Below are 72,089 nucleotides of genomic sequence, written 5' to 3'. Positions count from 1 at the left end.
TGTGCAATTCCAGGATGTATAAGAAAGAAGGTTAGATAAAAGACCTCAAAGAACATGATGCATAAGAAAATCCGTGGAGGAAAAAGTTTTAAGAAATCATGGTGCTCATGTGTTAAACACTCCACTAAAGCCAAACAAGATGAATACTCAATTTAGAAAATTTTACATTTAGTTATTAAAATAAGCTTTCTAAATATATGAAAAACTAATAAATTTACTTGCATAATAAAGTGTAATTTTTGAGGGCAGTTTCCGTGAGGGCAGACCCAGAAAATAAGAAGCTATAAGGTAAGTTAGTGCATGTTTGTAAAGAGTAGTGAGTATCAAATGCAAATTGCGATTCGAAATACTTGATAGTTCACAACCATTTTGGGAAATCACCTCTGGGGGTGAGCTTGTGGGTAATGAGGAGACCAAAAGAAATGAAATACAGCTCTTTCCCAAGGAGGTTACAGTCTGCTAAATCTCTCAGAGACTGTCTTAGCAGGGCTGTCTATTACTGGTGGCCTCTTTTACATCAGTTTTTAAGGTTCTCCCATTTTCTTCCCATTGTGGAATACACTTATGAATTCTCTTCTTAGATTGCTTACTTTCTAGGTGTCTTCTAACTCATTGTTTTTACTTGCAAAATTTATATCTCAACTCTTTTATTAATTGTTCTTGGTTGTACAAAGCAAAAGATAAAGTTAATATTTTGGACATTCTGGGTTACTATGATACCTTAAATTAAGAAACAAAAGAGGAGAGGTGGAGGAAGATGGCAGCCGAGTAACAGCTTCCTTGCATCTGGGCACCGTGAGTCTGGGGAGATAGGACTCCAGGCATCTCTGGCTGGTGGGATCTGCCTATCATCACCCCTGAGAGAATACAGGGAGTCAGCGAGAGACTTCTGGATCCCAAAAGAAGGAATAAAACAGTGGAAAACGACAAGTGGTTGCATGTGTTCAACCCGTCTAAACCCGCCCGCAACTTCCACAGGCACAAGAACTTAAAGAGCAAGAGGAAGTGAAAGGAAAATTAGGGCAAGGAAACAGATAAAAGAAATCACTCATGAGGAAGAATCAGCAGAAAACTCCAGGCAACATGAAGAACCAGTCCAGAACGACCCCGCCAAGGGACCATGAGGTAGCTACTGCAGAGGATTCCACTTATACAGAAATGTTAGGAATGACAGAAAGGGAATTTGGAATACACATGTTGAAAACAATGAAAGAAATGATGGAAACAATGAAGGAAACTGCTAATAAAGTGGAAATTAACCAAAAGGAAATTCAAAAACAGAATCAAATAAGAGATGAACAATATGAAGAATATAAAAAGGATATAGCAGAGCTGAAGGAAATGAAACAGTCAATCAGGGAACTTAAAGATGCAATGGAAACTATCAGCAACAGGTTAGAGCATGCAGAAGAAAGAATTTCAGAGGTAGAAGACAAAGTTTTTGAGATAACTCAGATAGTAAAAGAGGCAGAAAAGAAGAGAGAGAAAGCAGAACATTCACTGTCAGAATTATGGGACTTTATGAAGCGTTCCAACATACGAGTTATAGGAATTCCAGAAGGGGAAGAAGAATGCCCCAGAGGAATGGAAGCCATACTAGAGAATATTATAAAAGAAAATTTCCCAAATATCACCAAAGATTCTGACACACTGCTTTCAGAGGGATATTGGACCCCAGGTCGCCTCAACTCTAACCGAGCTTCTCCAAGACACATTGTGATGAACCTGTCCAAAGTCAAGACAAAAGAAAAGATTCTGCAAGCTGCCAGGAGTAATCACCAGTTGACCTACAGGGGCAAATCCATCAGAGTGACCGCAGACTTCTCTAATGAAACTTTCCAAGCAAGAAGACAATGGTCATCTACCTTTAATCTACTTAAACAGAACAATTTCCAGCCCACAATTCTGTACCGTGCTAAGCTAAGCTTCAAAATTGACGGAGAAATCAAATCACTTACGGATATACAAACATTGAGGAAATTCGCCACAACAAGACCAGCTCTACAGGAAATACTTCAACCTGTTCTGCACAATAACCACCACAATTGATCAGCAGCAAAGTAAGAACTCAGAAATTAAAGGACAGAACCTAACCTCCACACTGATGCAAAAGATAAAACTAAGCAATGGACTCTCACAAAACAAGACGAATAGAATACTACCACACTTATTAATTATCTCAATAAATGTTAAGGGCTTGAATTCCCCACTGAAGAGACATAGATTGGTTGACTGGATTAAAAAACACAAGCCATCCATTTGCTGTCTGCAAGAAACACACCTGGCTTCAAAAGACAAATTAAAGCTCCGAGTCAAGGGTTGGAAGACAATTTTTCAGGCAAATGGAATTCAGAAGAAAAGAGGAGTTGCAATCTTATTTTCAGATACATGTGGATTTAAAGCAACTAAAGTCAAAAAAGACAAAGATGGTCACTTTATATTGGTCAAGGGAAAAATATAACAAGAAGACATTTCAATTCTAAATATCTATGCACCCAATTTAAATGCTCCCAGATTCTTGAAACAGACCTTACTCAGTCTGAGCAATATGATATCTGATAATACCATCATAACAGGGGACCTTAACACTCCTCTTACAGAGCTGGACAGATCCTCTAAACAGAAATTAAACAAGGATATAAGACATTTAAATGAGACCCTAGAACAACTGTGCTTGATAGATGCATATAGAACATTCCATCCCAAAGATAAAGAATATACATTCTTCTCATCAACCCATGGAACATTCTCCAAAATTGATCATATCCTGGGACACAAAACAAATATCAACAGAATCAAAAGAATTGAAATTTTACCTTGTATCTTCTCAGACCATAAGGCACTAAAGGTGGAACTCAACTCTAACAAAAATGCTCGACCCCACCCAAAGGCATGGAAATTAAACAATCTTCTGTTGAATAACAGATGGGTGCAGGAAGAAATAAAACAGGAAATCATTAACTTCCTTGAGCATAACAACAATGAAGACACAAGCTACCAAAACCTGTGGGATACTGCAAAAGCAGTTTTGAGAGGAAAATTCATCGCTTTAGATGCCTACATTCGAAAAACAGAAAGAGAGCACATCAACAATCTCACAAGAGATCTTATGGAATTGGAAAAAGAAGAACAATCTAAGCCTAAACTCAGTAGAAGAAAAGAAATATCCAAAATCAAATCAGAGATCAATGAAATTGAAAACAAAAGAATCATTCAGAAAATTAATGAAACAAGGAGTTGGTTCTTTGAAAAAATAAATAGAATAGATAAAACATTGACCAGGCTAACGAGGAATAGAAAAGTAAAATCTCTAGTAACCTCAATCAGAAATGATAAAGGGGAAATAACAACTGATCCCACAGAGATACAAGAGATCATCTCTGAATACTACCAGAAAACTCTATGCCCAGAAATTTGACAATGTGAAAGAAATGGATCAATATTTGGAATCACACCCTCTCCCTGACTCAGCCAGGAAGAAATAGAGCTCCCGAACAGACCAATTTCAAGCACTGAGATCAAAGAAACAATAAAAAAGCTTCCAACCAAGAAATGCCCCGGTCCAGATGGCTTCACTCCAGAATTCTACCAAACCTTCAAGGAAGAGCTTATTCCTGTACTGCAGAAATTATTCCAAAAAATTGAGGAAGAAGGAATCTTCCCCAACACATTCTATGAAGCAAACATCACCCTGATACCAAAACCAGGAAAAGACCCAAACAAAAGGAGAATTTCAGACCAATCTCACTCATGAATATAGACGCAAAAATTCTCAACAAAATCCTAGCCAATAGATTACAGCTTACCATCAAAAAGTCATTCATCATGATCAAGTAGGCTTCATCCCAGGGATGCAAGGCTGGTTTAACATACACAAGTCTATAAACGTTATCCACCATATTAACAGAGGCAAAAATAAAGATCACATGATCCTCTCAATAGATGCAGAAGAAGCATTTAATAAAATCCAGCATCCTTTTCTAATTAGAACACTGAAGAGTATAGGCATAGGTGGCACATTTCTAAAACTGATTGAAGCTATCTATGACAAACCCACAGCCAATATTTTACTGAATGGAGTAAAACTCAAAGCTTTTCCTCTTAGAACTGGAACCAGACAAGGTTGTCCTCTGTCACCTTTACTATTCAATGTAGTGCTAGAAGTTCTAGCCAATACAATTAGGCAAGACAAGGAAATAAAGGGAATCCAAATGGGAGCAGAGGAGGTCAAACTCTCCCTCTTTGCTCACGACATGATCTTACACTTAGAGAACCCCAAAGACTCAACCACAAGACTCCTAGAAGTCATCAAAAAATACAGTAATGTCTCAGGATATAAAATCAATGTCCACAAGTCAGTAGCCTTTGTGTACACCAATAACAGTCAAGATGAGAAGCTAATTAAGGACACAACTCCCTTCACCATAGTTTCAAAGAAAATGAAATACCTAGTAGTATACCTAACGAAGGAGGTGAAGGACCTCTATAAAGAAAACTATGAAATCCTCAGAAACGAAATAGCAGAGGATATTAACAAATGGAAGAACATACCATGCTCATGGATGGGAAGAATCAACAATTCTAAAATGTCTATACTTCCCAAAGCAATCTACCTATTCAATGCCATTCCTATCAAAATACCAACATTGTACTTTCAAGATTTGGAAAAAATGATTCTGCGTTTTATATGGAACCGGAAAAAACTCCATATAGCTAAGGCAGTTCTCTGTAACAAAAATAAAGCTGGGGGCATCAGCATACCAGATTTTAGTCTGTACTACAAAGCCATAGTGCTCAAGACAGCATGGTAGTGGCACAAAAACAGAGACATAGACACTTGGAATCGAATTGAAAACCAAGAAATGAAACTAACATCTTACAACCACCTAATATTCGATAAACCAAACAAGAACATACCTTGGGGGAAAGACTCCCTATTCAATAAATGGTGTTGGGAGAACTGGATGTCTACATGTAAAAGACTGAAACTGGACCCACACCTTTCCCTACTCCCAAAAATTGATTCAAGATGGATAAAGGACTTAAATTTAAGGCATGAAACAATAAAAATCCTCCAAGAAAGCATAGGAAAAACACTGGAAGATATTGGCCTGGGGAAAGACTTCATGAAGAAGACTGCCATGGCAATTGCAACAACAAAAATAAACAAATGGGACTTCATTAAACTGAAAAGCTTCTGTACAGCTAAGGAGACAATAACCAAAGCAAAGAGACAACCTACACAATGGGAAAGGATATTTGCATATTTTCAATCAGACAAAAGCTTGATAACTAGGATCTATAGAGAACTCAAATTAATCCACATGAAAAAAGCCAACAATCCCATATATCAATGGGCAAGAGACATGAATAGAACCTTCTCTAAAGACGACAGACGAATGGCTAACAAACACATGAAAAAATGTTCATCATCTATATATATTAGAGAAATGCAAATCAAAACAACCCTGAGATATATCATCTAACCCCAGTAAGAATGGCCCACATCACAAAATCTCAAAACTGCAGATGCTGGCATGGATGTGGAGAGAAGGGAACACTTTTACACTGCTGGTGGGACTGCAAACTAGTACAACCTTTCTGGAAGGAAGTATGGAGAAACCTCAAAGCACTCAAGCTAGACCTCCCATTTGATCCTGTAATCCCATTACTGGGCATTTACCCAGAAGGAAAGAAATCCTTTTATCATAAGGACACGTGTACTAGACTGTTTATTGCAGCTCAATTTACAATCGCCAAAATGTGGAAACAGCCTAAATGCCCACCAACCCAGGAATGGATTAACAAGCTGTGGTATATGTATACCATGGAATACTATTCAGCCATTAAAAAAAATGGAGACTTTACATCCTTCGTATTAACCTGGATGGACGTGGAGGACATTATTCTTAGTAAAGCATCACAAGAATGGAGAAGCATGAATCCTATGTACTCAATTTTGATATGAGGACAATTAATGACAATTATGGTTATGGGGGGGAACAGAAAGAGGGAAGGAGGGAAGGGGGTGGGGCCTTGGTTTGTGTCACACTTTATGGAGGCAAGACATGATTGCAAGAGGGACTTTACTTAACAATTGCAATCAGTGTAACCTGGCTTATTGTACCCTCAATGAATCCCCAACAATAAAAAATAAAAATAAAAAAGTAAAAAAGGAACAAAAACTATTCATCTATGGTTTTACTTTGTTTTTTTAAAAAATCAACCAATTCATCTCTCTGAACTGAGTTATTTATACCATGGTGAAAAGTGAATTTAATGATCCCTGCCAACTCTTAAGTGTGTGACTTCCTATGACAAAGTCTGGCAAGATGCTTGTTTTCCAGGAGGCAGCAATGACTTAACAGAAGGAATGAAGAACAAATTGATCAATGGTTTGCATTTAAGAGATGAAAGTGTGATCGCCACACCTGGGTCAATAAATCCAAGTGATAGCACTGTGCCAATGGACATACACACTTAAATAGATATCAATTCATTCAGGAAACCATGTGGGTGACCAAAGTTTTAAATCTAAAATATTGTTTCATCTAACCAGTTAAGAAAAATAAAGATATGTTGTGATGTGGACTAATCTTACTAGAGTTAGATGATAGCTCAAAGTGGCTTTGATTTGCATTTCTCTGATGATTAAAGATGATGAGCGTTTTTTTTATGTGTTTGTAGGCCATACACCTGTCTTCTTCAGAGAAGCTTCTGCTCAATTCTCTTGCCCACAATGAAATGGAGTTATTTGTTCTTTTCTTATTGATTAGTTTGAGTCCTCTACATCACAAAATCCCAAAACTATAGATGTTGGCATGGATGTGGAGAGAAAGGAACACTTCTACACTGCTGGTAGGAATGCAAGCTAATATGTCCTTTTTGGAAAGAAATTTGGAGAATACTCAAGGAACTAAAAGTAGACCTACCATTTCATCCTGCAATTCCTCTACTGGGTATAAATACCCAGATAATCAAAAATCATTTTACAACAAAGACATTTGTTGACAATACTGTGGGAAAGAATGATGCTTGCTATGTAGTTTGGAATCTTTGAACCACGTTGGTTGTGCCTCACTGTTGATTCTCAGCACTGTTGGGAATACTTTCTTTGTCTGTCTGAGCCATTCTGTCTGCTGTTTCTTTGAGACCAGCCCTTCTGCTCTCTCTATTTCTTCTACACTTTTTTTATTGTGAGGGAAGAGTAACCTGTTTTATAGAAAGGCTGCTGAGTTTACTTAATTGCCGATTGTGCTATTCCCCTTATTTCTCATCTATGAAGTTTGGCAAGCAGATAGATGCCATCATCAGAGTTATTTCTTTACCATTCAAGGTCTATTGTTGCTATAATTCAAGAAGTAATACTTCAAGAGCAGAGCTCTGGGTACTTCTAATTACTTCCATCAACATGGTTTTCAACGTTTTCAAATTACTTTTGAACCCATTTCTCCTTTTTCTCTCTTTTCCTCCCTTCATTCCCTCCTTACTTGTTTCCTGTCTTCTCATATTCTCCTTCCCTCCCACAAATGCTCATTAAATCTGGACAGTATGCTAAATGCTGGAGACACCAGGATAACAAGAAAGCTTTAGTACTTACCCTTAGGGGACATGCATTGGGGGAGAGGGTCATTGCATTTGTGATTTCTTGTTCAAACTTCACAAATGTAAATACTATGGGGGAGGAGCGAAACTGAGGTTGCTAAAAACACTATGTTAATAAATGGAAGCTGTATCTAGAGAAATAACATTTAAACTAAAACCTGAAGGATAAATGGTCATATCTACGCATGACTAGAATCAGATCTAATGCTGTCCTCTAATGCAGTGACACTGTTCATTGCTTTATTAAATCCCTTTATGCCCTCATTTCTTCCTTTAAAACAAAGCCTTTAACCCTCATTATCTCATGAGCTTGTTGAAGTTCTATGGGACAAGAGAGGATTCAGGGGGTTTAGAAGAATATAACTAACACTTTTGTTTAGATAAAAATAAAAAACAGCAATGGCCATTGTAGGATAATATTTAGAAATAAACTTATCCTACATCAAGCACACAAAGTAAATTCAGTGTGAGTTTAAAATGACATGCTTTTCTTCCAGAGGCTTAAGACGCTTGGACCCCCCCTGGGTTACTCACAGAGTTAGGTTTTTTTGGAATTGTAAAAATTCCTTAGGCCTTTTCTCTGAAGCAGTACACCCCGTGAAGCCTGAGATCCAAGGGCATGCCGCCCTTCCTCAGAGATACGGGCCAGAGGGTTGACATATGTTAACAACATATTGTCAGAGGTCTATAGGTGGTCTGCCCTGAAGGAAGGTCACAGTCATTACTTCATACTGAGTAAACTGAGTGAATGCTTGAAGATATTCTTCTATTAATTCTGTTCCCCTATAGCTGTTTTTGTCTTTGTGCCCTGCTCGGAAAACTAGTCACTGTTTGGAGGAAGAGATTTACTACACAAGTGGTTACATCGATATGATAAATTTCCTTTCAAGTTCAAATTTAGCTAATAGATAATGGATTAGGTGTGTACGTGACTGGAAGGGTATAAAACTTAAACGTGGAATAAAGAACTTTGCTATATGCCATCAAACGGTGTATAGTCTGTTTCTTGACTTAATAATTATAGGAGCGAGTTTACACCTACAGCAAAGCTGCTGCTCGTTCGCGTCTCGGTTCACACAACATATTGGCGTAGTCGGCAGGATCAGGGGATCGCAAAGGAGCAGGAAGACTTTCTGGACACCGGGCTGGAGGACGGCCGCCTCCACCAGGACGCCTCGGAGAGATCTTCGCTGAAGCCGTTTGAGGTAAACTTGAGAACCCTGTAACTGGGACGGGTGCAATTGCCACGCAGAGTACGTGGGACGTCTCCAGCATATCAAGAAACATGGGAGGGAATAATATGAGTCTTCAGCTCTCTTCTTCTTTGGAGGACCAATATATTGCCATTTTAAAAACTCTGATTTCTGCCACTAAAATTCCGGTAAAAACTAGTAACCTGAGGGAATTTTTCCGTGTGGTTGTTAAGCATTGCCGCTGGTTTACACCTGACCGGAAAGTCCGGCTTAATTTAAAAGTCTGGAAGAAAGTGGGTCAGGCTCTGCGTTGTGCCCACCAAAAAGGCAATTTTATAAGCAGGGAAATTTGGGCAACTTTTAAACTGGTTCAAATTGCGTTGGAACCGTTTCAACCGTGTTCAGAACAAGATTCTGAGACTGAGGACATTGGTGCTGACGAGTTGCCACCCCCGCCTTCTTTGCCAGAGCTGGATAAGTTACACCAGCCAGAGCAGATTGCGGAAATTCTCACAAATTCTGAACATGAGTATGATTTGCTGGGTTCCCATTCTTAATCCCAATCTGGTAAGCCTCAAAAGAAATATGTGGGTGACCTAATTAGTCTTAAAAGTGACGCAGAGACCTGTCCAGAATTAGTGGAAATGGCTGATGAATCAGCTCAAAAAGAGTCTGAGTTTGAACACCTTAAAAAGGTTATGACTGAAAATTTTCATACAATGAATCAAAGAATTGCCTTCTTAGAAAAGAAGGAAGCTGCAATACTCTCCTCTAGAGCAAGCTCTAAAGCAGGTTCTTGTAAAGATGTGCTTCCACCTTACAAGCCTCTAACTCCTTCTGCACCAGCAGGTCCTATAGGCTGGAGGGAAGGCCCCTTCTATCCTGTGTGGCCTAATCCTCCAAATACTCGCTTCACAGTACGGCATCACTTTCCTTTAGATATTTCTGAATTGGCTATATCTAATGAAAACTCAGTTCAAATTTCAGAATCAGGTTATAATAAGGAGCCTGTTGTACAAGCATATCCTGTTTTCAGGGAAATTCAAGAGAATGGTCAATCAGGAGTTGCTCAGCATGCTCCTATACAAATAAAATTTTTAAGAACAATGAAAGATGCCATTTTCACCTATGGACCCACGTCACCCTTCGTAATTGTCATTTTAAATTCATATTGCACAAATCATATTTTTATTCCTGCTGACTGGGAAACTTTAGCTCATACTACCTTGAGCCCTGGTCAGTTTTTACAATTCAAGGCTTGGTGGCTGGAAGAGGCAACTTTGCAAAATCAAGCTCAGGGAACTCCAGTTAACTCTTTAATGGGTACTGGCCCTGCGGCTGACATTCACCAACAGCTGCAATTAACACAAGATTTATTAATGCAGGTTAAAGATGTTTGTATTAGAGCTTGGCAAAGACTAGAGGAAAAAGATGGGGTTAAACAATTTTTTACAAAACTCATGCAAGCAAACAATGAACCATACTCTGAATTTGTAGCTAGACTTCAGACAGCAATTGAAAATTCTGTTGCTGGAGAACAGGCCAGACAGATGCTTCTATTACAATTAGCATTTGAGAATGCCAATTCAGATTGTAAGTTAGCCCTGACCCCCGTCAAGAATCAGGACAATGTTTCCATTGAACAATATCTCCGCACTTGTACGGATATTGGTTCTGGAGCATTTCAGGCAAAGCTTAATGCTGCCACCTTGGCGGAGGCACTTCATGGGACTAAAAAGAAGGCAAAATGTTTTAATTGTGGGAAAATAGGGCATCTGCGTTCTGAATGTCGCAAGGCTAAAATTGAGAGTACTACAGCTGCAGTAACTCAGAATGTTAAGCTGCAAGCACCTGGCCTATGCCGCCGCTGTGGAAAAGGTAAACATTGGACTAATGAATGTAGATCTGTTAGAAATAAAGACGGCAAACTCCTGCCGCCCAAAGTAGAATTTATTCCAGCTCAGGAATCAAAAAACGGGATATCAGGCCCAGCTCGGGGCCTAAAAACAAATTCAAGCAATTAAGGTCCATTTCCAGTGGACAATGGAGTAACACATGCACAGGCAAATCAGAACAATTAATTGAAATAGAGCCTGTAAAATTACATGTTCAAGATCTCTTTCATGCAACTCAAGGAAATGCAGCATTAGACATACCAATACTATATGAGGAAGAAATCTTAGCTGGACAAAAACCTAGAAAACTTCAGACTGGAATATATGGCCCTATTCCACCAGACTCTGTGGGACTTATTTTGGGTAGAAGCAGTTTAACAATGGAAGGTTTGAACATACATCCTGGAGTTATTGATTCTGATTTTCAAGGGGAAATTATGCTTATGGCCTCTTCTACTCAAAATATAAAATTAAAAGCTGGTCAAAGAATTGCACAAATTTTAATACTGCCCTATCATAAAGAACAGGCCGCTCCCATAAAGCGGGCAAGTGGCTTTGGCAGCACAGGAAAACAGGTTTTTTGGCATACTTTCCTTAATGACTCTAGACCTCAGTATACAGTAACTTTTGCTGACAAAATAACAATTACTGGACTAGTAGATTCAGAAGCTGATGTTTCGATAATTGCTTCTTACATGTGGCCTAAGGGCTGGCCAAAAAAGAAAATCGAGGCTACTTTTGTTGGTATGGGAACTTTAACTGATATTGAACAAAGTACAAATATTTTAAACTGCTCTGGCCCTGAGGGTCAGAAAGCTCAACTACACCCTTATGTGGCTCCTATTGCATTATCTATTTGGGGCAGAGATCTTTTACAACAGTGGGGAGCTATGATTACTATTCCAACTATTTCCAAACCAGCCAAGACTATAATGATGAATATGGGTTTTAATCCCATTGACCCCACTCCTACTTTAAAACCTGAAATTGTAAGAATGGGAAATGACAAAACTGGACTAGACTTGCCTACTCTTCATGAGGGTTTTATATAGAGGCTCCTGTTCAGCGCTTCGCCCTGCCGTTAAAATGGTTAACAGATAAACCGATATGGGTTGAACAGTGGCCGCTCCCTTATGAAAAATTAGAAGCGCTTCATAATATAGTTCAAGACCAGTTAAAAGCAGGCCATATAATGCCCAGTACCAGTCAATGGAATAGCCCAGTATTTCTAGTAAAAAAGAGATCTGGGAAATGGAGAATGGTGACTGATTTAAGACGAATCAATGCAATTATTTCTCCGATGGGAAACTCCCAATCTGGAATACCTAACCCATCTCTAATTCCTAAAACTTATTCTATCATCATAATTGATTTAAAAGACTGTTTCTTTACCATTCCCCTTCATCCTGAAGATGCCGAAAGATTTGCTTTCACTATTCCTGCCTTGAACTCAGAAAAACCTGCAAGACGCTTCCATTGGAAGGTCCTTCCTCAAGGCATGTTGAATAGCCCCACCTTACGTCAACTTTCTGTAAATCAGCCTTTAGAGATAGTAAGGACACTTTTCCCGGAGGGTATGTGCTTACATTATATGGATGATATCTTAATAGCACACCCTGATAAGGAAAAGTTACAACAGATGTTTGAAACTGTAAAGAAAAACTGCCAGCAGTTTGGACTTGTAATTTCTGAGGACAAAATACAGTATACAGATCCATGGGAGTATTTAGGATATAAAATAACTAGACAAAAAATAATTCCACAAAAAGTAACTATTAGAAGAGATACTTTAAAAACTCTGGATGATTTTCAAAAACTATTAGGAGATATAAATTGGATCCGACCTAGTTTAGGAATTCCCACATATGCTCCAAAAAATTTGTTTGCAACCTTAGAAGGACCAGCTGATTTAAAAAGCCCTAGAGTATTAACTGCTGAGGCAGAAAAAGAATTACAGTGGATAGAACAGCATATCCAGCAATCTCAGATAGATAGAATTGATGAAGTCGGTCATTTTTATTTATATGTGTTTCCTTCCAATCATTCTCCTACTGGACTGTTAACACAAGAAAATAATTTTATAGAATGGTGTTTTCTACCTAACAAGACAGTTTAAAAAATGGAGACATATATATACAAAATAGCCGCAATAATTTTAAAAGGACGTCAAAGATTTAGACAATTAATTGGTAAAGACCCAGAAAAAATATTTGTGCCTCTTACTAATTCTCAAATTAATAATTTATTTATCTTCAACATTGAATGGCAAATCGCTCTTTCAGATTACCTAGGAATTATAGAGAACCATAATACTAAGGATAAAAGAATTCAATTTCTTAAAAAAACCAATTGGATATTACCAAAAGTTATTAAAGAACATCTGTTAGATAATGCTCTCACTTTTTATACTGATGCTAACAAGAAAGGAATTGCAGGATATATAGGAGAAAAAATACAAAAGGTCGAACAGTCTCCTTATCAATCTGTTCAGAAAGCTGAATTATTTGCTATACTAATGCTACTAAGTGATTATCCAGATCGAGAGATAAATATTATTAGTGACTCAATCTTTTGTACAATTGTAGTACAAAACATTGAGACTGTTACTTTAACTGAAAATAATTCAGAATTAAATTTGTTGTTTCACAAACTACAAAAGTTAGTAAGAACCAGAGTAAAAGGTATTTATATTACACATATTAGAGCCCATACAGGATTACCCGGACCTTTATCAGAAGGCAATCATATGGTAGATCAATTAATAGGGTCAGTACTTACTGCCCAACAAGAACATAATATTCATCATTCTAATGCAAGATCATTAAAACAGAGACATGGCATCACTTGGCACTCTGCCAGAGCCATAGTCCGATCTTGCCCCACTTGCCAACCTTTAGTATCACCTCCTTTACCCAAGGGAGTTAATCCTAGAGGATTGAAATCTAATCAACTATGGCAAATGGATGTGACTCAATTTCCAGAATTTGGTAAGACAAAATATATACATCATACTGTAGATACTTATTCTCATTTTTCATGGGCAACAGCATTATCATCGGAAAAAGCAGATGCTGTTATCACACATCTATTAGAATGCTTTGCTATTATGGGCAAACCTGAAACTATAAAAACAGATAATGGATCAGCATATATTTCAAATAAATGCAGAGAATTTTTTAATCTCCATCAAATAAATCATTTAACAGGTATTCCACAAAATAGCCAGGGTCAGGCTATAATTGAAAGAATAGAACATTAAAAGATATGCTCAAAAGACAGAAGGGGGAAGGGCAGTATACCACCCCAAAAAACAGATTATCTTCAGCACTGTTTACTTTAAATTTTTTAAATTTGAATGATGAAAATGAAACTCCAGCATTTAAGCACTGGAGTGTGGTTACACCCTCATCTACTGACCAACCAGTATATTACAAGGACAACATCAATAATCTGTGGATCCCCGCCACTGTGGTAAAATGGGGAAGGGGATTTGCTTATATTTCCACAGGAGACCGTAACTTTTGGGTTCCAGATAAAAATATTAAACTCAGAAGAGTTACCCATGAAGAAACAATGACAGAGAAATCGGATGAAAATTCGAGTGAACAAATTAGCCACGAGATTCCAGCGTCTAACCTTGACCAACAAGAATGGAAAGAAGAAAAAGATGACATCAGAACACCCAGAAATGGTGACCACGCAACAAATGCAGAAACTGGGGAAAGATGCTGTGACAATTATACGCAAACAAAAGCGTAAGTTAACACCTGTAAATATTTTTTTAGCAATGTTTGCTTTCCTTATGTCAACTGTAGAAGGAAAGGAATTTAATTATTGGACATATGTCCCTAATCCACCGCTGCTGCGAGGTTAGTTGGACAGAACCCACAGTCCCCGTATTTACAAATGAATCTGTCTGGCTCCCAGGACCTTTTAATACCCGAGGACCATTTAAACCTGAAGAAGAGGGAATGAAGCTTGTTAACTATACTTCTGGGGTCACCGGTCCTCCTGTTTGCTTTGGTCAACAATACCAGTGTTTAAATATATCTGTACAGTACTGGCTAAGTCATTATGACCAGCCAGCTTCTGGGAATGATGTCAAACGTGAGATGTTTATGCTAAGTGCTAATTCCATCTCTCATTTTATCCCAGGTTTTACTCCTATAGATGTGGAAGCTCCTCCTTGTAAGGAGCACAGTTTTACATTACAAAGGGAATGGGTGCATTGGACTCCATGTAAAGGAAATCAAACTTTTTTCTTAACTAATACTTCTAAAGGTCCTATAATGGACTGGAGTCCAAAGGCAACTTTACTGGACAGCAATAAGAGACCTATTAACATTGAGTTGCCAAGAGATGTTTACCTATCTTATAAATAAAAATAAAATCAGTATTAATATGACAACACCTATGAGTTGGACAGATGTTGGGTTTGCACCCCCCGCACCTGGAATTTATGGCTTTCCTAAACAAAATCATTTGTGGAAAGTAGCAGCAGCTCTAAAACCTATGAAGGGTTGGACTGGTGGATTGTTTTACCATCAAACCACCACAGCTCATACTTATGGTATGAAATTTACTGTCCATGATGAAAGATACATTCAAGCTTGTGTTCAATTACCCTTTGTGTGGCTTAAAGGCAACATAAAGTGGAATGAAAAAACATGAGAATTATTTTGTCCTGTGTGTCAACTGTTTACTTGTATTAATAGTTCTCTAAGTTTTAATCCTCAAAAGGAACAGCTGCATTTGTTGAGAGCCAGGACAGGTGTGTGGATGCCAGTGAATTTGACCAGACTGTGGCAAGAATCTCCTGCCCTGACAGTTCTTCAACTTCTGGCTGATGGAGTGTTGAGAAGAACGAAGAGATTTATTGGATTTTTATTTGCTATTATTCTAGGAATTATTGCTGTGACAGCTTCTGCTGCTGTCTCTGGCGTGGCTTTAACTCAAGGGATTAAAACACATAATTTTGTGACTAATTGGCATAAAGACTCTGAACAATTATGGACTGCTCAAAAACAAATTGACACGGAGTTATATAATGAAATTGCTGACTTAGAACAAGCTGTTGTTATGTTAGGGGTGAATTAGTGAGCTTAAAGAAACAAATGAAGTTGAAATGTGATTGGAATATAACTACTTTTTGTATAACCCCTGTTAAATATAATGAGAGTAAATTCCCTTGGGAGAATGTTAAAAAGCATTTGTTAAACATGATAATTTGACTAAGGAAATTGTAAATTTACAACATGAGATATATTCCACTTTTGAAAATAAGTTGCAAAGGATAGATGGAGACAGATTTTACAAGGCATAGCTGATGGAATTGAACGAATGAATCCTATCCCAAAAATACAAGGACTTATAGGAAGTTCTGTAGGATCATTAGCATTATTTTTAATTATTGGATTCATTTTATATTTGATTTGTAAACGAGTGAAGCATGCACAAAGAGAAAATGAACGTTATGCGCAAGTGTTTGCTTTAATGATGACAGATATGAATAATATTCATCAAAAACAAAAGGGGGAAATGTAGGATAATATTTAGAAATAAACTTATCCTACATCAAGCACACAAAGTAAATTCAGTGTGAGTTTAAAATGACATGCTTTTCTTCCAGAGGCTTAAGACGCTTGGACCCCCCTGGGTTACTCACAGAGTTAGGTTTTTTTGGAATTGTAAAAATTCCTTAGGCCTTTTCTCTGAAGCAGTACACCCCGTGAAGCCTGAGATCCAAGGGCATGCCGCCCTTCCTCAGAGATACGGGCCAGAGGGTTGACATATGTTAACAACATATTGTCAGAGGTCTATAGGTGGTCTGCCCTGAAGGAAGGTCACAGTCATTACTTCATACTGAGTAAACTGAGTGAATGCTTGAAGATATTCTTCTATTAATTCTGTTCCCCTATAGCTGTTTTTGTCTTTGTGCCCTGCTCGGAAAACTAGTCACTGTTTGGAGGAAGAGATTTACTACACAAGTGGTTACATCGATATGATAAATTTCCTTTCAAGTTCAAATTCAGCTAATAGATAATGGATTAGGTGTGTACGTGACTGGAAGGGTATAAAACTTAAACGTGGAATAAAGAACTTTGCTATATGCCATCAAACGGTGTATAGTCTGTTTCTTGACTTAATAATTACAGGAGCGAGTTTACACCTACAGCAAAGCTGCTGCTCGTTTGCGTCTCGGTTCACGCAACAGGCCATAGTATCAGATGTATCATAGTTTAAACCGTGTGCCAGGAAACTGTTTATAACATAAATTCATTGGTTCATAAATCCTGGGGAACTTCTGTGAAAATGATATCAGAAAACTCATAATAGATAACAGAAGTAATAGGCCAACAAAGAGGAAAATGGTAATTTAGACAAACATAAGATAATTTGCCAATCGGAAAAATAAAATAATAATACCAAGCACATATAGTGCGAATTCCTTATAGAAATAAATGAGATCTAAGTTTTTAGGAAAACAATTTTAAAAAAATCACTTGCAGCATAGGAATTTAGGGCCTTTGCTCAAAGCCTAGAGTGCCCTAGAGAAAAAGATGAGGGATGAATTACAGTTGAACTGTGGTGTCCCTACCAGGAAGCCTAGTCTATTGAGACATGTATATTTAATGTATATTTAGAGACAGCTTCCATTTGACCATATATATATATGGGAACACCATGGGACTTAGGGTGCCAATTCACATACACAGTGGAAAATCTACATATAACATGTAACTACCCCCAAAACTTAATTACTACAGTTGACCAAAAGCATTGCTGATAAAATAAACAGTAAATTAATACATATTTTGTATACGTGTATATTATATTCTGTATTCTTATAATAAACTAAGATAAACATATCTGAGTTGTCACCAGACCCCTGCAATCCAGTTGCCAGAGACCTTTTAAATTCTCCCACTTGAGACAGGTGCTGACTGAGACAATTGATTTGGACCTTTTGAACTGAGCCAATTGCCCAAGGACTATTCAAGTGGTGCCCTGGGTGTGTGGTTGTAGGAAAGTTTGATTTTCCTTTTCCAATTGTTGCCTGTGGGGGGCAGGGTGACTTAATTGCTAGTATTTCCCCACAGCTGAGACTTCAACCCAGAGTAACTATTTCACTAGGGTGGAACAGAGACCAGCTAAAAACAAGACAGAACCACTAAGCCCAACCACACCAAACAGGTCCCCAGTTGCTCAGGCCATAGCACTGTATGGGTCCTCAACAAAGCTCCAGGGGAAAAATTAAATGGGATAAAATAATCATGGGGAGGAATCAGAAGAAAAAGTCTGGTAACATGAATAACCAGAATAGATCAACACCTCCCCGCCCCCAGAAAAGATATGGCAGATGTAACTGAAGATCCCATTCATAAACAACTGGCTGAGATGTCAGAAATCGAATTCAGAATTTGGATTGCAAACAAGATTAATAGAATGGAGGAAAACTTGGAATTAGAAATTTGAGGAGCAATTCAAAAGTCAGAATTAGAAATTCGAGGAGAAGTTCAAAAGTTGCCTCAAGAATTTAACGAATTTAAAGACAAAACCACCAAAGATTTTGGCACACTGAAGCAAGAATTTGCAGCCCTCAAAGATCTGAAAAATACAGTAGAATCCCTCAGTAACAGAGTGGAGCAAACAGAAGAAGGATTTCTGACATTGAAGAAAAAGCCTTCGAACACTCCCAAACTCTCAAAGAGGAAGAGAAATGGAGAGCAAAAATGGATCTTTCTCTCAGAGAGCTCTGGAATAATTCAAAGAAGGCTAATATCCGCCTCATTGGAATCCCTAAAACTGATGAAATGGCCTCACAAGGCACAGAGGCCCTTCTCCATGAAATTATGAAAGAGAATTTTCCAGACATGCCAAGAGATTCTGAAATTCAGATAGCAGACAGTCTGAGAACCCCAGCACGACACAATCTGAATAAGATATCCCCCAGGCATATCATAATTAACTTCACTAAAGTTAATATGAAGGAGAAAATTCTGAAAGCAGCCAGATGTAAGAAATGCATTACCTACAAAGGAAAGAATATTAGAATGACTGCAGATCTCTCTGCTGAAACTTTTCAAGCCAGAAGAGGGTGGTCATCGACTTTTAATCTCCTAGAGAAAAATAACTTTCAACCCCGAATCCTGTATCCAGCTAAATTGAGTTTCATTTAGGACAGAGAAATTAAATACTTTAATGACATTCATATGTTGAAGAAATTTGCCATAACCAAACAAGCTCTTCAGGATATTCTCAGACCTATCCTCCATAATGACCAGCCCAATCCTCTACGACAAAAGTAAACTCACTCAGAAATTTTTGATCAAACTCCAACTTTCACAGTGGTGAAAGGATTAGAAATGTCCACTGGACTTTCGAAAAACTTGATACCCAAAATTTTACGAGACTTATCAATATTTTCCATTAATGTGAATGGCATAAACTGTCCTCTAAAGAGGCACAGGTTAGCTTACTGGATACAAAAACTCAGGCCAGATATTTGTTGCATACAAGAGTCACATCTTACCTTAAAAAGTAAATATAGACTCAGGGTGAAAGGACGGTCGTCCATATTTCAAGCAAATGGTAATCAGAAAAAAGCAGGTGTTACAATTCTATTTGCAGACACAATAGGCTTTAAATGAACAAAAGTAATGGTCACTTCATATTTGTTAAGGGTAATACTCAATATGATGAGATTTCAATTATTAATATTTATGCAACCAACCAGAATGAGCCACAATTTATAAGAGAAACTCTAACAGACATGAGCAACTTGATTTCCTCCAGCTCCATAATAGTCACAGATCTCAACACTCCTTTGGCAGTGTTGGATAGATCCTCCAATAAGAAGCTGAGCAAAAAAATTTCAGATTTAAACATAACCATTCAACATTTGGATTTAGCAGACATCTACAGAACATTTCATCCGAACAAAACTGAATACACATACTTCTCATCAGCGCATGGAACATACTCCAAATCAATCACATCTTAGGTCACAAGTCTAACCTCAGTAAATTTAAAGGAATAGAAATTATTCCTTGCATCTTCTCGGACCACCATTGAATAAAAGTCGAACTCAGTAACAACAGGAATCTGCATACTCATACGAAAACATGGAAGTTAAATAACCTTATGCTGAATGATAGCTGGGTCAGAGATGAGATTAAGAAGGAAATAGCCAAATTTTGGAAACAAAACAACAATGAAGACATGAATTATCAGAACCTCTGGGATACCACAAAGACAGTCCTAAGATGGAAATTTATAGCACTACAAGCCTTCCTCAAGAGAACGGAAAGACAGGAGGTTAACAACTTAATGGAACATCTTAAGCAACTGGAAAAGGAAGAACATTCCAACCCCAAACCCAGTAGAAGAAAAGAAATAACCAAAATTAGAGCAGAATTAAATGAAATTGAAAACAAAAGAATTATATAACAGATCAATAAATCAAAAAGTTGTTTTTCTGAAAAGGTCAATAAAATAGATAAACCTTTGGCCAACCTAACCAGGAAAAAAAAGACTAAAATCTCTAATATCATCAATCAGAGATGACAAAGATGAAATAACAACAGAATCCTCAGAAATTAAAAAAATCCTTAATGAATATTACAAGAAACTTTATTCTCAGAAATATGAAAATCTCAAAAAAATTGACCAATACTTGGAAGCACGTCACCTTCTAAGACTTAGCCAGAATCAAGTGGAAATGTTGAACAGGCCAATATCAAGTTCTGAAATAGCATCAACCATACAAAATTTCCCTAAAAAGAAAAGCCCGGGACCAGATGGCTTCACGTCAGAATTCTACCAAACTTTTAAAGAGGAACTAGTACATATATTACTCAACCTGTTCTAAAATGTAGAAAAAGAAGAAAAACTACCCAACACGTTCTATGAAGCAAACATCACCCTGATCCCCAAACCAGGAAAAGACCCAACAAGAAAAGAAAATTATAGACCAATATCACTAATGAATATAGATGCAAAAATATTCAACAAGATCCTAACAAACATGATCCAGCAACACATCAAACAAATTATACATCAGGACCAAGTCTGTTTTATCCCAGGGTCTCAAGGCTGGTTCAATATCTGTAAATCTATAAGTATAATTCAGCGCATAAAAAAATTAAAAAACAAAGACCATATGATTCTCTCAATTGATGCAGAAAAAGCTTTTCATAATATCCAGCATCCCTTCATGATCAGAATACTTAAGAACATTGGTATAGAAGGGACATTTCTTAAACTGATAGAGGCCATCTACAGCAAACCCACAACCAATATCGTATTGAATGGAGTTAAATTGAAATCATTTCCACTCAGATCAGGAACCAGACAAGGTTGCCCATTGTCTCAACTGCTCTTTAACATTGTAAGGGAAGTTTTAGCCACCACGATTAGGAAAGCAAAGGTGAATAAGGGTACTCATATAGGGTCAGAAGAGATCAAATTTTCGCTCTTCACAGATGATATGATTGTATATCTGGAAAACACCAGGGATTCTACTGTAACTCTTAGAAGTGATCAAGGAATACAGCAGTGTCTCAGGTTACAAAATCAACATTCATAAATCAGTAGCCTTTATATATACCAACAATAGTCAAGCTGAAAAACAGTTTCGGACCCTATTCCATTCACAGTAGTGCCAAAAAACATGAAATATTTGGGAGTTTATCTAGCAAAGGTCGTGAACGATCTCTGTAAAGAGAACTATGAAACTCTAAGAAAAGAAATAGCTGAAAATGTTAACAAATGGAAAAACATACCTTGCTGATGGCTGGGAAGAATCAACATTTTAAAAATGTCCATACTACCCAAAGCAATATATAATTTTAATGCAACCCCTATTAAAGCTCCACTGTCATACTTTAAAGATCTTGAAAAAATAATACTTCGTTTTATATGGAATCAGAAAAAAACCTCGAGTAGCCAAGACATTACTCAGAAATAAACACAAAGCAGGAGGAATCATGCTACCAAACCTCAGACTATAGTATATATCGATAGTGATCAAAACAGCATGGTACTGGCACAAAAACAGAGAAGTAGATGTCTGGAACAGAATAGAGAACCAAGAGATGAATCCAGCTACTTACCATTATTTGATCTTTGACAAGGCAATTAAAAACATTCAGTGGGGGGCGGCGCCTGTGGCTCAGTCGGTAAGGCGCCAGCCCCATGTACCGAGGGTGGCGGGTTCAAACCTGGCCCCGGCCAAACTGCAACCAAAAAATAGCTGGGTGTTGTGGCGGGCTCCTGTAGTCCCAGCTACTCAGGAGGCTGAGGCAAGAGAATCGCTTAAGCCCAGGAGTTGGAGGTTGCTGTGAGCTGTGTGAGGCCACGGCATTCTACCAAGGGCCATAAAGTGAGACTCTGTCTCTACAAAAAAAAAAAAAAAAAAAACATTCAGTGGGGAAAAGATTCCCTATTTTACAAATGGTGCTGGGTGAACTGGCTGGCAACCTGTAGAAGACTGAAACTGGACCCACACCTTTCACCATTAACTAAGATAGACTCTCACTGGATTATAGATTTAAACTCAAGACATGAAACTATAAAAATAGTAGAAGAGAGTGCAGGGAAAACCCCTGAAGAAATCGGTCTGGGCAAGTATTTTATGAGGAAGATCCCCTGCGCAATTGAAGCAGCTTCAAAAATACACTACTGGGACCTGATCAAATTGAAAAGCTTCTGCACAGCCAAGAACACAGTAAGTAAAGCCAACAAACAGCCCTCTGAATAGGAGAAGATATTTGCAGGTTATGTCTCCAACAAAGGTTTAATAACTAGATCCACAGAGAACTCAAATGTATAAGCAAGAAAAGAACAAATGATCCTATAGCAGGCTGGGCAAGGCACTTGAAGAGAAACTTCTCTGAAGAAGACAGGCGCATGGCCTACAGACATATGAAAAAATGCTCATCATCTTTAATCATCAGAGAAATGCATATCAAAACTACTTTGAGATATCATCTAATTCCAGTAAGATTAGCCCATATAACAAAATCCCAAGACCAGAGATTTTGGCGTGGATGTGGAGAAAAGGGAACACTTTTGCACTGCTGGTGGGAATGCAAATTAATGCATTGCTTTTGGAAAAATGTTTGGAGAACACTTAGAGATCCAAAAATAGATCTGCCATTCAATCCTATAATTCCTCTACTATGTATATACCCAGAAGACCAAAAATCACATTATAAAAAAGATATTTGTACCAGAATGTTTATTGCAGCCCAATTCATAATTGCTAAGTCATGGAAAAAGCCCAAGTGCCCATCGATCCACGAATGGATTAATAAATTGTGGTATATGTACACCATGGAATATTATGCAACCTTAAAGAAAGATGGAGACTTTACCTCTTTCATGTTTACATGGATAGAGCTGGAACATATTCTTCTTAGTAAAGTATCTTAAGAATGGAAGAAAAAGTATCCATGTACTCATCCCTACTATGAAACTAATTTATGACTTTCACATGAAAGCTATAACCCAGTTATAACCTAAGAATAGTGGGAAGGGGGAGAGGGATGGGAAGGAGGGGGGAGGATGGGCAGAGGGAGGGTGATTGGTGGGATTACACCTGCGGTGCATCTTACAAGGGTACATGTGAAACTTAGTAGGTGTGGAGTATAGATGTCTTAACACAATAACTAGGAGGGTGCCGTGAGGGCTGTGTTGACCAGTGTGATGAAAATGTGTCATACGGTCCATAGAACCAGTGTATGATGCCACATGATCTCATTAATGTACACAGCTATGATTTAATAATAAAAAAAATAAAAAATAAACTAAGATAAAGAAAAGAAAACGTTATTAAAAAATCATAAGGAAGAGAGAATACGTTTACAATTCACTAAATGGAAGTGGATTATCATAAATGTCTTCTTTTTTTATTACAGATTAGTTTGCTTTTATAAGGTTAATTGTTGATTGTAATTGTGTCCTTCACAAAGGAAGTGTGCCCTACACTTGTACAATGGACTCTTTGGGTGTGCACTTACCCAACTGTCTCCTACCCTCCCCCCTATTTGTATTTAATTGTATTTTTCTCTTATGTGAGCACATAGTTGTTAATCTACTAGTTTCAGATTAGTCCTGAGTACATGTGATGCTTGCTTGTTTTTCCATTCTTGTGATACTCTCCTTAGAAGAATGTTCTCCAAATCCATCAAGACAATTACAAAAGATATAAATTTTCCATCTTTTTTATGACTGAACAGTAGCCCATTGTATACATATATCACAATTTATTAATCCATTCATGTGCTGAAGGTCTCTTGGGTAGTTTCCGCATATTTGCAATTGTGAATTGTGCTGCTATAAACATTTGAATGCAAATGTCCATATGATACAATGTCTTTTTTTCTTTAAAGATTGCAAGATCAAATAGTAGGCCTACTTTTAATTCTTTGAGGTATCTCCACACTTCTTTCCATAGAGGCTGTACTACTTTTCAATCCCACCAACAGTATATGAGTGTTCTCTCCATACCCATGACAGCATCTAAAGTTTGGGACCTTGTAATGTGGGCCATTTTCACTGGGGTTAGGTGATATCTCAAAGTGGTTTTTATTAACAGAAAAGTAGATCTCTAATAAGTTAAATCAGAAATAAAAAAAAATGAGAAATAACAGATACCACAGAAATACAAATTATCATCACTGAATACTAAAAATTCTCTAGGCCTAGACATTTGAAAATGTAGATGAAATAGACAAGTTTCTGGAATCACACTCTGTCCTTAGACCAAACCAGGAAGAAACAAAACTCTTAAACAGACAATATCAAGCACTGAAATTGAAAGAACAATAAAAGAGTTTCGAACAAGCAACCAAACATGTCCAGGAGCAGATGGCTTCACACCAGAATTCTACCAAACCTTTAAAGAAGAGCTGGTGTCTATATTGCAAAATCTATTCCAAAACATTGAGAAGGAAAGAATCCTTCTCAACTCCTTCTACAAAGCAAATATCACCCTGAGACCCAAATGAGGAGAGGACACAACAGAAAAAGAAAGCTACAGACCAATATCATAAATGAATATTGATGCAAAAATACCCAATAAATTTTTCAAAAAAATAGCTTCATCCCAGGGACGCAAGACTGGTTCAACATATGCAAATCTATAAACATAATTTACCACATACACAGAAGTAAAACCAAAGACCATATGATCCTCAATAGATGGAGAAAAAGCATTTGAGGGAATTCAACATTCTTTGTTGATAAGAACACTTAGGAAAATTGGCATGAATAGGATATTCCTTAAAGAAGGGGTCCTCAAACTTTTTAAACAGGGGGCCAGTTCACTGTCCCTCAGACCGTTGGAGGGCCGGACTATAGTTTTAAAAAAACTATGAACAAATTCCTGTGCACACTGCTCATATCTTATTTTGAAGTAAAAAAACAAAATGGGAACAAATACAATCACACCACCGCATGTGGCCCGCAGGCCGTAGTTTGAGGACCCCTGCTTAAACTGACAGAACCCATCTATGCAAAATCCACAGCCAACATCATATTGAATGGAAGAAAAACTGAAAGTATTCCAGATTAGACATTAAACCAGATAAGGATCTCCACTATCACTGCTACTGTTCAACAAAGTGCTGGAAGTTCTAGCCAATGCAATCAGACAAAAAAGAGTATCAAGGGTACCCAAATAGAGACAGAGGAGATCAAATTTATCACTCTTTCTTGATAATATAATCTTATACTTAGAAAACTCCAAAAACTCATCCATGAGACTGCAGGAACTAATCAAGAAATACAGAGATGTCTCAAGATATAAAATCAATGTACACAAATCAGTAGCCCTCATATACAGCAATAAGAGTCAAGTTGAGAATCAAATCAAGGATGCAATACCCTTTACAGTAGCATCAAAGAAAATGAAATATGGACCATGAAATATATTTAACAAAGGATATGAAGAATATTTTCAGAAAGAACTATGAAACACAGAGAAAAGAAATAGCAGAAGATGTTAACAGATGAAAGAATAACTCGTTTTCATGCCTTGAAATAATCAACATTATTAAAATGTCTATACTACCTAAAGCAATCTACAGATTTAACACAATCCTCATTAAAGCACTGTTTCTGAGATGAGTTCTCAACTTTGTCTAACCTCATATGAACAGCCATCTTCTCTAGTCAGCCTCCTCTAAGGCAACTCGTCTGTTAACCTGGATCTCATGGAGACACTACTTCTGCAATCAGAGCACCTGGTGAAAGGTAGCAGGCGCTGGAGCTAACATGTACCTCAATGTGAGCATTTATAAAATGGGGCTACTTCTGTCACTCCCTGGTGTATCAATATTATAAACAATGGAAGAAAAAAGCGTAAGTTGTCTTCATCTTAGACATATTCATGGTGGCAAAGTTTCACTAAAATCTTAGTTATAGCCTTGAAACTCCTCTTAACTCTCACCATATATTTAAGATTATTTTCATTGCTTTCAAGGAAACAATAATAAATTGTAAAAGCCTGTGTTCTCAAGAAAATCACACCAAGATTCGTAAATACCCATTTTCAGAAAGATAAATTTCTCTTTGTTGTAGAAAATGGAATACATGTTTGCAAAGTTCCTGGGAGACTTAGTTCAAAAATCCTGCCAGCTCATTTTTCAATGTTAGTCCTCAAAAAAGTGAGCTGCTTACTGATCTTAACTTATTTCTATCCTCTGGATTAATAAAAAGAGTCAGAAATCAGTTTACTTAGAGTTATCTTAAGGTAGACAATTTTATCTGTGGGTGTTCACCCACAAATGTGGGGAGGAAAACCTGCCAGCACTTTTGGAAGAATTTGTCACACACTCAGTGGTCTAAAACCAGTGTGATAATTTGAGTGTTGGATGATACTATTACAAACAGTATAAAAAAAATCCAGCAGGATAATTCTTTAATAGTTTCTAGAACCTCTTGATGCCCTGAAATTTCTGTCCTATTGCTTATCTCAAAAGAACCAAAATTAGCCATAGTCAAGACAAGGGATTTTCCCACCCTTTAGCAAACTTCTAATGAATCTCCCAGGAGATTCTCCCTGCTGGAAATGGGTGTCTTATCAAGCCTCCCTGTTAAAAAAGTAAGTTGGCAAGTTGGGGTTAACACAGGCAGTCTGAAACCAGAGATTATACTGCAGATCCTTGGAGCACTGGCCCAGTTGGTGCCCATGCACAAACTTAATGTGTGCTATGACTTATTTGCCAATAACAAAATTTCCACTCCTCTTACAGTACTAGCTAAAAGCTGCTGGGAGGCTCTGAAAGGTGGTTAGCTTCCCCTACCATACTTCTGAAGCCTTCTGGGAAAACTTGAGGGTCTAGTCCACATCTATTCACTACTCAGACAAACCCTTCTTTTTCTGATGTACAGGCAGTCCCCAGGTTACAAACATCTGACCTACATACAACTTGTTCTTATGAACAGAGGCTATTACAGAGTCCTGAGTTACAAACATCCTACTGATGTGTGACCCATACTTATGAACAGAGGCTATTACAGGTGATAGGTAAATGTACCCATTCCAACCTACATACAAATTCAACTTAAGAACAAATCTATATAACCTATCTCCTTTGTAAATGGGGATTACCTGTACTCAAAAGTTCTTCTGGCCCATTTTATTAGAAGTAAGATCAAAATATATTGTAGCAAAGAGTTCAGTGATTCTTCCAGACCCTATGTGTAGTAGCAGAGGTTATTTCCTATACAGTTCTCTTTGGGGCAAACCAACCTGTCCTTTGCTAAAACCAAGAGGCCCAAGAAGTATTTAAAAATCAAGCTACCCAAGGGTATAGGGTATAGTGCTAAGGAAATCATATGTCTCCATTTCTCTGGGACAGCCTCGGTGTACTCCTTGCTATCCATGTGGGATTTCACTATCACTTCCAAAAGTCGTCCGTGTGGACTGTAAATAATTATATGATCACTCTAGAAATTTTCCACCTCTTTGTCTGTATAGGTAGGTAGAAGCCCCTAGTCTGGAGCTTCTTGAGGGGAATGAATTGCTGGTTGCATCTCCTAGAAATCAGTGACTCAGGAATCCCATGATAGTCACATCTAAGCAAAAAGCCTAATCACCTCAATTCTGGGATTATGTAATTATTTTTTTCCTCTAAATTTCTTTCATAGAGTTTTAGGTTAAGCATCTGGCTTTTATCAGCACATTGCTGTTAGTTCCTCCCTTCTCCAGGAAGTCTCCATTGGCTTAACAGGAAAAGCATAGAGCTAGGCTATATAGTCACATTAAAAGTAAGTCACTTAAGGAAATTAGGGACAGATTTTATTGACAGGGATAAATAATAGAACCACCCAAGCCATGATTCCACTCTTTAGAAATAAATTTGAGCAACCATTGGCGAAATGCATCCACTGTTACTGAAAATTTTTGAAATTCAACTCTCCTTTCAATCTGGAAATCTTTTGAATATCTTCATGCATGCCTTACTCACCGACATCTCGGCAAAGGCTTACAGCTGAAGCCATTATCTAATACTTTATTGATTTTTAGTTTTGTAAGTAGCAAAATGATACCCTATATTAGGAGCAAAAGGATGTTAATGAATAAGTCGTTTTATGAAACTCCTTATTGTTAGAGGAAAGTGGAAGAGGCCAAATCTGAGCATTGCTGACTTCAAAAATTTAATTTAGCCTGGTCCAATCTCAGCCCACCACATCTGTTGCTCCTGCACAATATCATCCCCTCTACACCTTCCAGCCCAAATCACAAGCATGCCGACCCCAACAGTAACATCCAGACCCACCTGGGATCTAGTTCCCATTCTAGCAGCTAGGGGATACTCTGTGAGGATAAAACCTGGAACTTAAATTTTTTTTTAAATCTTTGATATGCCAGAGTTAGTGCCAATACTTCCATTACCTCGGCCAGACTCCAAGGGGCATTGATGTTTCTTTCATTCTCAGACTGAATTTTAAATCTGACTATAGGGAGATTTCTGTTTCTACAAATCTCCCCCTTCTTGACCCATACCAGAAGTTGCTCTCCATGTTCTTGTTGTAGAAGATCATGGGTTTTCTTCCCTTCTATTTAACACTAGGCAATAATTGTGAAGTTCAAATGTTCCCTAGCCCTTTTTACCCAAATTATTTTGCCCATAGTAACTAGGAAGGAATGGTTTCTGCTAGAGCTCTCTTGCCCCCAACTCAAATATTGAGGACAGGACATAGGCATAGGCCACACATCACTTTCGTTCCTCTCTTTTTCTAGAATGTTCCTTTTTCACATAATGTTCCAGCTTTAATGTAAGAAACTGCATTAAACTTCAGCATTTCTTGTTCAATGTCCCTACGTCCTCGTACTTCCTGGAATGTGTAAGAGAATTAAATACATCCATACCTTGATGCACTGAGTTTTTCTTTTCCAATTCAGAACAAGTTCTTCCAGCATTTTCTCTTCAGGTTGGTTCTGCTGAGCTAAAAACCATAAAGCAAATCGGTACCTCAACTTCTAAGAGGACTCAGACCTTGGGGCACCTCATCTGTTCTCCTGCTTGGCCAGGGTCCACCATCCTTTCTAAATATCCAAAGCAAACAAAAGTGTAAATATTCTACTTCCATTTCAACAAGAAAATAGCTATATATCATTCAGGATTTCTAATATGAGTGTACAGTGAATGATTAAAGGATTAAAGTAACCTTTCATGAATATAACATTTAATTTGAACTTGAGCCTTCAGAAAGAGGCAGTGTTCTACTCTATGGAGAATAATTTGGCCTGACATTGGTTCACAGAAAGAAAAAGAAAGAAAAAACGGGTGGCACCAGTGAGTAGGGCACCGGCCCCATATGCCGAGGGTGGCAGGTTCAAACCCAGCCCTGGCCAAACTGCAACAACAACAACAAAAAAAAATAGCCGGGCGTTGTGGCGGGCGCCTGTAGTCCCAGCTGCTTGGGAGGCTGAGGCAAGAGAATCGCGTAAGCCCAAGAGTTAGAGGTTGCTGTGAGCCGTGTGACGCCACGGCACTCTACCAAGGGCGGTACAGTGAGACTCTGTCTCTACAAAAAAAAAAAAAAGAAAAAGTAACAAACAATTTGTTTTCATTTTTATGAACATATTAGAGTTTTGTTTCTAAATATGAAGTGTATTGATTCTGAGTATAGACTGTTCTTTCTAAAGTGTGTTAGCTGCTAGCAGCTTATATCCAAGCTTTAAATAACATGTGGTTATTCTAAATATTGATTCTATGAAATTATATAATTTTTGAAACCCAAACATTAAAAATTATAACAAGAATACTTTGTCTACCATTAGCCTTGTACTCATTAATAATGAGATGGTTAAAGTGAACACCAAAGAAGGAAACCTGGGTCACCTATTTCCCTATAACATGAGAAACATCATTCTAGACTTTATGAATAGAAAGTGACTGTCCTGGCTCAGCACCTGTAGCTCAGCGGTTAAGGCACCAGCCACATACACCGAGCTAGGTGGGTTCCAAACCAGCCCAGGCCTGCTGAACAACAATGACAACTGCAACAATAACAAAAAAAAAAAATTAGCCAGGCACTGTGGCAGGTGCCTGTGGTCCCAGCTACTTGGGAGACTGAGGCAAGAGATCGCTGTGAGCTGTGATGCCACAGCACTCTACCAAGGGTGACATAGTGAGACTCCGTCTCAAAAAAAAGAAAGAAAGTCAGTGTCCAGATCCTTCTTGTCCAAATATAATGGCTAGATTTCCTTTCATGTTTGAATCTTATAGAAGAAAGATGCAGACACGAAATCATTTAGGCTATTTAAGCACAAAGATAATTTGCAAGGGAGCCGGATTTTAGGAAAACAAAATGTTCATCAAATAAAAACACAACATGTATTTAAAGGAAAAAGTTGCAAAATTACCAGTTATCAAATTTATAGCTAATCTTTTCGTGGTAGAAAAAGTGTAGTGTTCTCACATGATTGTCCTATCCAAGAAGATCCTGACATTATCTCAAGTACCAGAATTATAGAAGTCAAAGATGAAGATGTTTTTGTTAGGCAGTCAGTAACTTATAGAGCTTAATTTGAGATGCACAATTTTATAGCTTGGTTCTTTGGGGGAGGTGATAGAGGCCTGCCAAGGTGTAAATTTTGTTTTCATACTCTTAGCTAGTAATAGAGGTTGCTGGGGCATGAAAGAGTCCATAAAATGTCATACTTGAACTGAATTTTCTACTATGAGGATGAAAAAAATCAGCAGAACTATTTCTATCAGACACTTTATCTTTTAATCTGTGCTCAATTTGAACTTTACACTTTATCTTTTAATTTGTGCTCAATCTGTGCTTAAATACAAATAAACTGGGGCAGGGGAGAAGTAACTGGGTAAAAGTCACACATCCAACATGTAATACAATTCTGATGTGAAACCAGGTGATCTAATAAGTAGTCCTGCAAGCACCTTGACAGGGTGAAACAGAAGGGGGAACTTAAGAATACTTGCTGGATGAATTTCATCAAGATGTATACACTCCCACAATTAAAATCACCTATCATGAGAGAAGAGCAAGATGGCGGCCAAGTAACAGCTTCCTTGCATCTGGGCACCGTGAGTCTCGGGAGATAAGACTCCAAGCATCTCTGGCTGGTGGGATCTGCCTATAATTATCCCTTTGAGGATACAGAGAGTCAGCGAGAGACTTCTGGACCCCAAGAGTGGTTTACAATTTTATAATTCTTATATAAAAGGAACTCAGTCTACCTGAAATCAAAGATGAATTGAGAATGCTTTCATCTTCAAATACAATCTCTAACAAAATACACGGTGGCCATGAACTTTGTATGCAGTTGTAAATGGTGTGCAATTTAACATTTCACAAGAACTTTATGGCCACCCTGTGTATCTTGTTTCAGTTGGAAGAAGAAAATAGGTGTTGGGGCAGTTTTTCTAAAGGTACAAAGTAAATGTATGACTTTTTATTAAGAAGAAAGTCAGTGAAACTCATCCCAAGGATTTAAGGGTAAGAATCATTCCTTGTAACAAAGGAATGCCTCCCTACTCTATAATTGAAACCCTTGAAAAACTATTTCATGCCACAAGTTTTATTCTATTATTAGATGTATTGTATTTAGGTCTTGGAAATAAAACCAGTCTCAGAACATTGTTTTCTGGATACGCTGAGACATTTCAGGACAACCAGCAAGTAACTAAAGCCGAAAGATAGTAAAAGACCATTAAGAAATAGCAACTGTGCCATTTTTGATATTTCATTTGCCAAGGGTGGGGAACTTCTGAGGGACAAGAAAGAAAACAGTGAAAAAAGAGACAAGAGTTATATATGCCATTTGGCCCAGGAATGTTATGAATTCAGCTGAGAATGATTCTTGGGTTGCCTTTTAATAGTGATTTAGCAACCAAAGTATATCACTTTTAAATACTGAGTAAAATTAACATAATTAATTATTAATGTTTTTTAAAATAATACTTGCACAATCACATGTCATCTACTGCTTCTCGGAGGTTGTACCAGCAATGTCAGAGCTTTTGAGAAATTAAGTTACAGCCCTGCGGCTCAGTTACCGAGCAGATCAGAGAGTGGAGGCCAGATATTAGCTATTGCTTTATGTATTTTTATTTTTTATCCTTATAAATGTTTTGTATAAAGAATATGATCTATGCCTTGTACTTTCAATATTCTATTAACCCTAAAATCCTCTATCCCAGTATGTCTAAGTTTTCTACTTCACAGTTTTCAAACAATTAGAGGTAGTTCGATAAGTTTAAGCTGATGCTGCTAAGATCAGGGAATTTATCTTTGTTTCTGGTCATTTCAGTTTACTTTAGACGATGCCCAGTGAAGAATGATGCTTTACTGACCTTCACACCATGCTCTTCCTGAAGGGCAGACTCATGTCCTAAGCCACCACAATGAGCTAAGGGACTCAGGATTTCTCAGAAGCTTAGAAGCAGCATTTTCTTCCATAAGTGGCATTATTAATGTGATTAGAATCAGTTGAGAGATGCCTTGTTCAAGTTCGTTTTACCATAAGACTATAGACCCACAAAAAGCAGGTGACCCTTATGCTTCCTTATTCCATGTCACTTTCCCTAAAAATGCCATTTGCTTGTTTCCTGAGCCATCTAAATCTACTTGGACGAAGGGCTTCTCCTTATTTCTACTCCTCTGGATTTCTGTTCTATTCTGGAAAAATCAGGGCTTTGGCTGTATTAGGCACAGATGACCAACTTATCTCTGGAAAGTTTCCTTTTCAATATTCCGTGTCTGTGGCTGGGACTTTGGAACATCTTTTAAAGAATGTGCCTCTTACTCCCTATTTTAAAGCCAGATGGTCTCCTGTTTGTGATAATTTGCATAATAGTTTAGGTTCCTCACATAGTTTCTGGTGTTCTTTTGTGGATAAATGAATTGAGGTAAACAGAAATTCTTTAAATCCTTAAAATAGCCCAGGCTGTTTTAAGGCCCAAGATGCAGTGACATATGTAATGATATTTGGCACAGCTAATGTTGATGCTCAGAAGATGAGGGACACGGTAGCTAAAGGTTCCTCAAGGTCACACAATGAGAAAGAAAGGCAGCCGAAATTAAATGACATACTTGAGAAACAATCTGCCTAAATACTGTGAGGTTAAATGAGCTTTACTCATCATGTCTTTTGTCATCATTTCATTATTCCTGAGGTGATGTGGGTGGAACCAATTCACACTTGTTAGGTAGAAATGACATTTAGAAGGGCAAATCAAGGGAAAAATAAATTAAATGATAGTAGAAAATCCCCCAAACCTGAGGCAGGCTGAATGGGCATGTCCTGGAGAGTTGTATCCCACTGAATATCAATTGCATTGATCTATTGCATGAAGTCTAAAGAGGCTAACTAACACCGCATTGCTTCATGGGGCACAGAACAATTTTCAGAAGACTGTGAGGTCTAGAGGTCTGGCTCTGACCCTCATGTGGCATTCAAAAGCTGTGAGTGTTTAGGCAAGTGATTTAACCGCTCCAGGCTTCATTCCAAATAATTCTGGGCTTCCGTCCAAATATGGGAGTTGAATTTGATGGTTCTTAAGAGCCTTTCCACTTCCCACAGTCACTTTTGCTTATATTAAGCCATTGTGTGTTCAGTATAATGATACTGGAATAGAACATTCAGAATGGAAACCCTTGATGGTACATGAAAGGGATTTTACTTTAAAAGTCATGAAAAAAATGAAGAAACACATTTTGAAATATTTTATCAAAATCATGCCTTTGCCCAGATGTTATAGTTCATGCCTGTAATATTAGGACTTTGGGAGGCAAAGGTGGGAAGATTGCTCAAACCCAGGTTTTTGAGACCAGCCTCGGCAGCACAGCAAGACCTCATGTTTAAAAAAAAGTTTTAAATATAAAATAAATTAACTAGGCATTGTGGCACATGCCTGTAGTCCTAAGGCTATAGTAATAAAACAAACAAACAAACAAAAAAAAAAAAACGGTACTTAGTACAAAAGTAGAGACATAGATCAGTAGAACAGGATAAAGAACCAGAAATAAAACCATATGGCTGCAATCAACTGATCTTCAATAAAACAGACAAAAACATATGGTGGGAAAGGAAACCCTGGTATATAAATGATCCTGGCAAAGTTAGATGGCCATATGCAGAAGAATGAACAGGATCTCTATCTCTCACCGTATACAACAATTGTTCAAGATAAGTTAAAGACTTAAATGTAAGGTATGAAACACAAAAATTAGGCCAGGCACACTGACTCACACTTGTAACCCTAGCATGAAACATAAAAAGTCAAAACACAAAAGATGCTGGCACAGATGCAGAGAGAAAGGAACAGTTATACATTGTTGGCGGGGTCGAAATCAGATATATAATGTCTGTGAAAAGCAGTATGTAGATTCCTCCAAGAAATAATGTAGACCTACTGTTGGTTATCTACCCAAAGGAAAATAAATCATTTGATTAAAAAAAGACATCTGTACTCAAATGTTTATCACTGTACACTTCATGATTGCAAAGATGTGGAACCAACCTCAGTGGCCATCAATTCGCAAATTGATAAAAAAAAAAAAGTGTGTGTATATATGTATATGTATATAAGTCTTTAATTTATCTTGAATTAAATTTTGTATATGGTGAGAGATAGGGGTCCTGTATTAAAGACTTAAATGTAAGACATGAAACATAAAAATTCAGCCAGGTGCAGTGATTCACACCTGTAATCCTAGTACTCTGGGAGGTGTGTATATATACATTGTGTGTGCGTGTATACTCAAGTCATATTTCACTTCCATGATTATAAGAGGCACTCAAACATATATTGAGTATTAAAATTTTAATGCAGTGTTTTCCTTTATTAAAATGTGTATACAATTTTTGGCACCCTCTGTATATACACGTATGCAGACACACATCATCACACACCGTAGATTACTACTCAGGCATCAAAAAATGAAATGATGTCTTTTGCAGCAATTTGGACAGAACTAGTGACCATGTTCCTCAGTGAAGTATCTCAGGAAAGTTATACCAAACACAGCATGTTCTCACTAATAAGTGGGAGCTAAACAATGGATACACACAGGTGCAAAGGGAAGTAAAGCAGATGGAAAACCACAAAGGAGGAGAATAAGAGGGTGGGCATGGGACAAAAACTTACCCATTGGGCACAATAAACACTATTCTGATATTCTGGACACACCCAAAGCCCTGATGTAAGCATTATACAGGGTATCCATGTGATAAAAATATTTGAACTCCCTTAGAATTTTGAATAAAAATTAAATTTAATAAATTTTTCAAAAACATGTCATAATTCCAAGAAATTTTAAAACTTTGATACTATCACACTAGGGAGAAGGACTAGAAAACAAAGATTAGGGGTTAATGACACACCTCCTTTCTCACTGTGCCATTTCCCATTATTTGACTATTTACTATATGTACAGACTGAGACTTTCATTCATTTGTGAATTATATTCACGAATAGATATATAAGTCACATAACAATATTTTATATTACTAGCTAAATGAGTTACTTAACATCCTCTGCTGCCTGTATCTCTATTGTCTTCTACCACATTTCTGAACATAACAGATGTTTCCAGAAGATATTCCATAATTATACTGTGGCTTAACCTATTCTTTTGTATATCACCATGATTGCCAAGAGAATAAAAATCATAATTTGAGAAACACAGAACTAATTCAATTTTAACATGACAGTTCCCTAATTCAATTGCATCTTGTTGAAATGTATAATTAAATCTTATAAAATTCTAAGTTTAACTGAAATGGATATGATTCCTGTTGTTTGTATGCTAATCTCCATTTGAGGGAGAAAATAAAGGTATCTATGGTCACTGCAGAATCCAGTTCAGAAACTTTGAAACAGCTTGTTTAACAAAAGACATAGTCTTTTAAAAAACCCGGACAATTATATCTTCAATTAATATCTGTCAGCAGTAGACAGAGCATCTTCTAAATGCATCATTTAATTTCACGGGCTGATGCCTTTCTTGGAAGTACAGACAGTTTGTAATGTTAATAGTCAACTTCTTTAAAAATATTAAAAAATTTTTAAAAGTTAGGCTGGGCACGGTGCCTCATGCCAGTAATCCTAGCACTCTGGGAGGCTGAGGAGGGTGGATTGCCTGAGTTCAGGAGTTCAAGACCAGCCTAAGCCAGAGCAAGACCTCGTCTCTAAAAAATTTTTATGAAACAGGCGTTGTGGCGGGCACCTGTAGTCCAAGCTACTTGGGAGGCTGAGGCAAGAAAATCACTTAAACCCAACAGTTTGAGGTTGCTGTGAGCTGTGATTCCACAGCCTTCTATGAATGGCAACAAAGTGAGACTCCATCTCAAAAAAAAAAAATTTTTTTTTTTTAAAGTCTGTCCATTTTCTGATTGTTCTACCATGGGGCAAGATAGTGTAAAATTATAAAGGATTTTTCTGTGACAACATTTGAAACCCCTAGGTTTAGACGGCATTTTTGCCCTAGACCTTATAACAAACCACTCAAGAGAAAGAATGAAGCCTTCTTCTCCCTATGAGCCACAAGAATGGAGTCTTTCCAGCACCCACAGTTCCACAGTTCTGTAGGTCTGCCTCTCCACTGTCGGGACTAGCTTAAATGGTTGCTTCTTCTCATTCCACATCCTCTTCGCACATGGAACTAAATATCCAAAGCATCTTTCCTCCCTTTTCCTTTCCCTTTGGAGAGACATAACACCTTTCTCTTCCCAGCAACACCTTACCTTCTCACTGTAAGGTCATACATCATCCTTACTTTGACGAGGAGCTCCTTAGCGATTCTAACCCCATGAGTGGGGTCAATGACAGCACACCGTCTCATTGGCCTCAAAGGTGGACATGCGACAGAGATCTGAGCATTCCAAGCAAGGGCTATTGCTCTTGCTTTTTTGATACCCCCAAATGCCAACAAATCAATCAGAACCCTTCACTGAAACTTTTCTAATAGAAGCTGATGAAGAAAGTTCTTCCCACCCTCCATTTCTGGCTGTGAGTTTGAAAACATACCAGCCGTGATTCTGCACTAAGGTTATTCTGCCTGACAAAACAAAGATCATGCACAGAGAAATAAGACCAAGAAAGCAACTGCTGAGTCTGTGCTGAAACTGTTTACACCAAGGTTGTCTACCTGATTCCTCATTCTTTTCTATAGACTACTTACTTAGCTCAATCAATTTTTATTTTCTGTTGTACTTTATTTAAACTACTTTAAATTTTCAAATAAAAAGTGTTGAGAATATTACACACCTTTGTCTTACTCTATTTCACAGCATTTTACATGGTAACTACCAGTATTCTATTATTTAGACATAGAAAGAAATGAAACTCACTTCCCAACCCATGGTGTTGTTTTTTTCCCACTATTTCTTAAGGAGGGAATAAAATCTAAAAGTACAAAAGGAAAAAAAAAAAGAAATATTTTATTGTATAAAAATAAAGACCCTTTCATGGCAAAAGACAAGACACATGACATTTTGAAAAGAATTGGGGTAAAAAAATAATAAAAAGAATTGCTGTTGTGAGGAAATTCTCTCAACAGATATATATAGACAAAGGGTTAATATTTCTGTTCACCAATGGCAAATTCATAGTAAAAAAGACATACAACCCAAGAAAAAATTGAGAAAAGAAAATATAAAACAAATTTACGGGAGGGAGAAATGTAATTGTGGAAGTGGATGATAAGTAATGAAAAATATGTTCAGGTTTACTGATAATGAAGAAAATGCAAATTATAAAATGAGAATTAATTTTTATTCATAAAACTAGAAAAATTAAAATAAGTGATGATAATAATAAGATTTAGTGAGTATATAGGAAAATGAACTCTCTCAGACATTACCAATCACAGTGTGAGTAAATTATCTGACAAAGCATGTGGGCATGAAGACACAGTAAGTTAAGATATGCATGTGCTGGCATATTTTCACAGGAGTGCTTGGAGCAACAAAGCATTGGTTCCCTGTCAATAGAGACAAATAATATTTATGTGTCAATAGACACACAAGTATTAGTATACTATGTACTCATATGGAGGAATGGTCAAAAGGTAGCAATCACACACACGTGTATATAAAATTTTAGATATGTTATTTTGCTGGGCAACTTCATGCTAACACAATTTTGAAAAATCTCTCAAAGGATAACTTTATTGGAAAATGCAAATAATCAATATAGAAGCATACATCTGAGCAGATCAACTAATGAGGGAAAAACAAAAAGAAGACGTTGCCAAATAATTATTTTTTTAAAAGCATGTAAGTTCATAGAGTTGCATGAAAAAATTTATCACATCTTCCAGAAATAGTTACTTCTCCAGAACTTAAGGAGATTTAAAGTCTTCTAAGAATTTATCACATCTTCCAGAAATAGTTATTTCTGCAGAACTTAGGTAGGACTTAAATTTTTCTAAAAATTCATAAACAATGAATATGTGTATGCAATGAATATTTTTTGTATATGTAATGAGTATATTTTCTTAATTAATTCTAGAAGACTTTTTGTATTTATTTTACATAAAATCATCTTATGATTCAATAATAGCTTTGGGGGAAAAAAGAAATTTTATATTTAATATAGAGAAAAAATTACACTGAGAAAAGCATTCAATAAAATTATATAATATTTTTTCTTTTCTATTACAAAGTTTGAATAAAACCCTCCTTCACCCTTAGAGACTAAAAATTTTGTGAAGCACTTGGACCACAAACAGCAATGTAAGCATCATAAAGGCATTCTGCTTTTTCTAACCCCTCATCAGGAGTTTGATCTTTTGAGGCTGTTTCCATCCAGTGGTGAAATTTCAAGGAAAATAAAAGGATACTGTAATTTTAATTCCATTTTTTAATTTATTGAATGCCTAGAGGGTTTGTTTATTTTAATGAATGCCAGCACAGAATATGAAAAAGCCTTCTCTACAAGTCTGTTGGAAGATTTGACGAATGATGTTGGCACCAGAGTGACATCTTAGAAAATTCCAGGATCTGGTTGGAGGTGATAGTTTCCAATGTCTATAATTGTGTTGCCATGTGTGGGACAGGATGTGCTGTATGAACAATAACTTTTAAATTCAATGTTTTATCCCAATGTAACATTTTGGAAAATATTTTAGCAATAATCAAGTATGTACATTTAAATTTTAAATGCTTCCAATGCTACTAATGAACGTAACTGAAGTGATTATTAGTCGTCAAGTCTCCCATACACACCATGAGGTTCCCACCTGGTCAGACAATGACAACCATGTCTCAACTCACTTCCTGGGTTGGTGCTGCAAAAAATATATTCTGACATCGTTGTTAGACAAATCTTTCAGGTATTTGAACAAAATATGCATCTTTGAATGGAGAACTTTCAGAAATAGAGTGTACATGCATTTTATATTATTTTGCAGAAGTGGTGTTATAATGGAGCATGGTTTTTCACTTAAGGGCAATTTATTGCTATTGTTTTTCCATGCCATTAACTACTCCTTTCAAGCATCATTTTTAATAATGAAATACTATTTGTTATATAGTTATGATAGTATAAGCATACTTTGGTCAGATTAGTCGTTTATAATTCTATTCTACTATAAATGTCAGTGAATGTAGCTAAATCTTTGTGAACATCCAGGGCCATTTCTCTGTATAAATACCTAGAAGCAGTCTGAGGGACAAAAGATATCCTTGTAAAGGATTTAGGGAATAGGGCCTAAGTTCTCTAGCTATCCTCCAGTCGTCTACCAGCAGCTTGCCACTCTCCCCTGTCTCACTTGCATGGTGCTCTTGGTCTTGGTGCAGCTGATTCTCCACAGTGAAGGGGTTTCGACAAGGAGACTACCACATGCTTTGTATCTGCAAATTCAAGGTTGTGTGTGGCATTTGCCAGGGTCTGCTCTCTTTACTTCTTGCATTTATGTAGCCACCAAAAAGAATTAGGCACAGATCTGTTTCTTCAATCTGGTCCTATCTAGAAACTATCCAGCAGAATGTCTGGTGTGTGGAAAATACTGATCCCCATCTTTTAACTTTAAGTCCATTTCCAATTGTTCTCATGAAATCATTTTGGGAATTTGGGGGTTCAGAGAAGGATGTTTCAACTAAAAAGTTTTAATTGTCATTGGCTTATTTTATTACAGTAAATAAAAATAAAAAGTACAATTAACTAAGCAATTAACTTAGCAATTAATTAGCAATTAACTAAGATCCTGTCTCTACCAAAAAAAAAGAAGAAAAAGAAAAGCAACACAACTGTAGTCCCAGTTGCTTGGGAGGCTGAGGCAGGAGGATTGCTTGAACCTAGGAGTTTGAGGTTGCTGTGAGCTATGATACCACAGCACTCTAGCCTGAGCAACAGAGTGAGATTCTGTCTCAGAAAAAAAAAAAAGGTAATATATCCAAAGTGATATAGTTAAAAAGAAGTAACTGGAAACCCAGAAAAAATCAATGTTTACCTTTTTATGGCAACTATCAGGTCATCCTTGAGTCTCTATAACTCATTTTCTATGCAGTCAGTGCTTAGCAACCAGGATCATATAACATGGACAGGAAAGTGGCCCCGCAAAGGGGTTACACACAGCATACAAGGGCCACTGAAGGAGGAATATCCCTGTGGTTGACTTTTTCCACAGAGCTGAACACAGGGGACAGAGGCCCCAGTGATCTGCTATTTCCTATTGCCTTTTCCCCCTTGTCTAAGGCAGGACATTTGACCAAGCGATGTTCCACAGATGCTGCTTTCATTTTGCCCTCAGACGGTAACTTCATAAAAATGCCAAATCAAGCCCTGCTTATGATTGAATCCTATGGACATCATTACAAGGTTCTGGTTAGTTCCTGAGAAGGAATCGCTGACAATCATGAATAAAACCTGGAATTTCTGTTTTCACTTCTAGATTCCACATTTCAGAACAGTATTGTGTTGCACATTTAAAAATTGTTAAATGGGTAGATCTCATGTTAAGTGTTCTTACCATAATTTTTTAAAGGGTAGTAGTAGATGTTTTTATGGTGTGATCACAGCTGCTTCTGCTTGCCCAGTCAGTCTCTATTAATGGTTCTCAGCCCTGGAGAATGTCTAGCAGAGTTTTGATAAGGGTACTGATTTTCTGGTCCCACTTTCAGGGATTCTGATTTAATTGCTATAAGCAGGTGTAATACTGCTTAAAATTCAGTCCTGGGAATGAGTGGAACCAAACAGAGAAAAGGTACAAGAGAACCAAAAACTAATTGATGTTAAATAAAACAGATATTCCAGTTTTACGGTCCCTCACTAAACCATGTGGCAAGCTGTATTTATAAAAATGTAAGCAATTTAATTTCATGCTTTCTGCCTTCCGCTCCTCGCTCCACCCTCTTTCTCCTCCCCTTTCTTCTTCTTCTCCCTCTTTTCTTCTAATTATCTTACATGAGCTCCGACTTTGCCGCCTCTTGTCCTTTTAGGGATGTCCTTCCTTATGTCTCCACAATAACTAGCTGACCCTGCTTCTTCCCTTTTGGGTTGTGTTGACCACACGGATATCATACATTTTCTCTGACTGCGTGTAGGTGTGTTTATAGCCCTAATTCTAAGCAGGACTTGAGGCTACATGGTGTGTTTAATTATCAGTTTATATTGTTGTGCCTTTAACCGGACTCTGAGTTCCAGACTGTCGAAGTCCCTGGGTTATTTCTCTTTGAACCCCTAACACCAGATGCTGGTAAGTTCTCAGTAAATGCCGTTGAGTGCACTCAGAGGGGGAAAAAAAATAACTGCTTATGTTTGTTTTGTTTTGCAGCTAACATGCAGTTTAACACCTTTTTTCTTTTTCTTTTTGAGGTTTCCTGGGATTTTAATTGACCTGAGTGCATTAATTTCAAAAGAGGAAGGAAAATAATTATACAGCTTCAAGGTTCTAACCTCAAATGCCCTCAGTTCAATATTGTGGTATGCTCTAACATTAATTTAACAACTGCTAATGGCCTAACTCAAACAATCAGGAAGAAGAAACAAAGAGGGTATATTTACCTGAATCAAGAATCCTTCACCTTTGTGCTCCCAAAGAAGCACTCACTTATAAGAAATTTACAGTATGGAAGCTCACATCCCCAGCTCTTTTCCTGACTTGGAAGGTAAGTCATCTCCCTTAAAATGTTTAAATGAAAATATAGAAGCCGTGTTTGAAAGATAGATACTTTTCTTCCTCATGGGGTTGTGAGAATACCAGACTGCTGATCCATTCTTTTGACAGATGTCTCTTGGAATGAACCGTTGAGAGGCCTGGCATGATCTGACAGCACTTTGACGGAACACTGTCTCATACATGCAGTCCCTGAGCAAATTGGCTTCAAAATATCCCTTAACGAATTCCAAGTCAGGGCGATTTGAGGCAGAATGTCAGTTTAGATTATTCTCTTCTTCAGCCTCCAAAGACAGCATGGATACTCTGTCAACTCTGTAGACTGCTGTACCGTTAGCCTCAAATTTTAAAAAGTGAAGGAAATGAATTTACATTACTGAATTTTACAAAGCAAAATGATTTTCATAAACATTCTGAAATCCAAATCCTTCCATGTACTAGCTACTGAATTTAAACAATGCACCTGATTTATCTAAGCCCACATCTCTTCATCTGAAAAATAGGGATGATAATAATATCTACCTCTTAGATATGTCGCACAGCTGAAATGAAATAATCCAAGCAAAGCTCAGAGGATGCTGCCTGGTTCATAACTAGTGCTCAACAATGTCAAATATCACTATTCTAAAAACTTTTTTACCACGTGACAGTAGGGAACGATGGCCTCCACAGTGTTCTCTTTATCAGCCCCATGTGTATCATGTGTCCAAGGAAATAATTTTGCTGTTTATTTTTGAGCCAATTTTTTAAATTATATAGATTTCATCCTGTTATAGAACACTAATTTATTAATAGCAAATAAAAATAAATTATCAAATGTTGAAAGTTAAAATAAGTAATAATAGCAATTTGTATAATTATCATTTCAAATATTAGAACTAATCTTTTCCAATTACTAATGAAAATAAATTAGTGTATCCGATAGTTTGGATATTTGACCCTCCAAAACGCATGTTGAAATCTGATCCTCGGCGTTGGAGGTGAGAGACTAAAGGTTGGTATTTGGGTCGCTTGGGGGTAGATCACCCTGAACGTCATGATGTGGGTCTCACATCTTGAGTTCTCTTTCCATTAGTTATAGGGAGAGCTCCCCCTGCCAGTTGCTAAAAAGAGCTTGACACCGTTCTCCCCTCTCTTGCTTCCTCTCCTACCCTGTGACCTGCACATCCAAGCTCCTTTTCACCTTCTGCCGTGAACTTCTTGAGACTAACTTCTCATCTATGCTTCTTCTAACTAGCCTGAGGAACTGTGAGCAAAATAAACCTCTTTTCTTTTTCTTTTTTAATCTATTTATTTTTATTGTTAAATCATATCTGTGTACATTAGTGCAATCAAGGGGTACAATGTGTGGGTTTCATATACTATTTGAAATATTCTCATCAAACTGTTCAATGTAGCCTTCATGGCATTTTCTTAGTTACTGAATGCAGGCATTTGTATTCTGCATTTAGTAAGTTTCACCTGTACCCATTCTAAGATGCACGGTAGATGTGGCCCCACCCATTACCCTACCTCCACCAAAACCTCCCCCCTCCCTTCCCCGTCCTTGGCCCTTTCCCCATAGTCTTGTGCTATAGTTGGGTTATAGCCTTCATGTCAAAGCTATAATTTAGCTTCATAGTAGAGCTGAGTACATTGGATACTTTTTCTTCCATTCCTGAGATACTTTGCTAAGAAGAATATGTTCCAGCTCCATCCATGTAAACATGAAAGAGGTAAAGTCTCCATCTTTCTTTGAGGCTGCATAATATTCCATGGTATACATGTACCACAATTTGCTAGTCCATTCGTGGGTCAATGGACACTTGGGCTTCTTCCATGACTTAGCAATTATGAATTGGCTGCAATAAACATTCCGGTACAGATGTCTTTGTGATATTGTGACTTTTGGTCTCCTGGGTATAAACCTAGTAAAGGAATTATAGGATCGAATGGCAGGTCTATCTTTAGGTCTCTCAGTATTCTACAAACATCCTTCCAGAAGGAACGTATTAGTGGGCATTCCCACCAGCAGTGTAGAAGTGTGCCCTTTCTCCACATTCACACCAACATCTCTGGTTTTGGGATTTTGTTATGTGGGCTACTCTTACTGGGGTTAGGTGATATCTCAGAGTAGTTTTGATTTGCACTTCTCTGGTGATTAAGGAGGAAGAGCTTTTTTTCATGTGTTTGTAGATCGTGCATCTGTCTTCTTTAGAGAAGTTTCTCTTCAAGTCCCTTGCCCACCCTGAGATGGGGTCATGTGTTCTTTTCTTGCTAATACGTTTGAGTTCTCTGTGGATTCTGGTTATTAGACCTTTATTGGAGGTATAACCTGCAAATATTTTCTCCCATTCTGAGGGCTGTCTGCTTGTTTTACTTACAACGTTCTTGGCTGTGCAGAAGCTTTTTAGTTTGATCAGGTCCCAGTAGTGTATTTTTGATACTGCTTCAATTGCCTGGGGAGTCCTCCTCATAAAATATTCGCCCAGGCCGATTCCTTCAAGAGTTTTCCCTACACTTTCTTCAAGTATTTTTATAGTTTCATGTCTTAAGTTTAAGTCTTTTATCCAGTGAGAGTCTATCTTAGTTAATGGTGAAAGGTGTGGGTCCAGTTTCAATCTTCTACAGGTTGCCAGCCTGTTTACCCAGCACCATTTATTAAATAGGGAATCTTTTCCCCACTGAATGTTTATAATTGGCTTGTCAAAGATCAAATAACGGTAAGTAGCTGAATTCACCTCTTGGTTCTCTATTCTGTTCCAGACATCTACTTCTCTGTTTTTGTGCCAGTACCATGCTGTTTTGATCACTATCAATTTATCCACCTGCAGGTATTCCTTTACAGCAGCGCAAATAAACTAAATACATTTACTCTGACCCATGTCAATTGAATTCATGTTTTACTTCAAATTTTTCTTCTCTCATCTGTTGTTTTATTAGATTTTTAACCTCTTTTTGCTTTTAATAACAGCTATTATGTTAGCATCCCCTCGTTCAAGAATTACTTATGGCATTTGTGTTTTTATTTGTAACTCTGTTTCAATTTAGATTACGTTTTGCGGTTACGCACTACTTACTAATATGGTTTTTATTGATGTTTTTATTCTTGAGAACTTATTTTGTATCAGCATTCCATTGCCTGGGATGCAACATTTAATAATTTCTATGAGAAAGGTACAATTGTGTATTTTACATTATCATGCTGTTGCTTTCACATATAACTGGCATTTAGACTGTGTATAGCTCTTTCTGGGAACAAACCATTGTGTTCCTCAAAACAGCATAGATACGGTTTGATTCCTTCCATATTTTTAATCATGTGAGTGGACTGAGCATGGCTTGATATTTCTTCTTTGTAATAAAACTGTTTTTAAGAGGGCAGAGGAAGAAGGCAGGGGGATCAATGTTCCTAAATGCTCATAAATTTTGAGTTTTAAAATGAAAAAGTGTTCATAATATTCGTTATAATCCGATTATCAATTATATTGATTATAATTATAATTTTTCCAGCAAAAATACAGGTGTTAGCCTTTGTTTTAAAATTTGATGGGACCACTATAAATAATTTTGACTTTGTAAATTTGTCTTCACATCAGAATATTTTTCTTTTGATTTATCTTAGTTTATTTTAGTGTTTTCCTTTTGTTCTTATCTCTCCTTCATGACTCCTAATGTTCGATATCTTAATGCCCTTTGCCTAATGTGTGAAAAAAATCCTCTCTGATTTTTTCTACCATTCTTGTCTACTTTTTTATATTGTGGGAAAAGTTTCAAATTTATATTCATATCCTTTTTGAAATTTTTTTGTATAGATTTTCTTTATTGTTATATGTTATTTAAAATTCTATTAAGTTAATTATTAATTTACCTTCCTTCAAAACTATATCATCTTGCTTTTTATTTCATTGTCATTGCTAAGAATTATTTTTCAATCTTTTTTTTATTAAGTCATATATATGTAGATCATGAATACATTTATGCCTTTGTGGGATTCAATGTATTCATTATTTGTACAAATTGGAGTGCTTACATCCTACTAATTAACATAGCTTTCATCTCATTTACTTAATCACAGTATTAAGACATCTGTGTTCGATACTTGATAGATTTGACTTGCGATATGCTCCATAGGTGTGGTTAACCCTCCCTCCCTCTATTGAACCACCCTCATCCCTTCCCATCCCCCTTCCCTTTCCTCCTTCATCCTGGGCTATAGTTGTGATTCATCTTTCATATGAAACTGTGCGTTATAATAAATTGGTTTCATAGTAGTACTGAGTACATTGGATTTTTTTTCCATTCCTGAGATACTTTACTAAGAAGAATATTTTCCAGCTCCATCCATGTAAACACAAAAGAGGTAAAGTCTCCCTCTTTTTTAATGCTGCATAGTATTCCATAGTATACATATACCATAATTTATTAATCCATTCATGGGTCAATAGGCACTTGGGCTTGTTCCATGACTTGGCAATTATGAACTGAGCTGCAATGAACAATTTGGTGCAAATATCTTTGTTGCCAAGTGGTTTTTGCTCTTTTGGATATATACCTAGTAGAAGAATTGTAGGATCAAACAGAAGGTCTACATTTAGATCCCTGCCTATTCTCCAAACTTCTCTCCAAAAAGAACGTACTAGCTTGCATTCCCACCAGCAGTGCAAAAGTGTTCCCTTTTCTCCATATCCACACCAACATCTGTAGTTATAGGATTTTTGTGATGTGGGCTACTCTTACTGGAGTTAGATGATATCTCAAAGTGTTTTTGATTTGCATTTCTCTGATGATTAAAGATGATGAGCATTTTTTCATTTGTCTATAGACTGTGTGCCTGTGTTCTTCATAGAAGCTTCTGTTCATGTCTCTTGCCCACGATGAAATGTGATCACTTGTTCTTTTCTTATTAATAAGTTTAAGTTCTCTGTGGATTCTGGTTATTAGACTTTTGTCAGAAATATAACCTGCAAAAATCCTCTCCCATTCTGAGGGCTGGCTACTTGCTTTACTTACTGTGTTCTTGGTGGTGCAGAAGATTTTTAGTTTGATCAGATACCAGTAATGTATTTATGATGTTTCCTCAATTGCACAGGGGGGTCCTCCTCATAAAGTATTCTCCCAGGCCAATTTTTTTCAAGTGTTTCTTCTGCATTCTCTCCAAGAATTTTTATAGTTTTATGTCTTAAGTTTAAGTTCTTTAACCAGTAAGAGTCAATTTTTGTTAGAGGAGAAAAGTGTGGGTCCAGTTTCAGTCTTTTACAAGTTGCCAGCCAATTCACCCAGCACCATTTGTTAAATAGGGAGTCTTTCCCCCAATTTTTATCTTTGATAGGCTTATCAAAGATCAATGATGATAAGTATCTGGGTTCATCCCTTGGTTTCCAGTTCTGTTCCATACATCTACCTCTCAATTTTTCTCCCAGTACCATGCTGTTTTGATCACTATACATTTGTAGTATAGTCTGAAGTCTGGTAATGTGATTCCTCTGGATTTTATTTTATTTCTGAGTAATGTCTTGGCTATTTGAGGTTTTTTTCTGTTTCCATATAAAACGAAGTATTAAATTTTCTAGATCTTCGAAGTATGACAGAGGTGTTTTAATAGGGATTGCATTAAATCTGTAGATTGCTTTGGGTAGCATAGACATTTTACAATGTTGATTCTTCCCAGCAATGAGCACAGCATATTTTTCCATTTGTTAACATCTTCAGCTTATTTCTTTTCTCAGAGTTTCATAGTTATCTTTACCGAGATATTTCATGTCCTTTGTTAGCTACACTCCCAGATATTTCATCTACTTTGGCAATATTGTAAAGGGAATAGAATCCTTGATTGTTTTTTCACCTTGACTATTGTTGGTACATATAAATGCTACAGATTTGTGAGTATTGATTTTGTATCCTGAGACATTGCTGTATTCCTTGATCACTTGTAGGAGTTTTGTAGTTGAATCCCTGGGGTTTTCCAGTTATACAATCATATCATCTGCAAAGAATGACAGTTTGATCTCCTCTGATCCTATTTGGATACCCTTGATTGCCTTCTCTTGCCTGATTACAATGACTAAAACTCCCATTACAATGTTAAAAAGTAGTGGAGACAATGGGCAACCTTGCCTGGTTCCTGATCTGAGTGGAAATGATTTCAATTTTAACTCCATTCAATACGATATTGGCTGTGGGTTTGCTGTAAATGGCCTCTGTCAGTTTAAGAAATGTTCTTCTATACCTATTTTCTCAAGCGTTCTGATCAAGAAAGGATATTGGATATTGTCAAAAGCTTTTTCTGCATCAATTAAGAGAATCATATAGTCTTTGTTTTTATTTTGTTTAAGTGATGTATTATATTTATAGATTTACATATACTGAACCATCCTTGGGACCATGAAATGTGCTGGTGTTCTGAAACTGCTATCTGAATTTCAGAATCTCTTGGAATGTCTGGGAAATTCTCTTTGATTATTTCATGTAGTAGAGCATCTGTATCCTTCAAAGCCACCTCGTCGCCATCAGAAATTGCTATAAGGCCAAATATTAGCTCTCTTTGAATTATCCCAGAGCTCTCTGAGAGAATGATCCATTTTTGCTCTCCACTTTTCTTCCTCTTAGAGCATTTGGGAGAGTTCAAAAACTTTGCCTTCAATGTCAGAAATCCTTTTTTCTGCCTGCTCCATTCTGTTACTGAGGAATTCTACTGTATTTCTCAGATCTTTGAGGGCTACAAGTTATTATCTCAACATGCCAAAATCTTTGGTCATTTTGTCTTTGAATTCATTGAATTCTTGAGACATCTTCTGAATTACTTCTTGAAATTCTAATTCAATCTTTACCTCCATTCTGTTGATCTTATTTGCTATCTAAATTCTGAACTTGATTTCTAACATTTCAGCCATTTGTTTATGAATGGGATCATGTGCTGGGTCTGCCTTGTTGTTCCTTGGGGGAGTTGATCTATTTGATTATTCATGTTGCCAGAGATTTTCTGCTGATTCTGCCTCATGATTGTTTTTTACCAGATGGCTAGATGGGCAGGTAAGGTGAAATTGGATTGGGAGCTCCTGGAGTTGTGGTTAACCAGCCTTTGTCAAGGATCTGGGACTAGTGACTGTAGCTTTTTCCCCTACAGCTTTGCAAAGGACCCGTACAGTATTACAGTCTCAGGCTGAGGAAACCTGCTTGGTGTGGTGGGGTCAGGGGGCTCTGTCTTGTATTTAGCTGGTCTTTGTCCAATCCTAGTGGATTAGTGACTCTGGGCTGAAGTCTCAGCTGTGGAGAAATACAAGCAACTAAAACAACCTGCCCCCCCAGGGGGAGCAACTGGAAGAGGAAAATCAACCCTTCCCATTGCTATACAACCAGGGTACCACCGAGAGGGTCCTTGGGTGATTGGCCCAGGTTAGGAGTTCCAAACCAATTGACCCATTCAGTACCAACTCTCAAGTGGGAGAGTTCAAAAGGTCTCCAGCAACTAGATAGCAGAGGTCTACTGGCTGCTCAAATGTGGCTCGCTCTGGTGCTCTGTGGAGTCAGAAAGGTAGCAGAGTTGGACCAGGGGGCTGGTATCTCTTTCCCCACCTTGCACCTCTTTCCAGCCCAATTACCAGTAACCCCACGGGGCTGTGGTCCTGCTCCCTCAAATAAGCAGATGTGCCAAGGCTTTGTGCTGTCAGAGTCAAAAGAAAGTAAATGCTCCCTCAGCCTGGCCATCACCCTCTGCCAGCCAGCTGGGGGATCTGAGGCCTGCCTGTCTCGATACTCAATGGCAACTGGGGAGTGTTCCACCTGAAATCAGTCTGAACCTGAGGATAACAAGTCAGCAAATGATTTTCTCCCTCATCCACTGCATCTTTTCCCCAGCCACTCTGCAGCACTGGTATCCCTAGAGGGCAAGGTCTGGCTTCCTATGGCAGTCCTCAGAGTTGGGAAGGTGTCTCTTCAAGATTAGACCCCAGTGAGATCACTCTACTGTTGCTGAATCTTCATGGGATGTGTCCCTGTGCAACTCCCAGGTGGCTTCCACCTTCAGCAGCAGGGCAGGGCACACAGCTCTGGCAGGGTGGGATGCGGTGCTATGGTTCCAGCAGGGTGGGGTTCATGGTGGGTGGCTCCAGCAGGGCAGATGTCAGACAAGCAGCTCTGGCAGGGTGGGGAATGGGGCGCAGGGCAGGAAGCTCTGGCAGGGTGGGGGTGGCTCGCAAGCCTCCTCCCACAGGTGGTTAGCACTTTTGCAGAGCCAAGCCTGACAGCCTCCCCACCTTTGTCTGCACTACTGCTGGGCTCACAATTTACAGTGCAGATTTTCTACCATGGCCCTTGCAGTGCCTGAACCTGGCTTCTGGACCATTAGACAAGGGTGGGAAGGACGGACTGCAAGTTCAAAATGGCAAGTAAAACTCTAATTCAACTTTCATGTCTGGCAAGAGAGTGCTCAGGGTCACAGCAGCTTTCCTCTGGAAAAGTAATCCCCACTTCCTGCAACTCTATCCTGTGGGGTGAGATAAGCAATCCTCAGGTCACTGCTTACCTGTAGAAAACCTCAGCAGAGATGACCTGCAGTTATCACTCTTCTCTCTCAGCTCGGCTCCCAGTCTTCAGCTTTATTGGGTACTTTCTGGTTATTATCCTTCCTTCTGGATGGAAGCTTCTGTCGAAAGCTGGCTCCAGTTGACCATCTTGCCCCTCCTCTTATTTTTCAATCTTTTTTAATGAAGTTAATATTATGTTTAGTTTTATAAATTTATTGATGTCATAGAGCAAGATCTAGTCATTCTATTTTTTTTTTTGCTTTTTTTTTTCATTTTTGGCTTATCATAAAACTTTTGCAGAAGATCATTTATGCAAACTGAAGCTTTTTGTTTTTACATTAAAGAAATTTTTGAAGGTAATAAATTCCATGCTATATATTTCTTTTACTCATTCTTGCACAAGAAGTCTATCCAGGCCTTGCATTCATGAAAAAATGATGCAGATGGATTCTGCTCAGTCATGCTGACTCCCCAAGATCCTGCCAAGATTTTCTTAAATCTTATATATGAGAATTTGCCATCATAAATAACTGTATGATGGATTGAGTACACAATGGGAAGTTCAGTGTATGTGAAGGTGGTTATTTTATCTTTCTCCTCTGGGTGCAATGAAGCTGCAGCCAAGAGGAAGTTTACGCCATCTTCTTTTCTCTAGTAGCAATTTCAGTTAAGGGTACAGCATGAACCAAAGCTTGTCTACCTTCCTGGCTCTACTTCTTTTTTGCCAGACTGAATCTGAGATGTTTACATGCATTATCATTGTGTGACAATTCATACCCTTGAAGAAGCAAATAAAAACCTTTGGAATAGACAAAAAATTCTTTGGTAAAAGTGTTCCATTTGCTCCATTTGGCTCCTGAATAACCTTGGTCTTTAGTCCTTACTGCAAAATGGGAAATGTTCATATGTTTTTGCTTAATGTTCTCTGAATCTGTGGCATTACCTAAAATGCTTTCTTAATACAAGTGCAAGATCCCCTAATTCTGTTTGCTTTAACTGGTGATTTGAAATTTAGTATATTCTTATCCCTATCTTTGGTTGACACTGAGAGATATAATGCCAAAGAGTAAATTGGTAGAGATATATTTCTCTTGTTTTATTCTGGTCTTTGAGCACAAAATTATCTTCCTATCCTGATATTTAATAGAATAATGAATAGGGAACCATGAAAACCTTGTTGAAGAATTTCCAAAATGGCTATATATTATTGCTTTTTAATAACACAGAGCATACAGCCAAATCATGAAGTATCAAGCTATGGGCAGAATTTTTTATTTGAACCAAGAAAATTTCTGACAAATCTTATGGTAGGTTCTGCATAGAAAATCTTCAACGTGGTAACTTTCCAATTTCATTGAACTTAGAGTCCAGTGAGAAGTACATATAAAGCACTAATAAATTAAAAGTTCATGTGATAAATACAAAGACAAGGAAAGTTTATTCAGCCATAAGAATAAAAAGTCTGGGCCTTGAGCACAGGGACTCATGCCTGTAATCTTAGCACCATGCATGACCAAGGCAGGTGGATTGGCTGAATTCACAGGTTCAAGACCCACTTGAACCAGAGAAAGACTCATTCTAAAAAAAAAATAGCTGGGTGTTGTGGCAGGCACATGTAGTCCCAGCTACTGGGGAGGCTGAGGCAAGAGAATTGCCTAAACCCAGAGGTTTGAGGTTGCTGTGAGCTATGATGCCACTCTACCCAGGGTGACAAAGTGAGACTCTGACTCAAGAAAAAAAAAAGAATAGAAAATTCTGGGAATCCAAGACACCAAGACACAACATAGATGGTGATGGATATGTGCTTTAATTTAATCATGGTAATCATTACACAGTATATACATGTGTAAATAAAATCACCAGGTTTTACACTAGGACTATATATTCCATCTTTATTTGTCAAATGTTTTTTTTTTAATTTTTATATAAACATTTTTTTTAAGTACAAAAGTTTATAATGAATGAGATCATGACATAGAAGTAGAGCGTGTAACTGCAATTTGTGACATTGGAAGCAATGTCATAGAAAATTTCAGGTCTAATGAGTCAAAGGCAGTCAGAGTGAGTGGACAAAGGTTGTGTAGAAAAATGTGACAAGCAGACCTTGCAAGGTTTTACCTCAGGATCTATCTTGAGACTCTTCATAATTCTTCCTTAACGTGGAAAGCTGCACATAGTGAGAGCTTGTTGCTGAGTCTTAGGCAATTTCATCAGAAGAGAAAACTCTTACACTTTTATTATTCTTTTTCTCTTCTAGAATTTCAATTAGATTCGTTTATATGTGATTCATTTCTCTGATGAAAGACTAAACTGTGTCATATAGTTTCTTAGACATAGTAATCAGAGGTATATTTAAATCATTCAGGATCTTATGTGGATATGTTCCTATATTCTCTTAAATTTTAGTCAATTATCCTCTTCTTCAGGTATGCCAGATAATTCTTGAGTAAATTCTGGGCATTATGATTTTAAAATAAGTATAGAGATATTTTAAGCTCTGGATGATATCACCTTTGTCTAGATAATACTGTTTTGTTTCTGACAGGCCAATTTGGCCAGCGGAACATAATCTCAATCTAGTCTGGGATTGAGCTGATTTGAATCTTAATTTCATTCTTGGTAAGTATAGTATATTTTTAAGTTATAGCCAAATTCCTGTGGACATAGTCCTTTGTTTGCCTCGACTAAAAACCTATACTGTTTTTTATGGTTCCTCTTAGTTGACTTTCCCAAAACTCAATTATTTTTTTTCTTCTCTGCTCTGTGAGACTGGCAAAAGCTTTGTTCAGTGTCTTAGTGACTAGAGTTGCCACTTATAAGTCAGTGGGTATTACAAAAGGACAAACAGGTGAATATGAAGTTCAACTTAATGCATGCTTTAAGTGCTTGCAAATATAAATTTTAAAATACTCTACCCACCTTTCCTAGTAGTTCTCAGTGGTACTGTGTTATTGTTGGGAAGGGGTATCATAATATTTCCCCCCTTAAAGATGTTTACTAATGTTAGTTCGATTAACTTTTTTTTTTTTTTTGAGACAGAGTCTCACTATGTCACCCTTGGTAGAGTGCTGCTCACATCAACCTCAACTCTTGGGATTAAGCGATTCATTTGCCTCAGCCTCCCAAGTAGCTGGACCTAAAGGCGCCTGCCACAATGACTGGCTATTTTTTTGTGGCAGTTGTCATTGTTGTTTAGCTGTCCCGGGCCGGGTTCTAACCTGCCAGCCCCAGTGTATGTGTCCTGTGCCCTAACCACTGAGCTACAGGCACCAAGCCAGTTCAATTAACTATCAACATATATTCTTTCTATATGGAATATTACTTAGTAGAAGTCCAAGATTGCCTCATTCCATTTGCTTGAATTGCTGATATGAAGTCGTCTGTGTTCCTAACCCCTTCTATACAGTGGGCACTGTGAGATACAAGGCCAAAGAGTGACTAGATAGAGATATTTTTTGTTTTGCATTTATTTCCATCTTTTGAGCCAAAATACTACTTTCTCTGCCTGCATGAAGTGAGGACTGAACTCTTCAAAAATAATTTATCAGAAAATTTTTTTAAATTCGTATGACTATGGGCATATGCATTAAATAACATATATTTGACTACGTCTATTTTTTCTTCTATAGTTTCCTTAGCACCTAGTACAGAGCTGAGACAAAATAATCTAAACAGGTGTACAGTGAATATATAAGTAGTAACAGAGTATGATAACCTTTTCTTTTTTTTTTTTAATTTTTTTATTAAATCATAACTGTATACAATGATATGATTATGGGGCATCATACACTCACTTCATAAACCATTTGACACATTTTTATCACAGTGGTTAACATAGCCTTTCCGGCGTTATCTCAGTTACTGGGCCAAAACATTTACATTCTACATTTACCAAGTTTCGCAAATACCCCTGTAATATGCACCACAGGTGTGATCCCACCGATTCCCCTCCCTCTACCCACCCCCCCCTTTCCCACTTCCCCCTATTGTTAAGTTGTAGCTGGGTTATAGCTTTCATGTGAGAGTCCCAAATTAGTTTCATAGTAGGGCTGTGTACATTGGGTATTTTTTCTTCCATTCTTGGGATACTTTACTAAGAAGAATATGTTCCAGCTCCATCCATGTAAACATGAAAGAGGTAAAGTCTCCATCTTTCTTTAAGGCTGCATAGTATTCCATGGTATACATATACCACAATTTATTAATCCATTCGTGGATCGATGGACACTTGGGCTTTTTCCATGACTTAGCTATTATGAATTGGGCTGCAATAAACATTCTGGTACAAATATCTTTGTTATGTTGTGATTTTTGGTCTTCTGGGTATATGCCCAGCAGAGGAATTACAGGATTGAATGGCAGATCTATTTTTAGATCTCTGAGTGTTCTCCATATATCTTTCCAAAAGGAATGTATTAATTTGCATTCCCACCAGCAGTGCAGAAGTGTTCCCTTTTCTCCGCATCCACGCCAACATCTCTGGTCTTGAGATTTTGTGATATAGGCTAGTCTCATTGGAGTTAGATGATATCTCAAAGTAGTTTTGATTTGCATTTCTCTGATGATTAAAGATGATGAGCATTTTTTCATATGTCTGAAGGCCATGCGCCTGTCTTCTTCAGAGAAGTTTCTCTTCAAATCCCTTGCCCAGCCTGCGATGGGATCCCTTGTTTTTTTCTTGCTGATGCGTTTGAGTTCTCTGTGGATTCTGGTTATTAAACCTTTGTCAGAGTTATACCCTGCAAATATCTTCTCCCATTCTGAGGGCTGTCTGCTTGCTCTGCTTACTGTGTTCTTAGCTGTGCAGAAGCTTTTTAGTTTGATCAAGTCCCAGTAGTGTATTTTTGAAGCTGCTTCAATTGCCCGGGGGGTTCTCCTCATGAAATACTCACCCAGACCAATTTCTTCAAGGGTTTTCCCTGCATTCTCCTCTAGTATTTTTATAGTTTCATGTCTTAAGTTTAAATCTTTAATCCAATGAGAGTCTATCTTAGTTAATGGTGAAAGGTGTGGGTCCAATTTCAGTCTTCTGCAGGTTGCCAGCCAGTTCACCCAGCACCATTTGTTAAATAGGGAATCTTTTCCCCACTGAATGTTTTCAATTGGCTTGTCAAAAATCAAATAGCGGTAAGTAGCTGGATTTATCTCTTGGTTCTCTATTCTGTTCCAGATATCTACTTCTCTGTTTTTGTGCCAATACCATGCTGTTTTGATCACTATCGATTTGTAGTAAAGTCTGAGGTCTGGTAGTGTGATTCCTCCTGTTTTGTTTTTATTTCTGAGTAATGTCTTGGCTATTCGAGGTTTTTTCTGATTCCATATAAAACGAAGTAATGTTTTTTCAAGATCTTTAAAATATGACAGTGGAGCTTTAATAGGGAGGGCGTTGAAATTATATATTGCTTTGGGTAGTATGGACATTTTGATAATGTTGATTCTTCCTAGCCATGAGCATGGTATGTTTTTCCATTTGTTAACATTTTCAGCTATTTCTTTTCTTAGAGTTTCATAGTTCTCTTTATAGAGATCTTTCACGTCTTTTGTTAGGTAAATTCCCAAATATTTCATCTTCTTTGCCACTACTGTGAATGGGATAGAGTCCTTAACTGCTTTTTCAATTTGACTGTTGTTGGTGTATATAAAGGCTACCGATTTATGAATGTTGATTTTGTAACCTGAGACGCTGCTGTATTCCTTGATCACTTCTAGGAGTTTTGTAGTAGAGTCCCTAGTGTTTTCCAGATACACAATCATATCATCTGCGAAGAGCGACAGTTTGATCTCTTCTGACCCTATATGGATACCCTTGATCGCCTTTTCTTCCCTAATTGCGGTGGCTAAAACTTCCATTACAATGTTGAAAAGCAGTGGAGACAATGGGCAGCCTTGTCTGGTTCCTGATCTGAGTGGAAATGATTCCAATTTAACTCCATTCAATATGATATTGGCTGTGGGTTTGCTGTAGATAGCCTCTATCAGTTTAAGAAAAGTCCTTTCTAGACCAATTTTCTTGAGTGTTCTGATCATGAAGGGATGCTGGATATTATCAAAAGCTTTTTCTGCATCAATTGAGAGAATCATATGGTCTTTGTTTTTTAATTTGTTTATGTGCTGAATTACATTTATAGATTTACGTATATTGAACCAGCCTTGAGACCCTGGGATAAAACCAACTTGGTCATGATGTATAATTTGTTTGATGTGTTGTTGGATTCTGTTTGTTAGGATCTTGTTGAATATTTTTGCATCTATATTCATTAGTGATATTGGTCTATAATTTTCTTTTCTTGTTGGGTCTTTTCCTGGTTTGGGGATCAGGGTGATATTTGCTTCATAGAACGTGTTGGGTAGTCTTCCTTCTTTTTCTACATTTTGGAACAGGTTGAGTAATATAGGTACTACTTCCTCTTTAAAGGTTTGGTAGAATTCTGACGTGAAACCATCTGGTCCCGGGCTTTTCTTTTTAGGGAGGTTTTGTATAGTTGATGCTATTTCTGAACTTGATATGGGTCTGTTCAACATTTACCCTTGATTCTGGTTAAGTCTTGGAAGGTGGCGTGCTTCCAAGTATCGGTCTATTTCCTTCAGATTTTCATATTTCTGAGAATAAAGTTTCTTGTAATATTCATTAAGGATTTTTTGGATTTCTGATGAGTCTGTGGTTATTTTGTCTTTGTTGTTTCTGATTGATGATATTAGAGATTTTACTCTTTTTTTCCTGATTAGGTTGGCCAGAGGTTTATGTATTTTATTGACCTTTTCAAAAAACCAGCTTTTTGATTTATTGATCTGTTGTATTATTCTTTTGTTTTCAATTTCACTTAATTCTGCTCTAATTTTGGTTATTTCTTTTCTTCTACTGGGTTTGGGGTTGGAATGTTCTTCCTTTTCCAGTTGCGTGAGATGTCCCATTAAGTTGTTAACTTCCTCTCTTTCCGTTCTCTTGAGGAAGGCTTGCAGTGCTATAAATTTCCCTCTTAGAACTGCCTTTGCAGTGTCCCAGAGGTTCTGATAGCTTGTGTCTTCATTGTCATTTTGTTCCAAAAAATTGGCGATTTCTTTCTTAATCTCATCTCTGACCCAGCTATCATTCAGCATAAGGTTATTTAACTTCCATGTTTTTGTATGGGTATGCAGATTCCTGTTGTTACTCAATTCAAGTTTTATTCCATGATGGTCCGAGAAGATGCATGGAATAATTTCTATTCCTTTAAATTTACTGAGGTTAGACTTGTGACCTAAAATGTGATCAATTTTGGAGTAAGTTCCGTGGGCTGATGAGAAGTATGTGTATTCAGTTTTGTTGGGATGAAATGTTCTGTAGATGTCTGCTAAATCTAAATATTGGATGGTTAGGTTTAAAGCTAAGATTTCTTTGCTCAGCTTCTTTCTGGAGGATCGATCCAACACTGCCAAGGGAGTGTTGAAATCTCCAACGATTATGGAGCTGGAGGAAATCAAGTTACTCATGTCTGTTAGAGTTTCTCTTATAAATTGAGGTGCATTCTGGTTGGGTGCATAGATATTAATAATTGAGATCTCGTCATATTGAGTATTACCCTTAACAAATATGAAGTGACCATTCTTGTCCTTCCTTACTTTTGTTGGTTTAAAGCCTACTGTATCTGCAAATAAAATTGCAACACCTGCTTTTTTCTGATTACCATTTGCCTGAAATATGGATGACCATCCTTTCACCCTGAGTCTGTATTTGTCTTTTAAGTTGAGATGTGACTCTTGTATGCAACAAATATCTGGCTTGAGTTTTTGTATCCAGTCAGCTAACCTTTGCCTCTTTAGAGGACAGTTTAAGCCATTCACATTGATGGAGAGTATTGATAAGTCTGGTGGAATTTTGGGTATCGAGTTTTTCAAAGGTCCAGTGGACATTTTTAATCCTTTCGCCAGTGTGGAAGTTGGAGTTTGATCCGAAGTTTCTGAGTGAGTTTACTTTTGTGGTATAGGATTGGGTTGGTCATTGTGGAGGATAGGTCTGAGAACATCCTGAAGAGCTGGTTTACTTATGGCAAATTTTTTCAACATATGAATGTCATTGAAGTATTTAATTTCTCCATCATAGGTGAAACTCAGTTTAGCTGGATACAAGATCCTGGGTTGAAAGTTTTTTTGCTTTAGGAGATTAAAAGTTGATGACCAGCCTCTTCTTGCTTGAAAAGTTTCAGCAGAGAGATCTGCAGTTATTCTAATATTCTTACCTTTGTACGTTATAGTTTTCTTTCGCCGGGCTGCTTTGAGAATCTTCTCTTTCATGTTAACTTTAGTGAAGCTAATTATGATATGTCTGGGAGATGGCTTATTGGGGTTGAATCGTGCTGGGGTTCTGAAGCTGTCTGCTATCTGAATTTCAGATTCTCTAGGCATGTCTGGAAAATTTTCTTTCATAATTTCATGTAGAAGGGCCTCTGTGTCCTTGGCAGCCACTTCATCATTCTCTGAAATTCCTATAACCCTTATGTTGTTTTTTTTCGAATTATCTGAGAGCTCTCTGAGTGAGTGATCCGTTTTTGCTCTCCATTTCTCTTCCTCTTTGAGAGATTGGGAGCGTTCGAAGACTTTATCTTCAATGTCAGAAATCCTTTCTTCTGCTTGCTCCATTCTGTTACTGAGGGATTCTACTGTATTTTTCATATCTTTGAGGGCTGTAAGTTCTTGTTTCAGTGTGTCTAAGTCTTTGGTGGTTTTGTCTTTAAATTCGTTAAATTCTTGAGACAATTTTTGAATTTCTCCTCGAATTCCTAATTCCATTTTATTAATCTTGTCTACAAACCAAATTCTGAATTCGACTTCTGACATCTCAGCCAGTTGTTTATGAATGGGATCTTCAATCACATCTGCCGTATCTTTTCTTGGGGGGGTTGATCTATTCTGGTTATTCATGTTACCAGAGTTTTTCCGCTGATTCCACCCCATGGTTTACTCCCTTTGGTTTTTCCCCTGGGGTTTTATCGAGGGCCCGTACAGTGTTGTGGCCTGAGAAACTGGGGCCCTGTCTGGTGTGGTGGAGCAAAGTGGTTCTGTCTTGTTTTCAGCTGGTTTCTGTTTGATCCTATTGCAACTTCTACTCTGGCTTGAAGTCTCAGCTGTGTGGAAAATCAGCAATTAAGTCACCCCGCCTGCCCACCTCTGGCCCCAGTTGGAAAAGGAGAATCAAACCTTCCTACAATCGCACACCCAGGGCACCGCCTGAAAAATCCTCAGTCTATTAGCCCAGTTCAAAAGGTCCGAATCAACTGTCTCAATCGGCTCTTGTCTCGGGTGGAAGAGTTCAAGAGGTCTCTGGGAACTGGATCACAGGGGCCTGGTGACTCCTCTGACACAGCTCACCCCAGTGCAGCGTGGAGTCAGGAGGAGCCACCCAGCAAACAGAGCAGTCTGGGAAGGTTGACGTCTCCTTCCCCACTTTGCCCCTCCGTCGGATCCAGTCACTGGTATCTCTGCAGATGGCTAACCCAGTTGCCTGCAGTGAACAGACACTCCAGGGGTTTGCACCTGCCTGAATCGCAAGGAAGTCTGCCAGGCCCCCGCAGACTGCCGCTATCTAGCAGGAGGAGATGGGGCCTGACATCTTTGAGTGTTTGATGCAGGTGATGGGAAGGAGGTGTTCACTCAGGCTTAGCCCCATCCCTGATGCATGCTGCTAACAGAACAGAACAGAACAGACAACTTTGTGAGGTTCTGTCTCTGTTCCTGTCGTCGCCTACAGGAGACGGGCTGTTTTGAGTTCAAACGTCCTTGCTGCTGGAGAATTGCGTCTGAACACCTCTCTGGGTCGGCCCCGCCCTGGAGGCTTCCGGGTTTGTGAGCCGTGTCACCGGTGGCCTCCTCTGGTTGCCCAGGGAGACAGGGGGTGTGGCCTCAGAATATCCAGAAGTGAGCGTTCTGCCGTTAAAGAAAAAACGGCTGTTGATCTACCTCCAGGGAACTGCTGCTCTGGTGTGGGCACACAGGCGACCCTTTTCTCCTCTGTCCCGCGCCCCAGAGTCAGCACTGAGCGGCCGCAGTTTGTGCTGGGTCCACACCCCTTAAGAAATCCCCCAAGAATCAGAACTCTTGGGGGATGGGCCCCCAGACCCCGATTGGGAGTGGGGCGGGGGGGAAGCTAGAGTTTCATTCAGTTTCACGCAATACTACGGTCCGGGGAGGGCTCCTGCACTGCACCGCAGGGAAGTGCCGCCAAGGCTTGATTTCCCCTCAGCAGAGTGCCCTCTCCTCGCTCACGTGTCCCAGAGTCAGCGCTGACCTGACGCAGCTCAGGCACTGTGCACTCCCCTCGAGAAATCACCCAAGGAGCTGAACTCCTGGGGGATAGGCCCTCAGACCCCGAGTGAGAGTAGGGGCTCTCAGCTCTCAGCGGGGAGGCCAGAGTCTGATTCAGTCTTGGGCCCCGTATGCCCGGGGAGGGTTGGTGCACTGCACCGCAGGGAAGTGCCGTGAGGCGTGACTCCCCCTCAGCCCGGTGCCCTCTCCTCACTTGCGTGCCTCAGAGTCAATGCTGACCAGTCGCAACTCGGGGACTGTCCACTCCCCTTGAGAAATCACCCAAGGAGCCGAACTCCTGGGGGATAGGCCCTCAGACCCCGACTGAGAGTAGGTGCTCTCAGCTCTCAGCGGGGAAGCTAGAGTCTTATTCAGTCTTGGGCCCCGTATGCCCGGGGAGGGTTGGTGCACTGCACCCAGGGAAGTGCCGCGAGGCGTGACTCCCCCTCAGCCTGGTGCCCTCTCCTCACTCGGCGCGCCTCAGAGTCAATGCTGACCAGTCGCAACTCGGGGACTGTCCACTCCCCTTGAGAAATCACCCAAGGATCCGAAGTCCTGGGGGACAGGCCTCCAGACCTCAGTGGGCGGGAGGGGAGCGCCGGGGATTCAGGGTTGCCGGCAAAGGATTCCCAAAGTTTTATTCAGCCCTATGTCCGGCAGGAGAATGCCACGGCACCCCAGTAGGGGAGGTAGGTCCAGTTTTTAGAAGGTCTCTCCCGTGGAGTGTAGTGGGAGGGCCTTTAATTTCTGCCCGCTTGTTCAATTGTGGGGCTCTGGAGCCGGTCTCATGGGGGAGGGGGACTCCCGTCCGCTTGGTGGTGGATTTTGTACCTTTTGTTTGCGTCCTTGTGATCACAACTTGCCTCAGCGGTGTTGATGTGCGTTCTTCAGCCTTCTCTCTTGGTGAGGCTCAAGTCCACCAGGATACTTACTAAATTCCTGTCCCTTAACTCTCCTTCTGGACGGGAGCCTTTGTTGAAAGCTGGCTTCAGTCCGCCATCTTGTCTCCCCCCTCCATCTTCATGATAACCTTTTCTAAAGGCATGTTGCATTACTTACTCTGCTGATAAAATATTCATTAACTAGTTTGTATAGTTACTGCAAATCCTACAGTGGAAAAGTGTAATGTCACTTCAATAACTTTCTAGTTGGGTACACTGGATGTTTTGGGAGGGATTCTTTTTTTTTTTTTTTTTTGAGACAGAGTCTTACTTTGTCACCCTCAGTGGAGTGCTGTGGTTTCATAGCTCACAGCAACCTCAAACTCTTGGGCTCAAGTGATTCTCTTGCCTCAGCCTCCCACATAGCTGGGACTATAGGCACCCACCACAGTACCCGGCTATTTTTAGAGATGAGGTCTTTCTCTGACTCAGGCTGGTCTCAAACATGTGAGCTCAGGCAATCCACCCTCTTTGGCCTCCCAGAGTGCTAGGATTACAGGCATGAGCCACCGTGCCCTGCCAGTATATGGATGTTTTTAAAACTCAGTGTTACACTCAAACAGGGGCTTTCTGTAAAACCTCACTCCATATTAAAATAGTGGTCCTTTCTTAGCATAGAATTAATTCCTACATTCAATCCCTTCTTACCTGGAATTCTCCTTTTGGATGAAGGTCTATGAAGCTGAGTGTGATATTTGGTTCTCTCCCTTACAGGCTGTGTGTAACAGGAGAACCTGACTTACCTCTAAGCCTATTTTGGTATTTCCACTCTTAACATCATAAGACAACAGGACTGCTTTGAAAATTTTTGTGATTGTTTTTTCTCCTAATGTATTATATCATAGGCACTCTTTAAATACTATGACCTTCCTTTTTTAGCACAAGTAAGAGAACTTTTTACTTTACTTTTCTTAACATGGCTTGAACAAATTAATGTTAGAAAATAAAGCTCAATAAAAAAAAAAAAGAATCTTAATAAAAAAAAAAAGAAAAGAAAGCTCTATAATGTAAATAAGAATGAACAGCTTTCATTACATTTATATTGTTAATGTATAAAAGCATATATTTTTCAGTTCCTTAAGTATAAAGGAATGTGTTTGCCCCATTTACAAAATATTTTTATGATGCTCCTGGCTGCTTCACAGTCTCCCAATACAGACTGTACTTCCATTTGTTCCAGAAGTTCTATGATGTGGCCAACATCAATACACATATTCCTTCATCCTGTAACATTAGTAAACTCCCCTCTCCCCAAAGCACAAATCTTCACAGTAACAAAAACTTGAAGATACAGGATTATTGTTAGGTCCAGAGATAAGCAGTTGTTCCTCAGATGTATCCAGACATGGGAGTAGATATAAATATTCTCCTCCCTCCCTGGACAGCATAGTAACTTGGCTGCTGACACCTCCGTCAGCAAGATGCAAGATCACCATTTCCATCCCTTCCCTCTGCCCCATTTTCTATCTGCCTTACTCTTCCAAGGCAATCACTTTACATCCATTTCACTAAGTCCTGTAGAGCTTTCCTTTTATACGGCACAATCCTTTCTCCCTACTCTTCACAAATGCTTAAAGTGTTCATTCATAGGTATGTAATATAGAAAAGGAATGTTGCAAGAATGATATGAGCTGGACAAGAGTTGTTGAGATGAGTATCTGGGGACAGTCTGGAGACTCTAAATGTATGTTGATTTACACAAGCTCTCAGGCTATCATGTGTTTGGGTTCTAGCTCCCAAACCAAGAACTACAAGAAGCTATTGGACCTGTCTTCCCTCCTCCAGTCATTCATTATTGAAGGTGAAGAAATACTTTAGAGTATAAGGAAATGTGCCTTAACACTTTTAAATGAGGACTTCTTTGAAAACTGAAAATATCTGTGACTCCTTTAGCAATGAAAAAATGCATATTCAAACTTTCCTAAAATTTCTGATCTGAGACATTTAAAGTGGCATGATTCCCAGGACAATGGCTGTGGATGACTTTGAGCTGCCATCTCATAAACTTAATTTTGGAGAGTAGAACACCAGTGCCAGAAAGAAATGCTGAGAAGCAGCATGGTCAGTGGCCTGACTTTTGGCCTTGGAGTCCAAGTAGACAAAGATTCAGTTTCTGTAACAGTGATTTATCAGCTGAATGAGTTAATCATTTTTGTAAATGAGGAAACTAGAGTCAAAAGACCTTAAGTCATTTGCCGAAGTTTATAAAGAGTAAGTTGTGAACTCATACCCGACAGGCTCCAAATCCAGATTCTTTTTATTATGTTATACTGATCAGCAAAAATAAGAAAAGCCAAAATGACATTTTCTTCTCATTAACTCTAAGCCCATAAATCTGCCATTTACAAGCTTGACTGAGATAGAGAACACGGTGACCCAAGCAAAAATTTAGACTGTTTGGTATCTAAGGAGAATGAGTCCTGGGCTCTAACGTACGAAGTTCCAGAAGTTTAGAGCAAAGTAATCCTTCCTGAAGTAGAGGGAAAAGTGCTTTCATGTACTTTTTCTTCATGACAGGAGAGAGTATTCTGATGTCACGCCTTCCAATTTGGTGCAATTAATTTAGGTTGAGTATCCCTTATCCAAAATGCTTGGGACCAGAAATGTTTCGTATTTTGGTTTTTTTCTTACAGATTTTTAGAATAGTTGCATTATACTCAGCATCACTAATCTGAAAGTTCAAAATCTGAAATGCTCCAAGGGGCATTTTCTTGAGTGCCATTGATACAGGACAGGTGCCAGGACCTGCCGCCTTAGCCCCAGCAGTGTTGGTGTGGCGGCCACCAGCAGAGGAACCAGCAGGCTGGAGGGTAGGCAGGGGGGCCCTAGGAAGCTTCAGTAGCCAGAGGGGCCTGACAACTGCTGGGGGAGACACCTGTGCCTTGGTGTCTCCTTCCCCCTGTGCAATTCTGGCTGAAGGGGAAACCCCACCTTTTCTAGCCTGGTCAATGTTATGACTTGGTCAATTTCACATAAGTTTCCAAAGTCTGAGAGTTCTGGCCCTGCTGCTGAATGGAAGGCTGAGTGTCACTTTAAGAGGACCCATGCCCTAAAGGTAACAACTGAGTTCTGGCCTCCTGCTGCTAAATGTAAGGCTGGCTGTAACTTTAGAGGACTGAAGCCCTAAATGTAACCATTGAATTCCAGCAAAATAACCCCCTGTGACTATATATACCCCTGAGCAGAGAAAGCCTGGAGACAGACAGAGAGAGGGAGCAGGAGAGCTTGTTCACTGACCTGGGTCCTCTCTGCCAGGAGCTTTGGCGTTTTTGTATTCTTTCTTTCTGGAAATAAATCCTGTCTTACCACTGATCTGTGGTCTGTGGATTCATTCTTCAAATCACCGAAACCAAGAACCTGAACCTCTGGTATCACATTTGGCGACCACGAAGGAACTGAAGACGAAATTCTGGTATCACCATGTCAGTGCTCATAAAGCTTCAGATTCTGGAGCAGTGCAGATTCCAATCTATTCTAATCACTATATTATTTTATATTCAATGCTGACATTACACATAGCTATTTCAGCAAAGTAGTCTGCTTTGTAGGAAAAAATATATACCCTGTTTCCCCAAAAATAAGACAGTGTCTTATATTAAGGTGTGCTCCCAAAGATGCGCTAGGTCTTATTTTCAGGGGATGTCTTATCTTTCCTGTGAGTTGGTCTTATTTTCAGAGGATGTCTTATTTTCAGGGAAACAGGGTACACATATATTATAATGATTCAATAAAAAAAGAGAAAAATGAGCAACTGCATGTCTTATATATAAACCACTACTTTAAATATGACCAAAGGAAAAATGGGCTTCTGTATTTCTGGTGAATAATTGCCAGATTTATCATGATTGATGTCAGTTCCTAACTCTCTCAATTATTACTCGGATGATGTATGTAGCCTGCAACTGAACTGTGCTTCTATTCCCTCATCTATAAAATAAAGATGCTAATATCTCCCTCACATAATATTTATTTGACAATTAGGTAAAATAATGTAAAAGATGGACTAATGAATTTGAATATGAAAATTATGCTAGATGTTCCTATGTATAGAGATTGTATTGGAATGTCAATATAAAGCCAATGTTCTGTCTTACAGAAACTGTCTGTGTCTGTCTTAAATAGTTTTCTCATCTTGGTGAAGAAGGAGTTCTAGGCAAGGGGTATTCTGATTGACATTTGGAGTTTGGGGGTAACTTGGAAGGGAAGAAACTGAAATACTAAGATTTAAAGTTAGTATCATCAAATTGGAGCAAAGCAGGCTGATGCTAACCATTGTTCGGTAAGAGGAAAGGGTAATGGAGTCCCTGAACTAAAATTAAACATAGTATCAGGAAAAAAAAATCATGTAGACTGTCTCTGGCACCAAATTTGAGAGGAGGCAGGGGTGTTGGAAGGAGAGAAAAAAAAGAGAGGCCACCCAATACAGCTTTCCTGAAATAGACCTGTACGTTAGGGAAGTGCCTGTGTGAGTAACTTAAGAGCTTTAACCTCCAAAGACCCTCCAAAGACCACCTTGGCTCAGAATTTTCTCTGAGACAAAGTGTGCTGTGTTGCCCTAACTCTGAGCCCCTGTGCAGGATAGGAATGTTGTCTAGCTCTTGCAGAAGAGAAGAGTAGAAGCTCAGGTTCACACATATGGCTTGAATATGACCCTGACCCTCGGGGATGGTGCTTCCTTGCTTCTCCTGGAAGAAGCAGCCCAGCCACAGAGATGATTATGCAAACAACACTTTCATTGCAGAGAAAATTCCTTTTAGAGTCCTCAGAAGATAACTTATAGATATGTAGGCTTTAAGAAAATCAAGGTAGCATCAACCACAATAGCCATCAATCACAGCAGACAGTCTTTGAAACAACCTTGTGAGCCTGGCACTATCATTGTCATTTACATAGAAGAATGCTGAGACCCAGCAAAATTAAAAAAACACGTCTGGCTCATAAGTGGTAGATCTCAGATTGGAGATCAGTTCTGTTTGATTCTAAGCCTCACACTTAACTCATACTGTCCTTCCTTGAAATCACCACTTGACACAGTTTTTGACTTTCTGACAAGCCAATATTTGGGCTGCAGCTATTCTTGTGGAAGAGTTCTGCAGGAGAAAACTGTTTGCAATTGGCTGTGGCAGAACTTGCATCCCTAGGGGTTCAGTTTCAAATTATAGTCCAAGTTCTCAAGGATGTCATATATTAGCTGAATATTCTAACACGTTTGCAAATGCAATCACCCAGGCGGTCTATTATAAGAGCAGCATACCTTAGCAGCTATGCAAATGAACAATATCTCAGTTTTTAAATGACCAGTATAATACTAATGACTTATCATCAGATATTCACTGTTAGGTTTGTGAGCTTCTCTAAAAGGATCACAGTACTCTAAATCTATGGAACTAAACTTGAAGTTGCTGGTGTTGATATGAAGATAGTTTGGGGATTATAATTATTTAAGGATTTAATTTGCTTCATAGGCACTCAACTTATGAATTTTTTTCTTCAAGTTAAAGAGCAAAAAGTGATGTGTGTTGCAATGTAATGTAGACTTAACTTGATTTGACCTTGTTCCTTCAAGCCCTCTTTTCCAACATATGTGCATGCTAATAAATGCAAACTAAGTCTTTGTAACCACTCCTGGGAGCTAATACATTTTTAGAAAGTATGTGGAGGTGATACTGGAATTTCGGGTTCTTGGTCTCAGTGATTTGAAGAATAAATCTACAGACCACAGTATCAGTAGTAAGTCAGGATTTATTTACAGAAACCAAAAATAACAACTACAAAAACCAAACCTCCTGGCAGAGAGAACCCAGGAGGGGAACAAGCTCTCCTGCTCCCTCTTTGAGGTCTGTCTTTGGGCTCTCTGCTCAGGGGTTTATACAGTGAGGGCGGGGAGGGGGTGTTGTTCTGCTAGGGTGTGAGTCCTTTCAGTTACAGCCAGCTGTCCAATGAACTCTCAGGCCTTGGAAACTGACAGGAAATCCACCAGTCAGAAGTGCACCTGGAGGAGACAGCAAGGCACCATCCATGAAACTGACCAGTTAGAAGTCCTCCCGGACAAGACAGCAAGGTGCCATCCGCTCAGAAGTCCACGTGGAGGAGACAGCAATGCCCCAGCATTTCCCCTGCAGGTGTCCAGCCCTTCCAGGAAGCTGGTTTCTTCCTTTGCAGGAGCGTCAATACCTTCAGGGCTAAGGCAGCAGGTTGTGGTGCTGCCTTGTCCTGCATCAGAGGGATTCTGTTTCAATGAACTATACTGTAAAGAGCTAAGAGACATACAATTTTATTTTACTTTATTTGAACTTTACTTAAACCTCTAGAGGGTTAGACTTTATGAATTCTTTAGTTTAGAAGACTATTAAAAAATTTTTCAGCATTGAAAAAAAGGTATTTTCTGTTTAAGATACCTTTGTATAAATAATAATACATCTTCCAAAGCTTGGTGTAGGCAAAAAATAAACATCAGAAGAAGCAAGAATGAGCAGAATACATTGTAATCATCTGTACTCACCTATACTCAGGAAGGTAGTCTAAGAGAAAGTTACTGCTCCAGGGACCTTACTGATACGTAACAGGCTACACTCTACTAAAATTATATGAGAACCATTGCATCGTGGATATGTTTTGGATGCAACACTTTTTAACACCAGCATTATAACCCCATAGGATTTGTAGAAGCAAATTGTGTAATAGCATCTTGGGGAGTCATGTGAAAAATGATTCATTGGGAAGAAAACTCACTTGAATATAAACCTCTATGAGTAAAGAAAACACAAAAACAATTCAGAGAGATTGATAAATAGACTGAAAATATGGGGCCTTAAAATTTTCAGAAATCTCCTCACTGCAATGGTCTCATGGAATTTAGTATTCTTACTTTATTGGAACGTGAATCATTATACGTATTTTATGTCGAGCAAGAGAGAAGCATTTTAAATAATGCTATTGATCATTAATGGGAACATTTGTAACTCTATGGTATCTATGAGATATCACATATAAATGGTTATCATTATCATTATTAAACACAATTTTTGGTATAACCTAAAAAGGCAGAATGTTTTACTGAGAAACTTGGATGGCACTTTCCTGTGTAGGTCAACATAGTTCTTCAACGTGAGACAGAATCTCTCCCACCCTGGACCAGTGGTTTTCAATCTGTGGGTCACGACCCCCAGGAACCATATTAAAGGGCTGCAGCATTAGGAATGTCGAGAACCACTGCCCTAGACAGAGGATGTGATGGGGTTTTCTGTGAGTACCTCCATCTTCTCTGTATTTTCGGGGGAGGGGGGCAAGGCTTTTAGAGGTGAGTAACTGTGCATGAGGTTAAAAGAGGAATGGGATAGACTGTGATCATTTCCTTTGTGAAATTTAATATAGTCATTATCCTTTTTTGAGGCAAGCCAGAGCCTCCACATTCTTGGGAATGATGCAGAGTAAAGATGCAACTACTAGGGAGTACTGGAACGGAGGGATCCTGGGGGGGGAGGCATTGTGGAAGCACGGCAGGCCTGACTCACATTTCCAACAGTTATTATTGAGATTCAAACAAAGAAGTATAAGAGAAAACATTGCAAGAAAAATTACAATAAATGTTACACTGTTAGCAGGATGTGCAGAAAGTGTAGACACTGCAGATGTAACTGTTCTCCTATGCTGATGTGTGTAATGTGGAACTCGTGCTTTGACACCTGCTGTTCATCGGTCTGGCTGGTATCTGCCTTAGCTATTTCTGCCTAGCTAAGTGATTACTTTGTTGGGTATATGGTTTCAACTGTTGCTGCTGACACACACGCCCTATTCTGCTATGCATGTGACTACCACTCTGTTGTGGTTCACATGCCCTGCTCTGTGTCCCAGGTCAGCAACTGTTGTTATTGCCCTGGGCATCCTGTTCCCTTTGCACATCTTGAGATGTCTTTGTTAATGTGTTTCCCACACCTGTAATTTATGGCTCATGATGTTTTACTTTATCTTAGTCACAATCACATAGCAAGCAAATAAGGACAAGGTTAAGCATAATGAGAAATGCAGTGATTAAGTATTTCTTCACAATCGTTGATTAACATAAAAAGAAAGAGCAAATATCATTTTATGTAGAACAACTGGATTTTTTTCTCCCACACTTTTTTTTTTTACCTCTTCACATAAGTTTTAATGACCTACTAGTTTTCTAAGGAATACAAGTTCTTTAGAGATAACTGAAACATTTAGAAAACTGCAGAGAAGAAATTTTAAGTCACCCGTATTCTTAATAGAAGAATGTAACACATACATTATTATTTTGGGTTTGTTGCCTTGTAGTCTTATTTTTTTCCAATTTTATTTTATTTCATTTTATTTTATTTTCTTATTAAATCATAGCTGTGTACATTAATGCAATCATGGGGCAGCATACACTGGTTTTATAGACCGTTTGACACATTTTCATCACACTGGTTAACATAGCCTTCCTGGCATTTTCTTAGTTATTGTGTTCAGACATTTATATTCTACATTTACTAAGTTTCACATGTAAGATGTGAAGATGCACCGCAGGTGTAATCCCACCAATCACCCTCCCTCTGTCCACCCTCCCCCCTCCCTCCCCTCCCTCTACCCCTGTTCTCCCATATTTTTTGATGGTTTTTCCATCACTACATGAATAAGAATGAAGCAGGGGACTAGTTGGGACATTCTCAGAGTAGTTCAAGCGAGAGATGGAGTGCTATAGACTGACGCCTATAGTAGTGGGGATAGTGAGAGATGATCAGCTTTGGGATACATTTTGTTTCAGGAACTAAGATTTACTGACAAAATGAATGGAGAAAATGAAGGACAAAAAGGGTGGTAGGAAAATTGTGTGGAGGCATTTTTAAGAAAAAAATCAATGGCTTTGTTTAGTTCATATTAAATGTGAAATATTAGTTATTTATCTTAATGGACATTTGACATAGCATCCGACTGCACAACACTTTGGACACGTTTTATGTTTTTGTGTTCTTGTATTCTCATCTCCAAAAGTAAAAACCAGAAACCTCCTTTTCTCAGGCCCCATTAGAGCTTGGCCAGTCATGTGACTGAAAATTTGGCCATTAGATGTACCCACCAAGACAGAATTTAGCTACCTGACAAGGCAGGCAACGTGAAGACTTCATCAGCTTATATCTGTCCCTGTGAAGGAGCAGTACTGGGTGTTCCTGAGTCCAGGGGCTATACTGGGTCAACAGGATGAGCTGAGATGTCTGCAGTCTATTGGAATGGTGCTGTGGCCATGCAATTTGGATATTGTGCCAAGACATATATCCCCAAGCCTCCCTTTCTACTATTTACAGAAAATCTGTAAGGCACTTATTATTCTTTGCTAAATGTACTTCTACTTTAGTCGCCTGGAGTGGGTTCTGTTATTTGGAGCATGAACACACACACACATACACACACAAAACACCTGGCAACAGCCAAATGGAAATGTTGAGGAGTATGAGATTCAGAAAGTCCTGGTTTGGAGAAATAAATATGAAGGTCATCTATGTATGGATAATATTCAGAACCTTGGAGCTAGAATAATTCACTTAGGAAGAGAACATAGATGAACAAAAGAAGTAGATAGAGATCATATGATTTAGAGAACTTATAGAGGAAAAAGAATGAGGAAAGGAAGCTGAATGGTGGACCATGGAGGCAGGGGAAAAAAAGTTAGATAAAATTACCCAGAAAATAAAGTGTTTCAAGAAGGATTGCTGGAAGTGGGCAAATTCACACTTATTTGGCATGGTGCACAGTATCTGGTGGTGGGGGGGAACACTTATAATAACTCAATTTGTACAAAAAACAACATATGTAAACAAAACAGGCATACTCCCTCAGATTCTAAAATGCAAAAAGAAGGACTGGTACTATTCTGAGCTAATGTGGTAGGAAGAAAGAAGAAATCCTATGGGTAAAGAGACAGTGATTGCCAAAAAATTATGTTCCAATGGCCTGGTGTTTGTATACCTAAGAATGAAGATGGCCTCTGAAATAATTTACTGGGGAATAGTGTTGTTACACTTGGGGACAATAACTGATCATGTGCATATGTACTAAAAGAAG

The sequence above is a fragment of the Nycticebus coucang genome, chromosome 2 (assembly GCF_027406575.1).
Source record: "Nycticebus coucang isolate mNycCou1 chromosome 2, mNycCou1.pri, whole genome shotgun sequence".
NCBI lineage: Eukaryota > Metazoa > Chordata > Mammalia > Primates > Lorisidae > Nycticebus > Nycticebus coucang.
The sequence above is the reverse complement of the archived record's forward strand: the minus strand, read 5'-3'. Positions refer to the sequence as shown.